Source organism: Grammomys surdaster, unplaced genomic scaffold (assembly GCF_004785775.1).
Source record: "Grammomys surdaster isolate TR1022 unplaced genomic scaffold, NIH_TR_1.0 144, whole genome shotgun sequence".
Lineage (NCBI taxonomy): Eukaryota > Metazoa > Chordata > Mammalia > Rodentia > Muridae > Grammomys > Grammomys surdaster.
Window position 1 is genome coordinate 5,261,578 of NW_021604602.1, and position 72,089 is coordinate 5,333,666.

A 72,089-nucleotide genomic window follows, 5' to 3' on the forward strand; every position below is an offset into this window, starting at 1 on the left:
CTGGTATCTTCATACAAATCTCACCACCTGAGTGGGGCTTTCTCCCCAGATAGCTGCTCCCCCACCCCAGCACCTCCCTGCCCCCAATGGATCTTGTTACAATGTCAGCCCATACCTTGTGCTTATTCAGTCTGAGAGTTCTTTTTTCCTGGCTTTCCCCCACAGGGCCGGCTGATCGTTCTCACAAGATTTTTCCCTTGTTCTCCGCTTCTAAACCTATCGCCTGGATCAGAATGGGAGGGAGGATGTCTGCTGCCCTGTCGTATCCACACCCGAGGAATGTCCCTGCGTGCACAGCGGGCTGCACGGTGCGCGGGTACAGTGTCTGCATTCAGTAACTATTGGCTAATTATGACTAATTTACAGGACTGTTGTGTGAAAGAAACGAAATAATGTATGGTATTGGTGTGCCGTGAGCGCAGGGTGCAGGAAAAACAATGCTGGGGCCCCACAGGGGGCTCGCACGACACCTGGGGCCCCCATGCTGGGAACAGGGTGTAGAACTGGCTTCACTTGGTTCCTGGGAGCCCCCTTCAGCTTCTAGGGGAAAAATAGGAACCTGCAGAATTTCTTGGCCGTGTGCGGCTGGAGGGAGTGAAACTCAGTGTTAGAGTGCTTGCTTAGCGTGCAGGAAGCATTCCGTTTGAAACCCCCAGCACTGCATAATAGTGCTCCAAACCTCAGCACTCAAGAGGTGGGAGCAGGAGAATCGTGAGTTCAAAAGCATCTCCTCAGGCCAGCCTGAGTTTCAAGAGACCTCTTAAAGAAAACCAAAATAAAACAACCGACAGCACAGACTTCCCTTCAATGTACCTCGGGTTTCAGAAGTGAGTCCCTATGGGTGGATTTTTTTTTTTTTAAGTATGATATCTTGACCACAAAGGAACAGCTCCCAGTGATGTCTGGGCCAAGGTCCTTTTTCCCCCCTGAAACCTGTGGCTAGGTCTGAGCATAGAGCGAGTTTTACTGTCTTAATTTTTAGGAGATTGGTTGAGGAGATAGGTGTGTGGGGTGGGGCTGTCTGCCGGCGTATGCACCGGGTGAGTGTGACTTTGAGGATCGATCTGTCAGTCCATCCTTCAGTCTGCCTGGTCCATCGGTCAGTCGGTAATCCTTCACCCTGTTGGACCCAGGAAGGCGCTGCTGTTCTCAGTCTGCAAATGCTACAAGTCCGGGGCCTAAGACAGAGAGACCAGGTCACGTCCCTGCAGTTACACAGCTCATGAGTGCCTGCTGGGGTGGAACCTGGTTTGTTTGTCTGTCTGTCACCATCGCTCGTGCGTTGCTGCTGCTGCGGCTGCTGGGGGAACAAAGAATTGTGCAAGGGACTCAGAGATGCCATGGGAGGGCTTCTGCCTGGCTTTGAAGAGAAAGGGTTAACTTTGCTAAGGGACCAGAGCTGTGGCTGTTTTGTGGATGGGAACATAGCACAGAGAGGCTTGTCAGTGATGTAGCTGTCACCCAGCTAGTTAGAAGTGAAGTCTGAATTTGGGGGTGGGTATCATAGCGTGGGATATTTTTCTTGGCTACTCTGTGACCATAGGCAGAAGCAGCACGTGTGTGTGTGTGAGGATCTGGGTTCGAGTCCTGTCACCAAATCTGGGTGGACAGGTTTTAATCTCAAGCTGTGTATCTTCAGCAGACCACAGGCTCTTGAAAAACCTATTTCAAGAACACACGTGTGTTTCAGTGCTATACATATAAAAAGAGGAAGGATGGGCCATCGTTTAAAACGTTTGTGTGGCCCGCAGCAGGACAGTAGGGGTAAGCAGGTGGTAGCCATGTGTGGTCAGTCCTAAGAAGTTTGGATAGTAATTAAAATAAGACATGTATAAGACCTGAGGACGAGCGTGGGCTGTGTACCATGAGCTGGGTTAACACGATACAACTGGGTAACATAGCATGTAAAGAGAGCTCAGAGTGGGATTCGGCTGTTCATTTTATTATTCACAATTAGAAAAGAACAAGAAAGAATGTTCTCATGCCTCAGATTCATCAGCTATAAGGCCTTGAAATAAAGTATCAAGATTGACCCAGGTCTGCTCATCTGATTTATGAGCAAAAGGGTCCAGAAGCCATTTCCTGCCATTCTGTGCCTTTACGTGGCCGCTTTAGACAGGTAGCAGGCCTGGTGGGTTTCTCCTCAGGAAGTCATACGAATGGTATAAAGTGATCTATAAGTGAAATTATGCATGATATAAATTAATTGTGCATAAAATTAAAGAGGATCCCAGGTAGATTGGCAATGAGGTGGGTTTTTTTTCTGTCCTGCTGGTTTAATTAACAAATACAAATTGTATGTGTTTAAAATCTGATGTTTTGTGTCCAGTACCACACACTGTACTGCTTTTATGTGGGAGGACATTTTACATTAATTCTAAATATATGTCACTGTTAACTAGAGTTGTTGCTCTATACCTACGTTCCCCACTGAGAACTTAATGTTCTTATGAATGCAAGTTGTATTCTGTGACCCGCTCCTGTGCTTCACGCCCACTGACCTCTCCTAACTACCCTTCCACTCTGAGCTTGTGTGAAGTTCTTAAGAGACCCATTCCAGCCGTGGACTGTGAGTAAGACAGCCCCGACATGTGCAGAACTGTCAGTGGTCCTGCGCTGGTTGGCGACATCAACTGTATTTGGTCTGTAGTTAAAACAAGGAATTAAATGAGGCAGTAAATAAGGGCCAGGTGACAGGAGCCCAGGAGTGGGCCACTGACAATGTCTTCTGACCAAAAGGTTAATTTTTATTCACTGATGTGTAACTTTTTAAAAGTTCCATATTTCCCTCTATGTTTGGATGTACTGAGATGTGTCGAGATTCGAACTCAGCTCATCTGTGTGTAATTTGTATTTAAGATGTATGAAAATAAATGGGAAGACCAAATAGGTGATGATGATGATGAGATTGTATCAGGAATCAAACAAAGATGGCTGTGTCTCCTACTCTGTAGTTGGGTCTGTTGTTTCCTTTGTGGACAGGAAGTGTAGGGTCAATGTTTATAAAAAATTTGGTTTTGGGGGTTTTTTTGGATAGTGAATTCGTTCATATTCATTAGAATAATAGTGAATGAATGAATGAATGAATATGTGCTCGGGCCAGTACCATGATCTTTTAGATAGTGAATGAATGAATGAATGAATGAATGAATATGTGCTTGGGCCAGTACCATGATCTGATAGATAGTGAATCAATGAATGAATGAATGAATGAATAAATATGTGCTCGGGCCAGTATCATGATCTGATAGTGAATGCATGAATGAATGAATGAATGAATGAATGAATGAATATGTGCTCGGGCCAGTACCATGATCTGATAGTTAGTGAATGAATGAATGAATGAATGAATGAATATGTGCTTGGGCCAGTACCATGATCTGATAGTGAATGAATGAATGAATGAATGAATGAATGAATGAATATGTACTTGGGCCAGTCCCATCATCTGATAGATAGTGAATGAATGAATGAATGAATGAATATGTGCTTGGGCCAGTCTCATGATCCAATCAATAGTAAATGAATGAATGAATGAATATGTGCTTGGGCCAGTCGCATGATCCGATCAATAGTGAATGAATGAATGAATGAATGAATGAATACGTGCTTGGGCCAGTCCCATGATCCGATCAATAGTGAATGAATGAATGAATGAATGAATGAATGAATGAATATGTACTTGGGCTGTACCATGATCTGATAGATAGTGAATGAATGAATGAATGAATGAATGGATATGTGCTTGGGCCAGTCCCATGATCTGATAGATAGTGAATGAATGAATGAATGAATGAATGAATGGATATGTGCTTGGGCCAGTCCCATGATCTGATAGATAGTGAATGAATGAATGAATGAATATGTGCTTGGTCCAGTCCCATGATCCTATAGATAGTGAATGAATGAATGAATGAATGAGATGTACTTGGGCCAGTCCCATGATCCCATAGTGAATGAATGAATGAATGAATGAATGAATACGTGCTTGGGCCAATCCCATGATCCGGTAGATAGTGAATGAATGAATGAATGTATGAATACGTACTTGCGCCAGTCCCATGATCTGATAGATAGTGAATGAATGAATGAATAAATGAATGAATGAATATGTGCTTTGGCCAGTCCCATGATCCGATAGTGAATGAATGAATGAATGAATGAATGAATGAATGAATATGGGCTTGGGGCAGTCCCATGATCTGATAGATAGTGAATGAATGAATGAATGAATGAATGAATACATGCTTGGGGCAGTCCCATGATCTGATAGATAGTGAATGAATGAATGAATGAATGAATGAATGAATGAATATGTACTTGGGCCAGTCCCATGATCCAATAGATAGTGAATGAATGAATGAATGAATGAACGAATACATGCTTGGGCCAGTCCCATGATCCGGTAGATAGTGAATGAATGAATGAATGAATGAATGAATGAATGAATATGTACTTGGGCCAGTCCCATGATCTGATAGATAGTGAATGAATGAATGAGTGAATGAATGAATACGTGCTTGGGCCAGTCCCATGATCCAATAGATAGTGAATGAATGAATGAATGAATGTATGAATGACTACGTGCTTGGGCTAGTCCCATGATCCGGTAGATAGTGAATGAATGAATGAATGTATGAATACGTGCTTGGGCCAGTCCCATGATCCGATAGTGCATGAATGAATGAATGAACGAATGAATGACTAAGTGCTTGGGCCAGTCCCATGATCTGATAGATAGTGAATGAATGAATGAATGAATGAATACATGCTTGGGCCAGTCCCATGATCTGATAATGAATGAATGAATGAATGAATGAATGACTGTGTGCTCGGGCCAGTCCCATGATCTGATAGTGAATGAATGAATGAATGAATGAATACGTGCTTGGGCCAGTCCCATGATCCGATAGTGCATGAATGAATGAATGAATGAACGAATGAATGACTACGTGCTTGGGCCAGTCCCATGATCTTATAGATAGTGAATGAATGAATGAATGAATGAATGAATGAATGAATGAATACATGCTTGGGCCAGTCCCATGATCCGATAATGAATGAATGAATGAATGAATGAATGAATGACTACGTGCTCGGGCCAGTCCCATGATCTTATAGATAGTGAATGAATGAATGAATGAATGAATGAATGAATGAATTAATGAATACGTACTTGGGCCAGTCCCATGATCCGATAGTGAATGAATGAATGAATGAATGAATGAATGAATGAATGACTACGTGCTTGGGCCAGTCCCATGATCCGATAGTGAGTGAGTGAGTGAATGAATGAATGAATGAATGAATGAATGACTACGTGCTGGGCCAGTCCCGTGAGCTGAGGTTAAGCTCAGCTGCCCGCTATTGGCTCTGAAGCCAGTGTCCCTCCTTCGTTCGTCCCCTTTGATGTCCGCCTTGTGTTCCCCAGAGCAGGCCTGGTGTGACTGGCGCAGCGGCCGTGGAGACCTTGGCAGTGACGCCGTGGGCAGCGAGCCCCGGGCCAACAATGTGGGTAATGGCTACTTTTGTTATTTTGAACTTGGGCGGTTGGCTGATGGGCGTTTATTGCGTTATTAGACATGATTGAGTTTGCAAATAAAATCAAAGGATGGCCAGAGCACCAGTCAGTGAGTTGACTGTCAGGAACCCAGGGTAATTAATCCAATTAGGCATAATAATTACCGAATTAAAGTCATCTAGCAGGCTGTTTCTTATGGTGAAAATAGCAAAGAGAAAGGGACTTTCTCAGGCTTGGGTGACAGCTCTGTGGGCCGCGTGCTTACCCTGCAAGCATGAGGGCAGTTGATCTGGTGGCCACGCAGAGAAGAAACTGCTCATCAAGGCATTCTTAGGGTCGCAGTCCTTGGGAGGCAGAGACAGGAAGACCTCTGAGGTTCCCTGGCTTACCTCATGGGGAGTTCCAGGCCTGTGAGACCCTGTGTCCCAGATAGTGCCTAGGGGACAATTCTCAAGTGTGTTCTCTGACCTTCCTATGCATGCACATGTGCACCTGCACAGAATGAGCACACATCCCAAAAGAAGTATGTTTACTCTTAGTACGTACACCCAGAGGCCATATGTGTGCCACATGTCGCGTGTCACATATTCTTTTATCTTTCTCAGGGTAGGGTGTTTACGCATTTTTATGGTATATTAAGAAATGGGTACACGTATCAAACAAAATGAATGGGCTAATGACACCATGACCTGATCTTCTAATCCAGACGTGCGCTTGTGAATGGAACGTGTCGGTTATGGTGCAGCTTTGTATACGCAAGGACACATTTGGTCGTTCCTAACTGTAAAAACACAAGCTGAATGGTCCAGCCATAGGCCAATGAGGTTAACCCTGTATACAATGATAGAGCTTGCTAATTAATCCCATGTCAGTATGAGTCTCTGAAAATTGACTCAGATTGTAGGTTCCTAATAACTGCTTTCTGTTACATAGAGTGCATACATTGTAATTTAATTAGTCCTGGCTGTAATATTTTGGGGGATTGTGACTCATTTGCAGACATATGGTGCATAAAGCATAAGTTAGAGTTGATGTGTTTATGTTTATAAACAATTTTAAAATTTATGATTTGCACATGAGTGTTTTGCCTGAATCTATATATATGTGTGCCACGTGATACCTGGTTCCCCTGGAAGTCAGTAAGAGGGTGTTTGGTCCCTAAAGTGGAGTTACTGGTGTCTGTGAACCTCTGCCTGGGTGCTGGGAACTCAGTCCAGGTCCCCTGCAAGAGCAACAAGTGCTCTTAACCCTGGGGCACCTCTGTAGCCCCTGTCTTGGTATTTCACAATCTTTAGCTAGGGAGTTCAAAACAATTCATAAACAAGTAAGCAAATGAATCAAAAGAAATCAAAGAAAAGACAACAAAAATAATTTTTAGAATTAAAAAAAAATTCTGTTTCCTCAGTTTCAAGTTTGAACAGAATTATCTCTGTCTTGGACCAGAAGCAGGCTCCATTTTCCAGGTCTTCAAAGTATTAGAACCAAATATCTTCCCTATTCAGCTTCTGGTAACCACCTTTCAATGGGCAAGCACTGCTTGCTGACTTGTTCCACAGGTCCACAGGCTTGCCTAAAACCCATTGCCTAAAGTCCCTTTTGCTCCTTGTCTGGGTTATACCACAGACTTTAGTAAAGCTTTTTATTTTTTTCCCTGTTTGTCCTGCAAGGTGTCTGACTGATAGTTCATCCTTGTTTTCTTTTAAACTTCCCTCCTCTGGGTTTTACCTGACCAGAACAGTTGAATATCATTTATTTCAAGGTCAGGAACAAGAGAGTAGCTACCTTGGTAGGAACAAGCCAGATCCAGATAGAATCATAGACACATTGACACAAGACACAACTAAGACCAAGTCCTAGCTAAGACTGTAGGGTCCACATCTCAGGAAGGATACTTAGTCATAGGTGATACAATTGAACGTCCCATTCTCTGCTAGGATGGGCAATTGCCCCATGAAAGGCACACCAGAAACTTATCCCATGAGATGCCATCATGACAGGGCTAGATTTCATAGATATTCTTTTGACAGAGCCCTGAAGACCAAATTATAAGAAGATAAACCACTTAATACCCTGGAATTATGGTTCTAATTATGAAGATCAAAGGTCTTTTAAAATATGTTGATTAAGAATTAGTCAATATATTTATAACCATGCAAATACAATGGTGTGATGGATGTTAATTTTAGTACCCAAAGTAAATAATTACATTAATGCATAAAAGTATTGAAAACCCAAATCATGGATAGGTAAGGAGTGTGGGCCGAGTCTGAAGGGAGTTTAATTCAGTAATGTCTTTCTAAGCACTTTAACAACAGCCTGCCTGTCCCATTCTCTTCAGCAGCTCTTCTGGGTTGTATTGTGTATGTTGCATGATTTGTTTAGATTTTCGACCATAACTAAAGTCCTAGGCTGTTTATTCTTTGAGTGAGGAGTGAGAAGGAGATGAAAGGCATTGGCTAAGTAAGTCTCAGATGCTCCTCACAATGGTGGACCTTATTTGCTAACATTTCCTTAGAGACAGTGAAATCTCAGGGCTGGAGCAAGATTGCTCAGGGGGTCAGTGTTGCAGATCCTAGCTCCTCCTGTGGCAATCAGCTCATAATTACCTGTAATTCCAGTTCCAGGGGCCAAGCTCCCATTTTTGGTGTCCAAGGGAACCACAAGAATTCACGCATACATGCACATGCACACATAATAAAGACAAAATGAGTCTTTTAAAACAGAGAAATGATCAAATCAGATGCAGGAGGTGCAGTGTGTGCTTCAGACGATGGTGTTGTGTCTCATGCTCATGACCAGTCCGGCTAAGCTCATTAAGAAAAGTACTGCGCCATTACAGGGATAAAGAGCAGATCCTGCTTCTGTCTCTTGCATCTTTGTGCAGAGAGGAGAATGTCTGTGATTGACATTCTCAAGTGGTAGAATTTAGCTTCCTAGAACTACTGAACATTTGATGGAAGGAATGAAGATTTTCTTTTGCTTAATTTTTTTTTTATTAATTTAAATTTCAATAACGCTAGCTGGCTAATGGCGTTCCACTAGTTGTATTAGGCAGTTGTCTCATGGGAGCTTTAGAAATACTAAATACGAATAAATAAATACATAATTTAAATGGATGATTATTAATTGTAAGCTAATGCTTGAATTGCTACAAAGAATTAGAATTAATATAGTTCTACACAGCTGTAATTTGTGTCTAATTCGTATTTTTTAACTTTTTAATATTTCCCTGATTTCATACCACATAGTCTATGTGAACTTGTCTCTAATGTTGAAGATTTATGTCTCTTCATGGGCAAGGATCAAAAAGGTATTGTCAAACTTGTTGGTAGCGTGTTAACTGTCATTTGAGTGTATTCTTTATATTGTCAAATGGCCTCAAAAAATGAGTAGTGAATTTTAATGGACTCTGAATATAGTTCACTGAGCGAATATTTGTCTGGAAAGCACGAGGTCCTAGATTTCCTCCCCAATCCCACAAAATAAAATACTATAGTCCACCTATAGCACAATGATGACAGTATGATAATTCCTGATATAATTCAGATGAACAGAATGTAATCCAGAAGTGAAAGACGTCAGTTCACTTCAACACGACCCACCTACAGTAACACATAGTAAGTCTACTCTTTTTGGTTAGCATTAAGTCATTCACATTACGTTGACACCACTGCTGACTTAATCCAGTGAAAATGTTGGGGAGATCTTGTGACATCAACTTTGAATCCTAAACAAATGAAGGGAATGGGGGATGAAGATAAGTGGGTAACGAGCGTGGGGTGCCTCTAGCATCAATACTGTGAGCCACCCATGGACTCAGGCCTGTAATCCTAGGGCTTTTGAGGGTAAGGCAGGAGGCTAACAACTTTGAGGTTATCCTGGGCTACAAAGAGACAGATTCTCCACACTCTCCAAAAGAAAGAAACAGATAAAAGAGAAATAAAAACAAAGAAACAAAAAAAATATTAGTATAGTGGTATATGCTAGGAATACCAGGAAGGTGGAAGAAAGATTGGCATAGACTAAAAAGTTAGTGCCTGGGGAAGAGAGAGAGAGGGAAGGAGGGAAGGAGGGAAGGAGGGAGAGAGATAGAGTAAGAGAGAGAATATATTTGAATATGAGAGAGAGAAAGGGAATATGAGAGAGAATATAGGAGAAAAATAAGAGGGGGAGAGAGAAGAAGGAGAAGTGGGAGTTGGGGATAGGGAGAAGATTATGTAAAAAAAAAAAAGCCTATTTCTTAGGGAAGTTAGCCCATAGGCACACACTGTCCAATACAGTAACTACTAGCCACAGTAAACAGTTGGACTGTCAGTATTTTAACTGAAATGCAGTCTATATCTAAAATTCCCAACGTAGCTATCAATCCCTGAATAAGTGTTGAGATTGGTGAGACTTATTTACTTTATGACATCATCTACTCAGCCACAATGATACATTTTAGAATTGTGACAGAGTTAAAAAAAAAAAAAAAGGTAAGCTGTTTTCTTTGTTTTCAAATTCCTAGCTTGTTATTCTCTGAGATTCAGGACAATGAATCAAAATTCTCAGCAATTTTGAAATTATGACTATTTTAAACATACATCTAAAATGCATGTTTAAAGAATAATACACAGTAAATTTTCTTGTAGTTACTCAGAGCTACGGCTTACAAGAACATCCAAACAATGTAAGTTAATTTCCTATTCAGATCTTCCAGGAAGGTAACAGCCCCTCATGGAATTCTATGGGGATACTGCCTCTTTCAGAACTTATTTTGAATTGAAATCTGAAATCTATTGAGGTGGTTCAAATTACTTACATGAACTCATTACTATGGGCTTCATCTTTTTTACTCTTCAATTTTTCCTCCTTTCTTCATATTATATTATGCGTGTACACACATATTATATATAACATATTATATATAATATATAATACTTACATGCACTGTATATGTTGTAGTATAGGATTTTCATATAACGGAGTTATAAATTATATTATATAAGTTACTAATGGAAGAAGCCAATAAATAAGATATGAATCACTCTTTGGCTAATCCTGTGCACGTGTAAAAGCTGTGGTTTTGCCAGATTTAATATCTAGAGTTTAAGATATCAGGATGAGGGCTCAAGGCTGTATTACTCCTGTAGTTCCTAAAACCTGTATTTTTTTAAAAGTCAAATTTTCCAAAATTTATATACCAATCATGTTAATTGTTATTAAAATGTTTGTCACCCTTTGCATAAAGATTATTGTCAGTTACTAAAACTTTTTACCTCACAGATTCAATGCCATGTATCTAGTGGATGTTTCCTGTCTGTGACTGAGGCTCTTTGGGCCAGAAATAAAAGGACTCCAATGTAAGTCCAATAAAAGGACTCCATTGTAAGTCCAATGTTTGTGGTCCCCTTGTGTTGAGTTCACCTCAAAAGGGTGAATGACATCTGCCAACAGGCATAAAAGAAAAAGTTTTCCAGGCATAATGAGTCCCTCTTCGTAGTCTAGCAACTGGGAAACCGAGGCTGGAGGATTGCTATGAGTTTAGAGCTATCCTGGGATACATATTGGGATCTTGTCTTTAAAAAGAAAACAGTTCCCGAAACCAAAAACAAAAGAGCTACACAAAAGCAGATAAAGCAGAACAAAAACCAACAGCCACATTAAAAGGATGCCATGATTGGGAGGATGTGAAGTGTTTTTAGCACAGATGTGACAATCACATAGCCCTGATATTAGCTAGCTAGAAATTAGTCATTCTGTGGTGTTTAAGTCCTTGAAAACATCATGTGCACACTTAATGTGCACAATTTTATCTTTCAATTATAAAAGCAAAACAAGAAAAAAATGAATAAACCTGCCAGGTGTCAGCTGTTAGTGGCTTTGAGAGTGACTGGTTTTAGCATAACCCAGGCCCTTTAGAGATAAGGCTTAGGGCTGTCATATTTGTGCAAACATCTCCTAAAGTGCTATTCTGTCTTTGTGTTCTGCTGGCCCATCAGTAGAGATCTGATGTAAGCGTTTAAACATTTTGCAGGGAGACCTTCGCGAGGTTCTGAGTGTGGTTCTGTGGGCCTCCAGCTATGGGGTCTGCACTGCACTCTCTCCCCATTGTCTTTCTTTAGGAGACAGTTGAATGAATCAGGAAGAGGAGAGTGGGTAGGAAGCCCTGTGAGTGGTTAATTTACATGTCCAGTTCTTAGATCCACTTAATACGCATCTCATTTACCTGTCCTGTGCACCTGAGCATGAAAACAGTGAAAGATTTTGTTGTTTGGATTTCTGTGATTCATGAGCACGAAGATTTTTAATCAGAGAAACTCTGAATGAAGGGAAAAGAAATCAATAAATGATGCAGAAACAGTCGGTAACATCCAGATAAAGGGAAATGCGTTGAGGGTGGATTCGTAATGAGTGGTTCTGGGGGTTAGGCATCAATACTTTTGATTAAAGTTGTAAACTGAAGTCTATTAGAAATACACATAATTGGCAGTTCTTGCTGGTGAAAATGCAGGCCAGTGTTGGCCTCTGGCTTGTGGGCCCCAATGGCTCTTGTTTCTAGCTAGATTGCAGGACTGTGTCAGTAATATTACGTATGGGTCAGTTAGGACATCAAAATACGAAGCAGTAGTTATTAGTCATTTTTTTAATTCTGCTTTCGCCTATCCTATACCAATAAAACCTGCTGCACCTCTGGGGCATGTAAGACCAAGAGACAGACACACATAAGTGCATTAAGGTGTCCCCCCCTCCCGTACCATGGACATTTTCGGCATGATAGGAGGTAGATAGGTGTTGCTTGTACTAAGAAGAGAGGACACATGACATAAACGAACAATTTTATAAGTATGAAATGGAATAGGAATAAGTGTGACCAACAGAGAGACTGCTGTCTATAATGATGCTGGACAACCTTTTTCTCTCATATGTGAAAAAAAAAAAAAAGAAGGGACCAGCAGAGGTGTGGGGGGAGAATGGAGATGGATGGGAAAAATGGGGACTGTTGTTAGAGTCCTTGATATTCTTGTATGGAACAGTCCTTTGAGTATGCACTGCTCCCTCTAACTGTAGTCTTTTTTTTTTTCTTTTAAGAGTCTCTGCTTGATTTCATCCTGTGGACGCTGCCTTACCAACTGACTCACCCTGACATGCCAAGGGTCGTGGCTATCACCTGTGTGGGTAAGGGAAGAAGAGATTTGTGTGAGTAATAGCTTCAATTTTATGTTCTTGGTTTGGGAGGTTGACTCATGGGTGGGCGTTGCTTCTGATTTTTCTAAAGCAGTAAATGGATATAATTCACAAGTAAAACTTTCAAATGCCAGTGCTCGTCAGTGATGCGGATATGGTCAGTCAGACTTGGGACTGATAATTAGGATGATTTAGCACTACTAAGATCCAACAAAAGAAGTGCTTTTTCATTCATTTTCAGAGTTGCTTAATATTTTTATGTATGTGCTGTGATTTATTTATGTACCTTTTCACTGATAACACTTAGAGGTTATTAATTTCTTGATGAGGAAGGGTACAGGATAGTGTTCTAGTTGTATAGATCATGAATGACTCTTTGCTTATCCATGGCACCATCTTTAAGGCCAAAAGAGGGCAAAGATTGACCAACAGTGACTACAGAGGAGATTCGAACTCTGATTGATTTAAATGTGGAATAAGTACACAGATATTGGGGAAAAAATGGCCAGATGTATTAATTCTGTGGAGAGTGGACACTTGAGTGAGAGATGCATTATTTAATGATGTTGTTCTTGGCCTTTTGATTTATTAATTTATCATATGTAGAGAAATACATCAATGAATAAAGCAACAAGCCCAGGGAGAAAGTATATCACTAGGTATACAGAGCTACAAGTCTTCTAAGATGTGTGAATCAAAGAGTTTGGACTAAACTTGGAAGGATGTCAGAACAAGGAACCATCTTGTCCCTGTTTTAAGCTGTGCTTCTTACTCAGTTGGATAATAGTGAAAGACCTTGGTCTTAGCTTTCCCCATCTGTGCTTATAATGAGATGGATGCAGGAACGAATAAAGATGGACAGTTTTTAAAAAGAAAAGGAATGGAAAGAAACAAGTATTATTATTCCCTGTTGTTAACTTTCTGACACCCAAAGCCCCATACTCCGCAGAGATCAAGGCTTTTTGACCATTCTCCTGAAGGACATGTCCTGGGTCATGAACCATGGTGTTCCTGTTTGAATTGTGTTGGGCAGCTGGCGGCTGGTTTTATTTAGACAAGAGACAAATTATTTATATGAAAATGATTGTTTGAATAATTGTGTAATTGGAAGAAGGCCAAGCATGGATGACTTCTGTGCACATGGTAATAGGCATTATCAATCTAATTCTGTCCACCAAAGACAATCTTCTCTTTAAAGAGGACTTTGTCAATTATTTCTGTGATCCCCAGGTCTATGCATGGATCTAATATTTTGGTCTAGTAGCTCAATTTTTTTTGATGTACCCCTTAAGGAGAATGAAAGAATGAACTTGTCTCTCAGTTCATTATTTATAGGGATACAGATCTGGGGCCAGTTAAAAGCAAGTTTTATGAAACAGAAATGTTCATGGGAAATTTTCCTTTTATTATTATTACGTGTGCGTGCGTGTGCATATGCTGCTTCACATGTGTGGCAGTCTGTAGACAATGTTTTTGGAAGCTGTTCCTCCCTTTTCCATGGTGTTCATATAATAGTAGAACTTCATTCTTGTGGGTCTCTCAGTGCCTTTAACTACTGAGTTATCATGCCAGCCCAGAGAGCTGATTAATTTAGACTCATTAACAATTAATAAAAGCCCTCCATCTTTAACTGACTTAAGATGGATTGACTTGTATTCACCGGAAATTTTGGTTAATTTCTATGGCTGGTCCTACCACATATCTTCCCATTTTCTTTATATGTTGATTATCCATGCCCTTTTGACATAAGTTAGTAATAAACCACCTACACCAAAGATAACAACTTTAGAAGTACAAAAGTCCTTAAGGCCCTTAACCACTCAGGTAGAAACCAGCTTTTTCATCTTTACTGAACAATTACATCTACCATGATATTCTCACTCTGCAAAGTACAACACTCTCTATGAAGAATACAAAGTGGTTTTGCTCTGAGAAATACAACACACACTCTACGAAGAATGGAACCCACAGGCTTAAATCCTTTAATAGACTGACTCATGAGAGATTGGGTGACTAATCCTAACTTGGTTGCTATTACATTCCCATTATTGACTCCAAAATAACTCTCTTTCTTATGTAATGACTTATGTACTCTTTAATTTTTAATACAACAGAAACTAAAATCCACCACCCCACACAAGAGAAATAAATGCAGCCATTAAGACTGTCTGTGCTGCTACCCACAGACACCCTCATTGCATTTATCTTCTTCAAGGGACCTTGCTGTGCATTGTTGAGGGTCTACCTCGCAACAGCGATCCCAGGTCCCCTAATTCACACATTAGCTGACTGGCTCATTATCTTTGTTCTGTAGGTAGCTTATTTATTCCTAAATTACACCAAGGGGATAGATGCCTGGATGTGAATAAAAGAAAAGAATGCTTGTCAGACCAGCCCAGACTTTGTGGTTATTATGATTCTGCAGAGCTGAATTCTGCTAATCATGGAGGGCTTTTATTTGTTCTCTGGGTTTTTCAGTATTTAGACTTGTTTGATGTCATTAGCAATTTACACATTTCATCAATGGTAAATATCTGGCCCATGAACTCATTGAAATGGGCGCATGCAGTCTGAGGGAGATGGCAGTGGTAATGTCCTTGCTGGGACTGGAGGGTGGTTTGTGGTTGTTACAGGTTTATATCCCCTAATTTGAAAAGTTGGAAATGTTCTTAAATCTGAGAATGTAGAGCATGTGGGGGATGTGAAAATGTAGGGACAGTGAAATAATGTAAAAAAAAATTTTCTGGTCACATAGACGAGGTGACTAGGGGATGAACTTTGTTTCTTCCTGGAAGATATTTTATTAAACCTTTACCATGTCAAGCATGTGAGAAACATGATCAGCTGTGACTGTTGCGGCCTCTTGCTGTGTCGTAGTGACCCAGTGATGTCACAGTTGACGTTATTGTCTCATAGTTTCCACAAAGCCAGAATTTATAAGTTTCTGTGTGGGATCTCTTGTCAGTTTGCTGGTGAGATGTCATGTGATGTGGTTGTTTGGGAGATCTGCCTGCAAGGTTTCATGTTCATGGCTGGCTGCTGATGGGGACCACAAACTTGCCTCAGTGAGAGTCTTTGGGACATGGAAGTTAATTTCCCTAGAGAGATCAATGCAGGGCAAAGTTAGGTAGCACCTGAGTATGACACACAAACCATCTCCTTAAGGCACAAACTTCCTGCTCATATGGTCAGGCATGATCCAAGGTATGTAGGGGTAACATGGGGCTCTGTGTGCCACAAGGTGTGGCCCCCTACTTGCAGCATCTTGGGGGCTGACTACCTCATGGGCTATCCTTAAGAGTCAGACAGAGTTCATCAGGAACTCCTTGAAGGAGCTGAACTGTCACAGGTGCTCAGAACTCTTGTAAGAGTTCTCCCCAAAGCCAACGGTCAGATGCATCTCAGTACAGTGGAAGGAGCTTGCTTTCAGATTCATATTTCATGTTTAGTGACTTGATTAGTAGTCAGTCAATAAATGACCTGATAAACAAAGTTAGGACTAACTAAACCAAAGACATCCAAGCTCTGACCAATGATGAGAAGTCTGGGGTGTCTGAGTCATTGATTTTGATTAACCCTATAGCTCTGAGGTCCATTATAAGAGGCCAGCGAGATGGATCAGTGCCTTAAGGCACTTGGTGACAAGCCCGAGTACCTGAGTTCAAATCTCCTGGACCCACTTGGTGGAAGAAGAGAATTGACTCCCGCAGTTGTCTTCTGAGCCCCATGTGTGCTATATAGCATGTGCAACACACACACACACACACAAACACAAACACACCTACACAAATGCACACCTACACACACACCTACACAAACACACACACACACCTACACAAACACACACCTACACAAACACACACCTGGACAAACACACACCTACACAGACACACACCTACACACTCACACACACACTCCAAGCAAATATGTAAAAAGAATAGACTTCATTAATACATTTTTAGTAAATATCAATGGAAATTCGAAACCTAAAAATTTTTTTCTTAAGTTTCTCAGGTCCATAAGTCTGTGTTGTTTCCCTTTAAGTAAGCTAATGCAACTAGGCAGATATTTTCATAAGTAAACATTTACATGATCATGGACAAAAAGATAGCTGTATGTGGCCTCCTCATTCGATTACACTTTTGGAGATACATTTCAAGTAGTCAATTCCAACATAAATTTATTAAATCCAAATGGTAGCCATTTGCACAGGACACCGAGTCCCAAGGCACTGATGGCATTGATTTTTATTACCAAGGAGATAGTGATAATTTTTTTTTTGGTTGTTAGTAAAATATCAAAAAGTTCAGTAAAAGGGAATCAGCACTGATCTAGTGGACAGAGGTTTGCTAAGGTTCACCCCTGAGATTCTGACACTCACTGGAAGGAGGCAACTATAGTTTCAACATTCAGAGTATTGTGTTTGTTATTGTTGAGGTTGTGATTGTTGGTTTCATTGTTGTTTGTGAGTGAATGAATGATGGTTGAAAAAAAAGACTTTTAGACGTAGGCTGATGATCTTGGGACAGGTCAGTAAGTCTGAAGTTCTGAGTTCCACTGTGAAGATAAACAGCCACCATTGTTATGGGAAGTGAATGGGGGGGAAGAATAGGCCTTTTTTCTTTCTCTTTTTCTTTTTTTTTTTCATCTATTGAGATGGTTTAGTTCAAATTATATTTTTATATGTAAGTCAATACACGAATAAAGGAATAAAATCTCTAAGTGCATGAAAAAAATCAAGGAGTGCCATGGGTGGATCAGTTATGAAATGGATTCGGAAGCCAGGAGGGGGAGGGGAAGGTCTGCAGTCAGCTTGCAGAAAGCCTGTTGGAATTGGCTGCTGGGATGAGTGGGGGAAGGGAGGTTGGAGGAGGGGATCTTTTGTGATCATTTGGAGAAGGGGGCGGAGGTCAGAGGAGGAGGGGGAGGAAGGAGAAGAGGGGGAGAAGGGAGAGTGGGGGAGGTGAAGGCTTCCAGCTAGCTCACCTGTACTGCTGGCTGGAGATGGCTTTGTATTTTCAATTTATTGATTTTTTTTTTTTGCTCTATTGTCTGTTATTTTCTTTCTCTTTTTTTTTTTTCTTTTGACCTCATTTGCTTTTCTTTGTCTAGTTTCCTCCTAGGTACCAACACTTCTCTTGTCTGAAACTTTCTTCTCTTTGATCAAGAAACTTCTGATTTCTTCTCCTGTCTACCCAAGCTACTTGTAACTGCCAATGAGTTTCTTAGGATATACATTATAATTTTACTATACATCAGAGATTGCATAATTAGAATACACCATGAAATACTGATGACCATTTATCTAGTACTGTCTGAAGACAGCCCAATAAAAGAGAGTCATAGCCTATATGAACCTGGATGAGGGGGAGTGTTTTGTATAGCTACATTTTTAATAGTGACGGGGTTTATGGGGTACTAGAGCTAACAGTCTCAGAAAAGTACTGGTTCATTCAAAAGCAACCTAGCTAGGCTCTGTTTACATTTCTAAATCTGGCTAAGTCTATTTTTCTTCCACAGAGTGCTCACAGACAGCTGACTTACTGAGTTTTGCTAAGAAAGAAAATCGCGGACAGGTAGCTCGACATGTAAGGATCAGAGAGGATGATGTGGGTGACAGATCAGGTTCGTGGCCTTGCTTGGGATGCTTTGTTCATGTACGTTCAGTAGTAGCTCAAAGGGATACAAGTTTAAAAAAATAAATTAAGGTCTCCAAGAATGGACCAGTGATAGGAAGGTCCTGGAAAACCTCCCCCCCCAAAAAAAAATCATCTAATATAGTGTAGTGGCAGTGATTTTTTTTTTTTTAATAGTAATATCCTGTAAAGGAAATTTTGTCCCCTGGAACATTGTGTTGTGTCATATGGACTAATAAGTTGGCCAGAGAAGGGAGTTGTAGAGGAAGGAAGGCTTGTCTGGACCAGTGATGAGTACCACAGGGTATCTGAATCAGGATATTGTGAGAACTGCTCATATTGTTGTTTTTAATTTCCTACTTCATTGATTTAAAGATTTACCTATCAGTGTGGCCCTGGCTGATAAGGAGGGCATCACAAGTGGCAGAAGATGCTGGCTTCGTTATCTTCCATCAGGCTGTCTTTACTTGGGGGACAGATTCACTCTGTACAAGGTCCAGCAGAGCAGTAATCAAAGCAGACTGAGATCAGACCTAGGTGATGGTGGAGGTGTCCCTCCCCTGAGTTCCATGGTTAAGGGAGATTTTTACCTTCAGTAAAGGGAGATCTTGACCCTGGAATGTTGTGTTGTGTCATATGGACTAGTGAATTAGCAAGAGAGGAGAGGTAGAGAAAGGAAGGCTTGTCTGGACAGGTGATGAGTACCATGGTGTATCTGAACCAGGATATTGTGATTAAACCTGTATATGACTCTGAGGTCTTTTACAACTATCCCTTCTTTAGGGCATAGTCATGTCCTTGGCTTTTGGGGGTGTGCTTTTTGGGGTTGCTTCATTATTTCTGTATCAGCACTGGAGGTTTCATGGGGTGGAGCCCAATAAGCTACATACATTCTCAGCTTAAGTTTTACTTTTATTATGAAATTATCAAAAAGGTTGAATAACAAAAGAGGACAAAATGGTCAATTATTACAAAGGACCTATAACAAGACAAGGATTGTGTTTAGATCTCCTCCTGTAATCCTTCAGCCATATTTCTTTCATAGATAGCCCATCACTATCCAACAGCTCACTGTAGACTCCTCATGTACTCTAGGGGACAGCGGGTGTCAGTTCTCTTAGGTGCGTACAATCTTGTCAAGCCTACTCTGTAAGCTTCTACTAGGCTTCCACAGACCCATATGAGACAAGGCTCGACAAGAAGCCAGTGTGTTGATTCATCTACCTCTCTAACTAGAGGCCCTCAGAGATTAAACAATACAGGCCTTTCTTTCCACAAGAAAAGGACTGCTGATGGAGTAAATCATTACTTATAAATCCATGAATAGCCTCATCAACTCAAGACAGTGTCATTGAAGAATAGGCAGCCATGACTGTGCCTATGATGCCTAGTAGTGGAGGTCAACACCATTGCAAAAGCTTGGGTAAAAGTCTGAGGCCATTTACTCAGTGAGAGATTCGCACTATTTTGTAGAAATTATCTTTGAGCAGAAGTTGGAAAAATTCAGCCAGCTTGCCCCTGAGAGTTTGTGGCTCAGTGATATGAAATCTGTTATTTCAAGAGTATTAATATGTAAGTAGGAAATAGATACGTAAAATAAGGAAGACACACCTATTTTTGTAGCAGGTAGTGTAATAAGCCAAAGATAACTCAGGCTATTGCCTACTAAAAAGCAAGTGCACTTGTCAACCCGAAGTAACGTAGGATAGAGTCAGTAGCCCTCTTTCATATTGTGTATATTAGTAGCTGTAGTTAATAGACTTGCTTGGGTGTTTATTGGTCATTAAGAAAAGCAAACTGTGTGAGCTAGCAATTTGTTAAATAGCCACCTGATTTATAGATGGTTGTAAACACTGGAGAACTTACTCTTGGGAGAGGTAGTAGGCATACGTGTTTTCCCACATTGAAAATCAGAACTTTGATGGTAAATCTAAAGTTGATTGTACCCACGAAATTCTAAATCTTCTTTTCCCTCCTGTGGTGAATATAGGACCCCTGATTTAATTACTTAATATGGAACCATTGTCCTGAATAAGGAGCATAGATAAGGTAAGACCCATAGTCTCCGTCTGGACTCTTTTGTTTATGGCGGCTAGCTGATAAATTTCAAAATTAGTGATCATCACCTACCTAAAGCAGTTAGCTTACAAAATCATGTTTAATCCAAAGTAGCATAGCAGAAATGAGTTTCAAAGAAGAAAGTAGTTATTGAACTTGCCCCCAGAACTTTAGTGTTAACTCATTCCATTATGGTTGAGCTCACCTCGCCAACAGTAGTCCTTTGGGAAGGCCCCCATATAAATGCTAGCTCATGAGCCTGTGAGCATTTCCAAGGTGGACGATGGGACAGCAGTGCTTTAGTATATTTCATGGAGCCATCTTTGACATACGGATGAATGAAATACAAGAGAACCACCCAAAAACTTGATGTGGATGGATCTGATCCAAAACAGAAGCATTAGCTTCACAGTGTGCCTCTGAGCACGTGCCCTGATTAAAGCAATGTGGTCTGAATATCCCGATGTGAAGAGACTGCTCCTCCCCAAAGATCTTGTTTTGGGGACTGAGTGTTGTTAATTGCGAAACATTCAGTCACTAAGTGACGCGAACACCCAGCATAGGCCCGTGATGAGGAGCATGGGGTTTCTGACCGAGGACAGTGATTAAACCCTTATGAAATCTGAGGACTATTGCAAACTGGTGTCTCCATCCTATAGAGATGAGTCCCCAAAGCCCGATCTTTGGGGATTCTTGGCACAGCCCACATTCCTTTAATAAAATTATCCGTGAATAAAGAATGTATGAATGAATCAAAAATAAAAAAAGGACACAATTGGCAAAGATAGTCAGCCTCAAAACAGAAAAACAAAAACATAATAAAGCAACAAAACAAAACAAACGATCCCCTCAAAATAGGGCAGATGAGATGGCTCTTGTGAACAAGCCTGGTGATCCAAATGCCACCTCTGAAATCTCATAGAGAGGAACAGAGTCCTACATGTTGTCCTCTGACCTACACACACACACACACACACACACACACACACACACTTACGAACACATGATACAAATGAACAAATTAAAATAATGAGGAAGAAAAACCTGATTGTATACATGTACTTTTAAAGCATTTAATGCTTTAAACAATGCTTTAAGACAAGCCAGTTGACTGTGATGGTGTATACCTTAGTGTTCTGGGGTAGAGGCAGGTACATCTCTAGGGATTGCTGGCTGAGCAGTTCCAGACCAGTGAGAAACTTAACTTCTCTTCTGTTGACTGGCACCCAAGGCTGTCCTCTTGCCTCATCTTTGAACACAAACGCACATGCATGTGGCCAGGAAAGTTAAACTTGGGCCATAACAGAGATTATACCATATGGCAAATCTCTCACCTCCTATTTTGCACAAAGTCTCACCTAAAAGACAACCTAGCTCTTAATGTATGTTGGTAACAAACACACCAGATGTTCCTAATAATTAGGGTTATTTTTCTTCTCCTTACTGCTGGGTTCAGTGGTGTTCATTACATTATTTAAAATAAAACGCGTGCAGGTTCATAAATATCAAATGCTGTTCTCGCTTAAATCCCATATGGTAATACATATAAAGGAGCTGCTGCCTTCCCAAGTGTTCTGACCGGAACACAAACCAAAGCTTACGCCTAATTGATCATCCCCAACTGAAGTCCCCCCCCTCAAACTAAATGACACCAATTCATTTGAATGTTTGCCTTTTACTCCCCAGAATGAGTGTGGCTGGCGTCACTTCATGATTCCATTCTGGGAAAGACCTTGCCTGTTAAGTGTGAGAGAAAGAGGGAATATGCAGATGTAAATGGGGTTCAAACTTCATGTCCTTGCTGAGGGCCCCCAACATGCCTATAGAATGGGTCTTGGGGAACAGGTTCAAAAGTAGCCATGAGCTGACCAGTAATGAGAATATTTTGTGAGTTAATAGTCAGGACGGAGCCACTTGAGCCCCACCAAATTCCTCAGGAGTGTGTTTCAACCATTTCCAGAATGTCTTAATGTGATTTGGTGCATTATGGATCTGGATACTTCTCCATTGACTGCCTTCATGGTCTCCTCACTCATGGGAAAATCTAATGAATGAAACAGTGTATCTTCTCATCAGATGGTAGTTCCTTGTGCCATCTTTATACAGATATTCAGTGAGAGAAGCTGTGTGAATGAAAGCAAGTGATTAGGATGCATGGACCTGGGTTCATTCAGATTTCCCATGTTGAGGCTCGCAGCAGAAAGGGCAGGCTTTAGCTCCGTGGGATACGCACTGTCAAACTGTATTTGTATTTCCAAGTATCGTTCTTCTCTTAATCCATGGATATTGATTACATTATTAGCGAATCAATGAATAAGTCAAGGCTAGTACGACTGACTAAAAGCACAGAATGCCAGGTCTATGAAGAATGTCTGAGTCTGAGGTCTGTGTTTTAAAAGTGGCCTCTTGTGTCCAAGAAAGAAAGGGACTTAAAGCTTGGGTACTTGGACCAGGAATGTTCACATTTCATGCATACAGACTGATTTTTTTTTTAAATGAGAAATTGTTAAGGTATTAGATACATAAATTGGTCGGTATGGAAAGAACTAGGTGCAGGCCATCATGAAGTGTAGGATAGACCGTCACTGCCAGTTCTTATGGAATCTCACTGAGGGTGTGTGTAGTTAGCAGTAGGATCCCAAGATCAGGGCCAAAGTCAGCTACATAGTGACCCTTGGTCTCCGCCCCTCTTCACACTAAAATCAAAACTAAGCATCCCGAATACTTTGTCTTTAAATTCAGGTTTCATTTTTTTTTAAAAAAAAATTATTTATTTATTTATTTATTTATTTATTTTGTGTGCCAATTGCACATTCTCGAGGAGTGTAAGTTCATTCTCTTTCTTTTCAAAAATAGTCAATTGGAAAAAGGATTCTTCCACCACTCTGGTGAGACCCATACCTAGGCAGGTATAGTCTTGGTCACTCTTGTCTCGAAGTGATGAACTGACCTTGATTGATTTTTATATTTATATAGTTAGACAAATAAAGCATTGACCTCCTCTTGGGTCAGTGAGAAAATGACAATTGACTTCATGAATATTTTAGAATCAAACTAATATCGGGTAAAGTGATCTAAATCTAATTGGCTCATTGTTTTAAACTTGGTATTTGACAGAATGAAGAGGATAGCAGACTGAATTTCTCTCTGAGAGGAGGAGTTTGCTATTGCCATTTTGGGTAAGAGGCTTTATCACTCCATAATAATCAAAGAATCCTGTCAGTGAGGGCTGATTTCTTTGTAGTGTTCCTTCAATTATTTGCGTCTACTCATCTACAAAACAATGATACAAATGAATTATGAAACAATTGTTATGAATCTATCCTGCGTATTTTACTCACAGAACGTTTTACTCGTGCGCTGTGGTTTACTTAAAAGTTATCTAGTTAAAGGTCTGAGGCTGCGTGTCCAATATGGCTGTTGCCATGCACACATGGCTGCTTATATATAAAGTAATTACAGTGAAGTGAAATGTGAAATTCAATTTCTCCGTGGCAGTGGCCACGTTGCGTGTAGTCAGTAGCTACCTGAGCCTTTGGGGCGCTGTGTTGGAGATTCAGTTAAGTCTCAGGTTTGCATTATCCTGCAAAGTACAAATGGACAGCTCTTCACTGAGAAGGCTCAACTCAGGAAGAGGAAAGAGAGACAGATGTGATGGCTGTGAGACAGGCATACGAATTGATCCATCCATGGTTCACTGAAGCCCCCTGGAAAAACAAGCCAGGAGAGAGCTAGGAAATGAGAAAAGAAAGAACCTGTAGGGAGAACTTGGCTCCGAACACATTGTTCTTGCCTCCTTCTTTTCAGCTCATGAATATTTATTTCATCGCCCCCCAGTGAGGCTCTCAATGGGTCAATAAACAAAACTGTCTCTGAAAGAAAAAGAAAGAGGTCAAAGGTTGCTTATCTGGATCAATGATGATTACCCTGGGGTGTCTCAATGGAGGACTTTGACTAAGCCCTGTCACCCGGAGGTCCATTGCTGAAAAATCTCATTTATTATCTCTTTGGGATATGTTCTTAATCTGCCAATCAGAAATAACCCCGGGCTGTAATCTTGGGCTTCCGTGCACTAAAGCAGTGTAGGACTCAACCAAGAACCCTATAAGTGAACACTAACAAAATGGGTCATTTCTCTTTCAAATATGTGAGTATTTAATGCAGTGAGAATCGTTGCTAATGTATTTATGAAGCTTGACATTCTAGCAATGTATTGATCAAGGCTGATTCTGCGGGGCAAGGAGCATTTGGATAAATGTTTGTTGTTTTGACATATTGTGTGTGTGTTTTTTAAGGGAAGTACAAAATATTTAAGACGATTATTAACTAAATAAAATCTGAAGAGAAGAGGACGTACCCATGAATCTAGGCTGACAGCATGCCCCAGATGAATGAACAATTATAATTTCTCTTCCACTTTCCACTATATTTCAATTCTAACCCTGACTTTAATTTAAATAGTTAGGAACGTGCGTTAATCTTTCCATGACTGAACATATAAGTTAATCTGGCATTAATATATTGTCTTATTTCTGTGGAATCACAGCTGTAATGGCATTATCCCATATAGAAAAAGGACATTACTATCTCAATTAATGAAGCCATCCTGCAGGACCTTTTGTTATGAGACAGATGGATTGTTACAGTACCACCTAAATTAGAGAAAGCTAATAAACTGAGCCCATCACATTTTTACAGTGGTTACTACATTTATTTATTTAGACACACTATAATATTATAAAGTTTTTGTCCTGTTTCCTTGACATTTCAGGGTCAAAGAATCCCCTATGCAGCCAGACAGCCCCAAATATATTTCTATTGCACAGACACCTGCGTATAGTGGGCTTGGATCTACTTCCTTCAGCCTAGGTTCAGTCAGAATATTTTGCTCTTCCGTGGCAAGCAGGGCATGTTTAACTAGACAGACCCATGAACCAATCTTGGTGTTCATGCTTTTGTCTGGTCTGCTGTTATAGGAAAGTTACTACTTATTGGACTGTCAGTGAGTTAGGGGCTTTGCACATGGGGTTATTCTTTAGTCCCATCAATTTTTCTTGAGATATAATAATTTGAGATTTTTTTTTGGCTATAAAAAGCTGAGTTTAGACTGAGCCTCCTATCTGTCCATCTGTACACTATAAATTTTCATTTTTGTAATGGCTTGTCCTCAGAATGCATATACAAGTACCCATCGTTCTCAGGTTATAAAGGAATGGATGGTTATCTTTCTGAGCCCTCAGTGATGGAGTCTGTGTTCACAACTGCTGACTTCTCATGTCACTGTGGGTCTCTGTTCTAATATCAGGAGGGAAAGAAGAAGACATTCTTAATTTCTTAAACTTGTTTTGCAACATTTTTCTAATAAATCATCACACACTCAAATAAACCAGACCTACAGACCTAAGTTTTATTAAATGACAATACATAGCTATTACCCACAGCTTTACAAACATCTTCACAAAAAGTTTTACAAAACGTATACAAGTAATGTCATCAAGTTTTCATTTGGTGTGCTCATCCCTCAGAACCACTGGTGCCAGTTTTCTTTAAACATCGGGCCTTGCTTGCAAGCTCTACGGTTACGCCCAGTTTTTACATGACACCCCAAGACATGTGAGTAATATTCACAATTATTTTCATTGTTTGCTGATTGAGTGCATCCCAGCAAGGGATTGCATTATTCTGAAGAACAAAATAAGATTGTTCTTAGGCTGTTCCTATTCACAGACCTTTTTATTACTAATCAATCGCTGTGTTAATCAGCACACATGCATATATTATGAGAGAAGAAAAAAAGCAAATATGGACCAATGATGACCTTGTCTATATTATAAGTCATGGACGATGACAACATCCTTGATTCTGAGGTTCATACTATAACATATCTCAAGTGCCTCTCTTGGAAAGAGAGTAACAGTTAGACATTTGCACTCGATTCAGGCACTCTTACATCGTGATCAATGAATCACGAAATAAACACAGATGCACCTGCAGAGAAATCAATGGAGGCATCGATTAATTATGAAAATAAATATTTGACCACAAATAACTGCTAATCTGTGCAGAAAATCTGAAAGTCTCTTAAGAAGTCATTGGCATGAAGATGAATATAACCTTTATGCACGTTGCCATATCCGGTATAATTAGTGGTTTAAGCTCTCATGAGCGTCCAGGACTTCATCCGAAATGTTATTTGATTTCTTAAGAAACTTTCGTGACAATTTGAATTGTAAACAACAAGTAAATAATGAAAGGAAAAAATACAGAAATAATTGTTAAAATACCAATCTTATTAATTTCTCGCTGTTTTGTTCTCCCTGGATGCTGCGTAACATTGTTTCCTGGCTGGGAGGTCCCTGTTGCCCTATGCCCATGTGTAACAAGCATGTAATCTGATGTAAGTGGAGTCAACGTTCTTGTCTTGGTTTGGGGGCCATCATCAGATGCTCCTGTCTTGTCAGGAGGGGCCATCATCAGATGCTCCTGTCTTGTCAGGCATAGGCTCCAATCAGGTCAACTCAACATGATCTGAGTGGTCAACTCAATCTGACCATGATGCCCTGTTGAGGATTTCCAAAATTAATAGACAAGAGAGAGGGTCAGAGTAATATAAGATCTGTTGAATAACTTCAGTCTTGTGCTAAGACTTATGATACCGAGTTACGTAAGTGTTCTAAGTGACACATATAACTGTTAATAAAAGTAGAAAGTGTGAGAGAAAGAAAAGGACAGTGTTGGATCGATGATGACCACTCACGATGTATGATCTGGGGATCATGAGTACAGGTCTGGGAGTCTGAGGTCCACACCCAAACTCACGTAGTATGGAGCTGGGATAAAAATCTTGGGTGTAGCATAGTATGTTACAATCCTTAGGTTCACATGCCTTTATTGTATTTACTCTTAAATTATAGTAAATGAAAGAGGGCAGAAGATTTTCCAATTACGGAAATATTAGCAAGTTCTAATACTAACACCATAAATACCAAACTTCAGAAATTCACTAGTAATCAATGTCCAGCGGTGTAATCCCTTCGCTGAGGGTTTTCTGTTCTCTTTAAAATGGTAGCCAGAATTCTTGTTAGGATGAGAACCAGGTCTCCTGCTTACATAGTTGAGAAGAATATAATCAAATCTTCATATAAGTAGATGGGTAAAATAAAAAAGGAATACTACGAGGGTCATAATAGCCTAGGACCTAATTATGTTTATACTCTGTTCTTTCCTCTCTGTGTCTTTCCAAGCTGCGTTACCTATCTGTTTGGATCGTGGACTCCATCCCTAGCCTAGGATCTTGTGTGTGTAGTAGACTATGTAAGTATAGTTCATTTCCTGTGTTTTTCCTTCATCTGCTTATTGCTAAATGAATTATGAATTACTCAAGAACTACACCCACAATTAATGACAGATGCAACATGTCGTGGATATGCTTCATTAATATCTTTAAGATTAAAATGACACACTGAATCACCAATGTTCCCTTAGACAGCTCTAAAACATATTTAGTAACATAATCGGTTAGCTTTTATATGTATGATATAATCTGTTATTAATATTGTACAATGTCTGTGAATCGATCGTAGTCATGGCACTTTCATAGATATAGAAAAAGCACATTATCATTTCAGCTAATGAAGCCAGAGTGTAGTCCATTGAGCACCTTCTCCTGTGAGACAATTGGAAGGCTAATGTAGTCCAACACGACTCTAAAAAAGGCAAATAAACCGAGCCCCTGATGGTTTTTGCAACGGCGACTTCATTTATTTACTTAAATGTTTCCTTTAAATTGCAGGGACAAAGAATCCCCTATGTAACCATATATTTATTAATATATTAATTTCTGTTCTCACTGGCACCTGCTAAGATCTATGTGTGCTATGTGAGACAATTGGGTCCTTGGGACATGGTGGTCAGTCAGCTTAGTTTATGTAACAAACTAAAAGACTCTCAAAAACACAAGGTTGGTCACTCCTGATGAACATATGAACTTGATATCTGGCCTCCACATGCATACATATGTGCATGAACTTGAATATACACATACATACACATACATACATACATTCAGACAGACATACAGACAGACAGACTCAAACTTACGTTGAATTTGCAAAGGTTTTATTGTCAAGTATGCAACATTAATGACATAAATAATTTTCAAGTGACAGTTGATTTCTCGTCCACCATCTTAGTAAGACCTGTCCAATATACAAGTTCATCCTCATGTCTCAGTGGACTTAGTAAGACTTAAATGTCTGTAGAAAGTGGTTGCATTCTCATAACCCGGGTTTTTTTCCCCCCAGAATTGACTCACTCAGTATCCAATGGTACAGGTTCTAAGGGTTTCTACGGCAGACACAGGACATCTAGACTGAGGTTTGTGAATTTTGGAAATCTCGTTTCTAATTATAAGATATTTGGGACTCAGTCTTGAGTAAATGAACTTGATTTTTCATGATGCATTGATCAGTTAGTCAGTAAGTAAATATTTAAATAAATGCAAAGGGGATTGGCCAACTATCAATGTATACAGTACAGCAAGGCACCCTGGTTGTTTACATAATTTATCCTTTCAGCCCTTAAATGCCTAATGGATTGGTCATGTTTTACCTCTGCCTCTGAGGTCATTAATAGGTCATTAGATATAGTTAATATAAGCAACTATCAATATTGATCAATGTAGAAATTGCTGACTTTTGAAGCTTTATTTTAAAGTTGGGGGTAAAAGCACCCCACAGTAAAATGAAGGAGATACAAAGACTTAATTTTGATAAAAGGAGCTATATTGCTGTTAACATAGTTTCATATGTATTTACATTAATAAGTATGCAAAGCTCATTCATATGAGATCATGAGGTAGTTATGATCGTCTGTATTCATCCTACAGAACCAATGGCTCCAGTCTGCTTAAAATGTGGGTCTGTGCTCACAAGTCCTCCGTGAGTAATATTCCAAATTATACTGCCTTCTTTTGATCAATAGTATGCTCTATGTGACTATAGAGTGTACAGTGTATTGAGACAAGGATGCCAGTCATTCTGTCCAACAAGATGCAACCATTCTTTGTCATTTTAATTGCTGACAAGTGGATGCATTCATTATTGGATTAGCAGATGTATAACACGGGCCGATGATGACAAGGTTTCGGGATTCTAAGTCGCAGACGATGACTGAATTTACAGAGATCTGAGGTCCACAGCACAACATGCCTCGTGACCCTCTCATGCAGTGGTTGCTTGTCAGGCGTGTTCAGCACATACGAGACATTAGCGGTACACTCTCATTGTTCCCGAGTGGATCATTGAAGCAACACACAAATCCACAGGCACATAAATCATTTAAGGCCTTGGTCAATCCTGGCCATCAATGACTGATATTGATACACACAGAAACTCCATTTCGAATGACTTGCATAAAGGTTTATATAACCTTTATCCAAAGGTGATTTATATAGTAAAATTCATGGCTTAAGTCTTTTTGATGGTCAAGGCCTTACATTTCAAAATTATCATTTTTTTTAACTTGATTTCTTAAGAAAACAACCACAACAATTTGACTCTTAAATAGTGAAAGGACAAATGTAAAAATAGATGGACAAATCTCTATCTTTTTACTATCTCTGCTGTTTTGTACACCCTGGATGAGTGCTGACACGTGATTCCCTGCCTGGGAGGTCCATGGTTGACCTATCACCATGCGGATGGAGCTCAGAAAGTGATGTAAGTGAAATCAAAATATATGCTCTTGATTTGAGTAGCTTTGATAAGACACTCCTGTATTGGTAAAGTCACGCATAGGCTCCTATCAGACCTATTGAGACCATGTGGTCATTTCAACATGACCTTGAACACTCTTGTGGATTTCCAAAATTCAGAAAAAAAGAGAGGCAGGATGGCATGAGATCTGTTGAATAACTTCAGTACATTAGGTTCTTGTGCTAAAAAAGGGGAAATGAATAGTTGCACATGACAAATACAGAGAGTGTGGGAGAGCGGGACAGCGTTGCATCAGTGATGACACCTGATCATGTCTGACCCATTGATCATAACTATAGATTTGCCAGTCTCATGTCCGTACCAGAACACATGTAGTCTGCAGCTGTGGGCCAGATATGTTATCTTGATCTTCATATTTTATTTTGTTTTTATAACTAGGCTAAAACTGCATTGAGATAGTATGAGTAAGAGTTTTATGTTCTTTTCTTGGATTTTTATTGATTGATTGATTTTTTTTCTTTTAATGACTGGTACTATTACCAGTTTATGGTCTTGCAAGAGCAGATGGTAGCCAAAGGGTCAATATAGCAGGTATATGAAACAATGTTTAATAAAGTTTTACCAAATTAGGAGCATGCAATGAGAGAGGCTCCTCTAGAGCCTACTCAAGGATTGCGCAGTTAGTAGAAGCAATAGTGATCAATTACTCTATAATTAATAACGAAGCGTAGAGATGATGTTGGATTCATGATGACCAAACAAGGAATGATTTGAGAGTCACGGATGATGACCTGAAATCTGAGTCTGAGGTCCACATCGTAAAATATCTAGCGCATACTATGATCTTAGTGACAGATATAAGGAATAGTCTACTTTTATAATGAGGTAAATGTAAAAAAAAAAAAAATCAGTAAGTCATTTTCCAAGCAAAACGTAGTCCACAAGAAGAAAACTAAATCAAACTGATCAAACTAAAGTAAATGTTTGAGAAAATAACTCCCGAGTAATTACTATCAATATATTAAAAAAAACACACAGTAGTTCATGAAGATAAGATGCCTGAGGAGTCCACATGAATTAAAATTATAAGAGCCTTCTTTGTATCATCAGAACTATGTCTAGTGTTTTTATTCTCCCCTACCCCGTGTTTTTATTTTTTTTAACATTGAATAGTGTCATATACAAAAAGACGGTTGATAAGACGAGATAGTGAGGCAAGCACACAGAGTGCAGGAATGAAGGAACAAAATGTTCATTTTCTTTCGTTAATCTCTTTTGGTTTGTCATTTCAGAATACATTCTGCCACCAAGATGATTTTCACACTATCGTTTGATCATGAGCCCCATAAGAAGCTGTTACATACAGATTGTAATATAGACACAGTGTAAGTATAGTCCATGGTCCGCTGTTGCTTCATGTTGCCTTTAAAGTCCATTTACTGTATTGATAAAGGCACTACCTATTTAGGAAGAGCAGCTATGCAAATGCTGTGTGTGATATGTGCTTGAAACACAGGCTTAGTAAAATTGAGTCAAATTCAGGATACATACTACAAAGGCATTATAATTGAAGAAGAAACGGAGGAACTCTGAAGTGTATTGAGGGATCTTGCCCTTCGTTTTCTTTTGTGTGTGAGTGACAATTATCTCAGTAGTACTTGTCACCAGTTACACCAAAACTGTAGAGAAGAAGAGGGCTGATGTTGGATCAATGATGACTGTGGGTGCTGTCTGAGTCGTGGATTATGACTTACAAGTCTGGGAGTCTGAGGTTCACATCATAATATATGTAGTGCACACTGTGATCTTTGTCACAGATGTCAGGAATACTCTGCTTTCACACGTAGATAAAATACAGACAAATTTGGAAATCATTTCTAATAAGACATAATTCCATAGCAATCATGTTAAGCATATATGCTAATTAGTCTTTCATTCAGATATGATGACTGGGGATTCCCCACGAGGGAGCAATCTTCTTGCTGACCTGGGACCCATGGACAGTCAATCTGTAATGAAGAGCAAGTCACAGAGTTATGAAGGCCAAATGTATGATCAGATGGAGAATGAGCCAGAGAGGCAGACAGAATGCATTGATACGTAAAGAGAGTCTTAATCTTTTCCTCATTTTTCTGCTTTTTACTCTTAGAATGTATCCCTCCAAGCTGATTGACATGTTCTTCCTTAGTCTTGAAGTTTGAGCTTTCCCTGTTTGTGTCTGCATTGAGATAGTGTGAGTAAGAGTTTTATGTTCTTTTGTTGGATTTTTATTGATTGATTGATTGTTTAATGACTGGTACTATTACCAGTTTATGGTCTTGCAAGAGCAGATGGTAGCCAAAGGGTCAATATAGCAGGTATATGAAACAATGTTTAATAAAGTTTTACCAAATTAGGAGCATGCAATGAGAGAGGCTCCTCTAGAGCCTACTCAAGGATCTCGCAGTTAGTAGAAGCAATAGTGATCAATTACTCTATAATTAATAGTGAAGAGTAGAGATGATGTTGGATTCATGATGACCAAACAAGGAATGATTTGAGAATCACGGATGATGACCTGAAATCTGAGTCTGAGGTCCACATCATAAAATATCTAGCACATACTATGATCTTAGTGACAGATATAAGGAATAGTCTACTTTTATACTGAGGTAAATGTAAAAAAAAAAAATCAGTAAGTCATTTTCCAAGCAAAACGTAGTCCACAAGGAGACTGTACATATATGTATGTGTATGTGTATGTGTATGTGTGTGTGTGTATGTGTATATGCATGTATGTATGTATGTATGTATGTATGTATATACATGCATATATATCATATATACCAGAAACATTATAGTAGCTATGGCCACTTGTTTTCTCAAGAAGAAAACATGACAGAATGTTGACCATGTAGGTAATAGATAAGAAATCTAGAGAAGATGGTAGAATGCATGGGGGAGACATCAGAATGTCCATCTTCTTCTAACCTCTTCTGTGTATTCTTTAAGAATGGCTATCCTGCAAGCTGACTTCACCTGAAAATCAACCTCGTGATCTAGCCTTTGTGTTCGGGGATAGTTAGTGTGAGTATTATCAGTGTTTGTGCCTTGATTTATGTTACTATAATATGGTAGAGCAATCTTGGCAAAATGGTAGACGTGGCCAGTATGTTAAGCACCACGTTTAACAAGTTAGTTTTGCCAAACTAAGTGTATCTAAGTAAGAAATACTCAGTAGGAAAAAAAAAACACTTTAGATGTCTAAATTACATTCAAGGATCTTGCTGTTAAGAGTTTTGTGATTCATAATCATCTCCGTAGTGTGCATAATTACTCAAAAACACATAGAAATTTATAGAAAAGAGGAGGGCAGATGTTGGATCAGTGATGACCAGTGGTAGCCGTATGATTCATGGATCATGACTATAGACCTGGGAGTCTGAGATCCACATCTTAATAGCTAGCATAATACCTCATATCCTGGTAGCAGTTAGGAGTGCTAATCTCTTTTTATAAATATGAATTTTTATAAATAGGAAATTTTATAAATAGGAATTTGTAGCATAAACTTTTTATAATATTTTTATAATATTACTTCATAGGAAAGGCATTAGTGATATACACCAAAGTATGACTGAGGGTGCCATGTGAACCATAGTTAAAGGCAATGCTTATGGTCAGAGCTAGGGGTATTGGTTTTCTCAAGATGCACACATATTAGTGTGTTATACATTTGGGTAAGAGTCAAGGAGAAAATTTCCAGAGGAGGAGGTAGGAGTCATGGATGAGTGAGTGATCCGAGTAAAAATCTTTTTATTATCTTCTGCTTTACACTCTCAGGATGGAGTCCCCCCACGTTGATTTAGAAATTCTCTCTTGGTCATAACTGTCATAGTCATCTCTAGATTCTTTATAGATACCAGGTGAGTTTATCCAATATTCTTTTGTTGCTTCATGTTGTTTTCTTTTTAAATCTGTGCAAATAATGATCAAAGAAAGTCCCCTTCTTATCTGAGAAGAGCAACCAGGCTCCAAGGATTAACATAGCAGTTGGATGAAACCCAATGTTAAGCAATATTTCCCAGGCCAGGCATGTAGAAAAGCAGAGATTCGCATCCTGTCAAAGGATCCCCAGGGCCTTGAGAGTACACTGAAGGATCTTGTCCTCAGCTCTGGCCATTCTGTATCATCTTAGAGACACTAGTGAGATCAATTGCTCAACAGACATTCATAAATCAAGAGAGAAGGATAGGGTCAGTGGAGACCACTACGTGCATGTGACTCATGAGACTTGAGCAGGGGTCTGGGAGTTTGATGTCCAGATTATGAGTATAGTTTATACCCTTTTCCAAGTAAGATACCGTTCTATAGTAAGAGCACTAAAATTACATATCAAACACAGTAGTTAATTCATACTGGTTCATTAAGTTTACTAAGGAGTATGTTACTTGGTAGGGCCAAAGCCATAACCATTCCTTTTCTCATAAAGAGCCCATAGTAATATTCCATACACTTAGATGAGTGACCAAAGGAATAGGGCAGGGACTGGTAGTGCCAGGTTGTTTTTTTTTATAATGTTTATAATTGTTTTATAATTGTGCTCTCAGAATGGATTCCCCAACCTGACCTATGCATTCATCCTTGGTCATGAGCTTTACAATCTGCTCATTGTGTTCATCGGATAGATTCTTTATAAGTGTATTCAGTGTTCATGTCTTGCTTAGCATTGCTTTTAAAGACAGTTCACTGTATTGATGAAAACCTAGTTATCATCTGTAAGCGTAGTTATTGGCCATTGGTTAATATGACGTGTAGGCAAACACAATATTTCAGAAAATTTTGCTAAGTAAAAAATGTATAATATAAGATATGGTTAATAGGAAAAAAATTTTATAGAAGTCTGATGTATACTTTAGAATCTTGTTCTTTGATTTTTTTTGTGATTCATAATTATCTCAATATCCATTTTAAAGTCAATAGGAAGGGTAGGGCTGATGTCCTCTGGTAGCACATGATTTGTGGATGATGGCTATAGGTCTGGAGGTCTAAGGTATGCATTATTAAATAGTATAAACTCATGATGATAAATATCAATAAAATAAATCCCTAACTCATTTTCTATTCAAGATATAGTTGCACAAGATTATTAAAATGTATACCAAACATAATACTTTTTCAGATGTGGTTGCTGAGGATGTCACATGAATTAAATTTATAGGCAGGATTCTTGGTAGAGTCAGAGTAATGCCCATTTGTTTTCTCATTAAGAACATAGCAGGGCCATGCATCTATAGATGGGTGGTAAGAGAAGGGTATGAAGACAAGCAAGCAGAGAGCATGGATGAGTGAAGGGAATGCCAATCATTTTCTAGTCTCTGTTCTTCGAAGTCTCTGAATGAACTTGCCCTAAGTTGAAACTTGCCCTAAGTTGATTTACAAGTTCTCACTTGGATGTGAGCTCCATTCAGCTCTTTGGGTTCATACTATTAAACAGTGGCAGTAGAGTCACCAGTCCTATGTTGGCTCATGTTATTGTGTATTTTATTGATTTAAGCGGACAGCCATTGCAAAACAGTTAACACAGAAAGTCGGTGAAACACAATGTTGAGAGGTTTTTCTAGGTAATTAATAATGTACACTAAAAAAGGCACCAATCATGGCACCAATTTTGGAAACACTGGAATATACCCAAGGATCTCTAAATACTGAACATATACCCATCATTTTAGTGACAAGTTAAGTAGTTTATTTCTATAATTAAAAAATCATAGTAATTAGATATAAGTTATATTTAGATAAATTAAATAAAATGTAAAAATTGGGTGTCATTTTTAATTAAGATGTAATTTTATAAGAAGAGTATTAAATGTATACCAAACAGTAATTCATTTGGACTTGATATCTAAGAATGTCATACTATATCAACTCAGACTATAGATAGTCAATGTTCTTAGTAGAGTTAGGGCCATTCTTCTTCTTCAGAGTAGAGTATTGTATCCAGAGAGGAATGATAAGGAGAGAGGTAGTTTACAAAGTAAATATCAATCTATTCATGTTCTCTTTTGCTTTGTACTTAGATCGGATACCCCTAAGCTGATGTATATATTCTCTTCCTTGGTTGCGAGATTCCTGCTCTGGTCGTTGTAGTCCTAAGATAGACGTAGTTGTGTAGTCAGTGTTCACACATTGGTTGTGGGTACATTGAAAGACTATACACACTACTGTTGAAGTACCATCTTATCCAAGTGGTAAGTAAAGCATCTATGTGAGATAGAATGTCTAACAACATTTTTGCCATATATGGGACACATAATTAAATACTACAGGATAAAAGATGCTATGGATGTTGGTAATATACTCAGTTATATTTTCCTTAGATATTTTTATGATTATCTTAATAGCACACTTGATCAATCACTTGATAACCATATAAAGATACTAATAGAGACAGAGAGGTCTGATGTTGGATCTGTGATGACAATGGGTGGCGTATGAGTCGTGGATCATGAGTACATGTCTGGAAGTCTGAGATTCACATCATAAAAGGTCTAATATCCCTATGACGTTAGTGACAGATGTTAGCCACAGTCTAGCTTTACAAAAGATAGAATATAAACAAAGTAAATAGTTAAGTTGCTTTCCAATCAAGGCATCCTTCTACAGCATGAGTCCTACTAATACAGACCAAACAGACATTGGACGGCACATCAAGGAAAATCAATGGTGATATTGACAATGGTTCGAGAATGGCCACTTATTTTCTGAAAAATGATATACAATAGTGTAGTGTACACTTAGATGAGTGATAGATAGAGAAAAAGCAAATGGGGAAGAAAGCACTGGATAAGGAAACAGAACGTCTATTGTTTTATGTCCTCTTCTGATTTGTTCTCTTAGAATGTATTCCCAACCAAATTTATGGATTGTTGGTCGGGAGTTTTCTGACCTGTTCTTTTCCATTCCTAAAATATATATATTCTGAATATAACCAATATTCAAGTCTCGGTTTGGGTTACTTCTAAAGACCTTTGATTTTATCGATAAGACCTGGCTTTTTAATCAGGAAGATCGACTTTCAGGATGCCTTATAAGCAATAATGTTCTTTATGTAACAGAAGCATGGCCATAGTTTTTGCCAAGAATATGTAGAAGTATCAAACAGATTTAGTTTGAGGGCTCAGAAGAAAGAATCTAGATAAGCAGACAGAACTCATTGATGAGTAAACATAATTTCCATCTTTATAATCTCATCTGCTTTGTACTCTCAGGATGGATGCCCTCAATGGGATTTGCACACTCTCCATTGTTCCTGTGTTCTGTCATCAGCACTTCAGACATATCATGTACACACAGTGTGAGTATAGTCAGTGTCCTTCTGTTGATTTGAGGTGCCCAGAAATGCTGGTCCTATGTTGATAAAAATGGCTTATCATTTGAGATGAGCAGCCTTTGTCAACTGACTGGCAGGCCATGTGCCATAAGATAGTGTTTAATAGTATTTTGTCAATTTCAGAGTTAATAATAAAATACGTACTCAACATGGCAATATCCTGAGTAGTCTTTTTAATATACTTAAAGATCTTATTCTTAGGTTTAATTATTTCAATAGTAGTAGAGATGTAGAAACTCATAGATTAGAGGTGGGCTGATGTCGGATCTATGATGACGGTTGATGCTGTCTGAGTATCTTATCATGATCATATGTCTGAGAGTCTGAGGTCCACATCGTAAAATATCTTGAATACGCCCATCCTCTTAGGGGCCAATTCTAAGAGTTGGCTACTTCTATAATTAGCTAAAATATCAATCAAAATAACTTTTTAAGTCTTTTTCAAGACGTATTACATACGAAAAATATCTCCCAAGCAATAGCTCTTTCATACCTGATGGCTCAGGATGCCATGCCACATGAGCTCAAATTGTAGTCAGAGCCATGGCTATTTGGTTTCTGAGAAAAGACTCAGCAGAGGTTGTTAGAGCCTTAGCTGAGTGATGAGAAGAGGGGTAATTTCAAGCATGAAAATGTATGGATAAATTAACAGAATACCAATATTCTCTTCCGCTTTAAACTCTGAGAATGGATTTTCCCCAGCTGATTTTCCACATTCTGTATTCTTCGGGTGAGCACGGAGTGAGTATACTCTTGTTTTGTTGTTATTGTTGTTGTTGTCGTTGTTGTTTTGTGTTTTCCCTGCCCTGCCTGTTGATAGTATTGTTCAAAGTTTTCTTGTCATCTGAAAGAGCTACTTTTACCTGATCATATATATGGCAATACAATGTTTACTTTTTTCAAATTAATAATGTGTAAGGAACGAAATTGGCCACAGAGCTAATGACGTGTAGTTCCCCCAAATTAAACTGAAAATCTTCTTTTGTATTTTTGTGATTCATAATTATTTCAGTATCACAGCTGATCAATACACACGAAGAAAATGAGACGGCAGTTGCTAAGAGTAGTCAACTTCTACAATTTGATAAAATAACCATAAATATATATGTTTCAGGGAGTTTTATAATCATAATATAAAGCAAGAGTGCAAAAAAAAAAAGCAAGAGTGCTATCTCTATATATAGCAAACACAGTAGACCTTCAGACATGAGACGTGAGAACACCCCACTAAATTAAAATTTTATTCAGTGTTCTTAGTGGAACTGTAGCCATGACCTGGCTTTTTGTGAAAAAAGAATGCATAGTTGTATAATACATTCAGATCACAAACCACTTACCTTTTTTGTTTTTATCTTTGACCTTGGATTCTTTCTTTTTAAAACTGAAATTACATCTTTTGCATACAGTGTAGCCTGATCAAGGTTTCTTCTCCTTCATCTCTCAGATCCTCCCTTCCTTCACACTGATCCAATGTCATCCCTTCCTTCTCTTTGTCTTTTTAGAAAACTAAGAAGCAAACAACAACAACAAGAAAACAAACTAAAATAGAACAAAATAAACAAACATAGAAAAAGAAATATTAAGTACCTGAAGCACCTCCATACACAGACATAAATGCAGACACAGAAAACCCATAAAACACAAAATTAGAAATTAGTGTGTGTGTGTGTGTGTGTGTGTGTGTAATACATGAATACGTTTAAAGAATATGTGCAGACACAGCATGATACTAAAACTTCTGAGTTGACCTTTCTTGAATGATTAATGAAATGAAAGGTCCTATGTATATTAGCACCTCTTTATAACCTGTGTTATTTTGTACTCTCAGAACAGATTCCTGCCTCACTGGTCACTAGGTTCATGGTCCCTCGCATATGTGTCAGAAGCATAGTCACGAACGTGAGTCAAAGTTCTTTGTTTTAATTCTTTCTTCTGTTTTTATAAAGGCATTGCATAGAATCCAAAGTTCAGTGAGAAGTGTGATGTGGCCCTGATATGCTTGGTTGGCTAATTAATATTATTAAAATTAATATTAACTTAAGTAGGCATAGTAACCTCAGGCAAGGAGTTAAAATATACATGTAAATTATCCTTAAAGATATGTTTTTCATGATTCATAATTATGAAATTTTCATTATTGAATGAATAATCAGCTAATAAATAATAGTAAAACTTCATCGGAGAAGCTAGAGGCCGAGGATGGATCGGTGATGACATCTTGTTGGGTATGAGCCGTGGATCATGACAACAGGTCTGGAAGTCTGAGTTCCATACCTTAAAGGCATCTAGTGAGCATGCTCTGATTCTAGACATTCCTCTGAGGTGTGGTCAAGTATGTTCCGTTTCAAAGTTTTGAGTTTTCATTTTTGTCTTAAGTCAATCAGTGAAAGCATCTCTATGCAAATATTTGAATCAAGATAAAGCAGGTTAGCATAGTTCAGCATGAGAATCATGCCAACTGAGAAATGTTCACAAATAAATAGGTAAAAAAAATATACAATAAAATTAAACAATAACAACAAGAGAAATGAATTTCTTAATGGTATTACTAGCTAAAGACAATCCATTTATTGAAAGTAAGGGCTAGTCCTTGTCTTGTTCAGGGCTTCAGTATTTATTATTGTTTTCTCAAGTAAACTAAGAGAATTTAGTTCCTCGCCAAGTAACTAATAAAATGTAAGGTAGAATGAAAAAAAATAAATGGCTATAATATAATTTTTCTTCTTTGTACTGTTGGCGTAGATGCTTTCCTGGAGATATTCACATTCTGGTTCCTGAATATACAGAGACTGAAGTGAGTATAGTCAAATCCCTTGACTTAATTTGGGAGGTTTTAAAAGCTTAATCTATTGGTAAAAGTATCACAGGGAATCCATCAACACCAACTATGGCTGACCAAGACATAAACATGACCATCCATCATTATTCTCATTAATTAACGCTTGCAAAACTGAGAAAAAGGAAAAGAAAACAGAGAGGTTTCACCCAAGTAGTGAAAGATCCTACGGGCGACTTGAGGATCTCATTCGTAACTTATTCATAGTCACCTCAATGTCATTAGGAAAATGGTAGATTAATTAATCAACAAATGCAGAAACAAATGGAAATAGACTGTCTCGTATCAATGCTGACCAGTGTATTTTCAGTTCTGGACATCTGAAGTCCACCCTGACCCTTAGAAGTGGTCTTCTGCACAGATGTGAGAACAGAGGCTGCATTATATCCTTGTTGGTAGTGTTAATAGATTCACAAGGGAAAAAAACATAAATAAGGAAGAATTATGCTGCATTTAAAAGTATAGAATAAGGTTGGAGGCAATTACTGCTATATAGTGGAAATATTAGTTTTTTATTAATTGTTCCAGTATATTCCTTTTGTCTGATGACATGGCTTATGGACTATTCTGTTTCTGAATTGAAAGTAAACATGAGTAAATAATTCGTAGGTAAATTGTCCAGTGACCAGCATCTCATTTTTTCTTATCTGTTGTGTCCCTTTCAGAAAGGCCCAACTTAATATCAATGGGTGGATCCTGTCTCATCCTAAGCTCTAATGTTGCGTGGGTCACAGCTACAACCGTGAGTAATAATTACAGTATAAATTTTTGAGGCTATTGCATGTAGAGATTTGATGTGTTCAGGAATAAAGGCTGTTGTTACCAACCTAGTTACTACTACCTATAATTTCTATACAATAAATACCAGATGTCTCGCATATCCAAAGCAAAGGGAACTTGAGTCACTGCCTCTGTTCATGATAGTCCTGTGATAAGATACAAGCATTTGTGTCATTCATTTTGGTCTTGATGGGCTTTGCTTTTATTGTTACAAGTTTATATATTAAAATTAGAGTCAAACAAAGGTAAATGTCAACCGTTAATCATTATTCAGTTATGTAAATGTCACTCAAGAAGACAACCTATCAACAAAAATTAAAAATATTGAAACCAATTCAGAGTCACTTGAGGACAAGAGCAGTTGATAGTTCAGTGGAAAAGCCCTTGTCTTGGATGTGTGAGGACCTGGGTTCTATCTTCAGTAACACAAAATCAAAGAAATAAAGAAAAATAGTATCTAAGAATGTTAGTTTTTTGGCTAGTGATTTAAAATCAGTAGTACTCGAACTACTGATTATGAATATCAATATTGAATATTTGATTATTTAATCATAATGACAATCAACAGACATATAGTGTTTATTTTGGTTTGGAAACCTTATGTACATCTGAGCAACGGAAAGAACATATATAACGTATTTTTCAAACCTCCTTTTCGCTTTGGCCCCTTATCAATGCCAAAGATGGCAGTGGCTGCCTCGGTGTTTGGCACATTGAAACCAGTTAGATTAGCAATTACTCATTTGCCTGAATAGACAATTTCTAAGAGTATTCCCTATAACCTTGGAACACTCAGACCTAACTGAGATGTCTCCATCAAATCCCTCCCTTCAGGGCTCAGCGAACCCTGTGGAAGAGGAGGTGGAAACAGTGTACGAGCCAATTTCAATGGAAGACACAGAGGAAGCTAGGCCTTCTGGACACAAGAGGACTGATGTACCTGTGAACTCTCAGAGACTGAGGCAGCACGCACAGGACCTACACAGGTCTAAGCCCGATGGGCTCTCAGCACCGAGAGGGGAACTGGACACAATTCTATATTCATAAACCAGAAACTTTCTCCAGTTGATAAACTCTGTCAAAGGACATATAAGAACTGGACATATAAGAACAGGCCCCACCGCCCTGATGGCCAACACATGATGAACTCAATGGCATTTTTGGAGGGTTTTGTGACTCACAATGCGTTGTCTGGTACTTTTTTTTTTTTTTAACACGCTACAGATATTTTTTGTATATATCATGGTTTCTGACTGTATTTTTTGAATTTTCTTATATGTGTCCCAGTGTCCGTATATGATTTTTCTTTGACTCTTTTTTTTTTCCTATTCTGCTTTGCTTCTTTTTTCTTAATTGGTCATTTTATTTATTTACATTTCAAATGTTATCCCCTTTCCCAGGTTTACCTTCCAGAACCCCCCTATCCAATCCTATCTACTCTCTATTCTCTGATGGTGCTAACCCCCCCACCAACCCACTCGTGCCCCACAGTACTAGCATTCATTCCCCTACATTCAATCATCAAACTTCATCGGACCAAGGGCCTCTCCTCCCATTGATGCCTGAGAAGGCTGGAGCCATGGGTTTCTCCATGTGTACTCTTTGTATGGTAGTTTAGTCTTTGGGATACCTGGGGGGCGGGGGGGTTAATCATTGTTCTTCCTATGGGGTTGCAAACTCCTTCAGCTCCTTCCGTCCTTTCAATAACTCATCCATTGTAGTCTCCATTTCAGTCCCTTGACCAGGAGCATTCTCTCTATAACAGTCAGGCTGTCAGATAAAGGCTATATCAAGCTCCTGTCAATCTTCTTTGTTTGTATCTCCTCCTCCTCCTCTTCCTCTTGCTCCTCCTCCTCCTCCCCTTCCTCCTCCTCCTCATTTTAGATAACTGTTTTTATTCTAATGTAAGAATGAGTGAATTGGTGTGGATTTGGGTGGGTGGGGAAATGTGGAACATGGGAGGGTGTTGGGACGGGAAGCTATAATGTAAATCCATTGTATAAAATACATCTTAATAAAAACGTATTTCCTCTGTGACTAAAAAAAGTGTGAAGTAGAATTATTGAAAGAGGGCGGAAGGATCAATGGGAAGTATAAATCAGTAATACATGGGTGAGTGGGTGCGTGTGAGATAAAAGATACTGAGAATAGAGAAGATAGTGTGGGATAGGATTGGATTTGACCCAAAACATGTTATATGCGTGTGTGCATTTTTATTAGCAAATTTGCAAAGAAAAGTATCACTAATGGTTTTACCATCAAAATAAAGAAAATAAAGTATGATATCTTTTAGCTAAGAAAAGTTCACGGTGTACATGTTTGTTTCTAGCCACATGCGGATGAGGCTTAGTGAGTGGTACAGCACTTCCTGTGTATCCAAAGGCCCTGGTTCCATCCCCATTACTAAAAGTATAGTTTCTTTTTATTGACCATATCAATATAAGAAAATATATTACATATAATTGAAGTAGCCATGGTGACTATTTTTGAAACTTTACCGGTCAGAAGTGAAATACCTATTTTTGCAACAGATAGGGCCTAGCCATGAAGAACTGGCCAAGAATCATCCCTGTTTGAAGTGCAGTTGTCTGTAGACTTTGGATTATTCACAGGGACCTAGTGAGTTAATTGGTAAACAAGGCTGGATAATAAGAAGTGAATTTCCCCGAACTCTGGATCGATATGGCTGCTGGTGTGACTCACAGGTGGTCTGGAGCACTGAAGGCCTCAGATAAAAACAATTATTACTTTCGCCCACTCCAGAATAGATGTGACAGATAGATTTGGCATTTTGTAAGGATCTTGTCTCAGTTTGCTTTTCACAGGTTTTGATTATTTTGCAGTCAGGAAATCAATAAGAGAATGTACAATCAAAACACTTTGTTGGACGCATTAAAGAGGTACGTTTTTTTTTTTCTTGTGAGTCATTTGAAAATATAAAGAATCAATGTACAATTATACATTAGAGATAAGGGGACATGATATCATCGAATGATGACAAAATTAGAAAGAACACTAATTATTACCACCACTAATGTTAATAAATGTGGTAATTAGTTCAGGGATAAATGTTCAGATACGTTTCTTGTGCCTAACAGTGATGGCTGGTACTCTTGCATTTTTTTAATGGAAGTTCAATGTTGTCTTGTTATTCTTAATAGACTATGAAATATACATTAAGCTAAATTAGGTATCTCCAAGTGACACAATGATACCAGGGGCAATTTAAGAAATGTCTCAATTGTCTCAGTGTTTTCTCCAGTGTGTGGTAAGGTTGAGGCTGCACTGGGCTGTATGAGTTTCTGCCAATGTATGCAACAGTAAGGACTGTGTCTGTGTCCATCCTTAACGTATAGAGCACAGCATTCAGGACAGTTAAGACGAATTTGCACTGAAACTAGACAAATGATAAAAAGCCTATGGAAAAACGCATCAAGTTTCTTAGATGAGTTTTTAACGTTAATAGATTGTATTGTTATTAGAGATGTATCAACTAATTAATTTACATCCTAGATGAGGATTAGTAGAATTGTACCCAACCCAGTGGTGCTGATGTTGCTATTTCAACCCCACACTGTGCACACTGTATGAAGCGGTCAGGTCCAGTGAAGACATGATAGAATGGATCCTTTCTGCTTGAAAGGATGCTGGGGATGCAGCTACATTCTTGTAATGTAATTAGATAAACGTGACGACTACAGTAGACAGAAAAATACAGATAAAATGTGTGAAACCTCTAACACGTGGGGCAGTCAGAAAGGTACGACAATACATTATTTCAAATGCATGGACTGTGCCTGAATCTCCTTTTAACTATGTTTTGTTTTTGGTCTCCTAGGATGAACGTGTGATCTGGCTTCCGTGTCCTGCAAGCTTCTGGCCCACACCACCGGTCCTAATGGTATGAACGTTTTGTCCAATGGAAAATAGTTCTTGCTTTCAAATTTTTTTTAAAAAAAGCTTACTCATTGTAGCATTTAAAAATGAGCATAGATAGAATTTTTTAAAAGCCTACCGTGGTCCAAGGTATAAATAGGGTTTTTTATGAAATAGCTTGATTCGGTGTTATTGATAACGATGAAGGTAACTGATGAGGAGGGCCTTATTCAATTAGAGACTCATTCCAAAGACAAATGGCGGGAGCGTAGAGCTTTTGTGATTAATTCATTTATTAGTAGTAAATCAATGAGCTAATCAATAACAGTGTTAGATGACAATGAAGATAGGCCCACACCCCACACCAGCGGTAGTGTCACAGTGGCATAGGGCTCCTTTGTTATCCGTAATGTGCCTCTGGATGACTGAGGCTTAGACAGAACTTCCTCAATTCCTGTCCCGTTATTGATCCTGTGGAGGAAGGTTAAGAATATAAAAATGATCTTGTTTTATTACATCTACTTATTTGTTTTGGAAGAGGGGTGACATTTTCTTCTATAGCATAGGCTTGGGGGTTCAGCGGACAGTTTCTAGGAACCCATTCTCTCGTTTCAGCATCTGGGTCTCAGAGATTGGACTAAGGCCATCCGGGACCCTAGTTTGTTTATTTATTTTATTTATTTATCAATCTAAGTTATTTATAGACCAATACAAATGAAGTAAAGAAACCAAAGCATTGCCCTGCCGTGAATATATCCAAGGAAGCTAGAAACGTTAATGTTAACTGTGAATACTGATGCCTGTTGAGACCAAATGTGAGCCAAAGAGCCAATAATACATCCAGTGTACTGAAAAATAACGCTTCATGTTAGAAGCATGTGTCAGAGCCACAAATGCAGACACACAGTGACATGGTCATTTTCATATAGATATTTGTGAACGTGAAATTTTTAATTAATATCTGAATGAACAACAACTGAAGTTTTGGAAAGAAGACTCTGTCTTTCTGACTTTCTTTGTCTTTTCTTTGAGGATGGATGGAGGTCCTCCCGTCTTCGGGAGGACCCTGCCGTGCTGTTTGCTTCATGGGTGGAGGCCACAGGGCCAAAGGTGAGTAAAAATGCATGTTTATGTCCTTACAAGTTTTTCTTAGATGATTTATTAAATTATCATAAGTGTAACATAGTCTCCTCAAGGCGGACTGGGAAAAATGATGAATATGGAATTAGCCTGACATACTACATTTATAAATTCATTGATGGTAATTGTGGAACACGATATGAGGATCCTAGATGATCCTGAAGGCATGAAGATTATTCATTGCTCTTAGGTTTCATGAATCATTGTTTTTAAAATTAGGACCATGGAATAAATTACTTGTTTAATAAACACATGTAAATGAGTGTGAACGGAAGCAGTCCCAGCCAGGACCACTGTGGACAGCATAGGGCTAATGAGGTTTGAAGAGTACTATGTCTGACATGCTGAAGTCCGATTATATATATATATATTAAACTGTGAATTTTACTAGAAAATATAAATAATCCAAATGTTGTCTTTCTTTAAGAAAGGCACAAGAAACAATTCGGTTGAATTATTATTATTATTATTATTAATTTTACAGATAATTAGCAAGTGTTTCCCCACCTCACAAGGAATGGCCAGGATAGGGAAGTGAGGGCAGTTTGGTAGCTCAGTGAAGTCTTCCCATCATTTTGTATTAATTGTTTAATACAATTAGTCAAAGAGGAATCTAAGGCAACATGTGTCTTCTATATAAATAATAACCACATTGAGGTTTCTTGCCTCCATGTCTAACCACTGTGCTGATTTTATCGCTATTATTTATAAATTCATAAATGGAAGAGTGATCACATGAAGGGGAAGGCATTGCACAGGACCATTCTTCAACTGGTCACATGTGAGTCAGTAAAGATGAATAATTCATGTGTGGACCTGTAAGGCATAATCATGTAGACAGCTTTCAGGAACATGCGAAAACACTCAAGAACATTATTCTCACTTTCAACGAATACCAAATTTGTCATACATGTATAAAATACACCTAGGTCATATCCGCCTCAATGGCATACATGTATATAACAATTCTAGGTCCTATCCACCTCAAACTCCCACCTTCTAGTTTCCCCTCTGCCCCCTAAACACAGCTTATCCCCAACTTCATGTCTTTTCTTTAAAAAAAACGTTGTCCTTTTAAAAAGTGAGCCTAAGTAGCATTGCATGTATGCACGTGGGATTGGTGGCATCCCCTGGGCCATGTGACTATATCCCCCCCCCGCCACCCAGTAGCAGCTGTTGAATAAATAAACCTATCGATTAACAAGAAGATGAGAAGTATGGTACTATGTGTTGTTTCAATGTATAGTAATAAAAATAATAATGGTGGAGATGGATGGCTAATAGTTGTTACATTGTTCTTCAGCTGAAGAGGATGTCAATAGTTACCAGTCACAGTTAATGATTTGTGTCAGTCACAGGCTTATTTATCATGTTGGTAGAAAAATGAGTATATTGCATGTTACTGGATACCTCCACATTTATGATGGAAAAAAAGATTAACAAAAATTATTCTTTTTTTTTTTTCTTCTCTACTTTGCCCTCTTCACAATGGATATACCTACTGCTGAACCCATGGCTGATTCTGAGATTATATGACAGACTCCTCTGAGTAAGTATGGTTTTGGTTTGATTTGGGATACATGTTCTAACACCTTGATGATAGTTTTGATACCTATTAAATATGAAGAGTCCTATTGCCAGAGAGCAATAGAATTTGAAATGTTGCGATGCCTGATAAAGAACTGAGCTGAGCGCACAGACTCCGAGGGATTTGCATGTCTTAGCGCTGGGATTTATGAATCATGTATTTATTTCAGCCGAATCTGTGAGCAAATCATTTGTTCAATTGCAATGCAGTAGTAAACAGTGACTGTTGGTTCAGTATGAATTGTAACAATGAGGCCCATATAGGTTATCTCGATGTTGATTTTGCCTCTCTGCTTTGTACTTCACAGGACTACCTGTGAAGCTACAATCTCCTATATGTGGGAACTATATGAGGAAGAGAGGCTCTCCTGGGTGTCTCTGTTTAAGACTCCCAACGACTGCTGTCTTGTAAGTCGCGACTGTAATCAAAGAAGGTCAACAGTGGCCAATGGAATTATAGATAGTTATGAAACATTGTATTGATGACTTCCTTAGGTTGATTAATTGGTTTTATAATGAAAATGACTGATGACAGAGATGCATAACATAATAAAACCTGTAGATGAATTTTGGGATATTCATAGGTCCTTCCCTCTCTTGAGACTTCTGGTTCATAGGCTATTGTGTTAGGTTAATGCTATTAAAGAAGTGAAAAAATGAATTAGTAAGGAACTATAGATTTTTATTTAAAGAAAAAGGACATCCTAATGTCTTGTCCCAGTGATTACAATTTGGTGGTATCAGAGGTCACACAGGATGCCTAACTATGTGTTTCTTGAACTGTGGGGTTTTTTGAAAGAACAGTGCTATATATTTGCTGGGATCATTTGCAAATGATCAAGAATATAAAAAAACCAATTCTTTTAGTTTTGGTGGAGTATTTTTTATTCTGATTTATTAATATATGATAATAGAATGTACAATCTCAATATAAATCGCCCAAAGTCATGAATGGAATCAAATCTTATCTTGACTATTAAATCACTATATTTCCGTCCCGTTTTATAGCAGAGTACAAAGAAAAGAACCCCACAAAACCCCCAAACAAACGTTTCCTATTTCCTTTCTCAGATAACGAGAGCTTTCAGTAGACTTGGTTTGGGCCTTGGTAGCTTGTTGCTGAGTGCTAATGTGTCATAAGCAAATCAATAAACAGAAGTGCTGTGAATGAGGGTAGATAAGCCGACTAAAGTGCAGCCTCGTTAAGAGCCTGTTTACTGGAGCAGGGTTTGTTATTTTGTGTCTCTACCAGTGCTGTCTGTGGATAAAAATAGAACCCTGTGACCAACGTCAGCAGCCAGCTTATACACAGATGCTTGCGTACTCTGTGTCTCTGTCCAAGGTACTTGTGAATTTATCTGATTTTGACCTTTAGTGAGCTAGAGAAAGTTACATAAATATCCACATTTTTTTAAAAAAAAAATTAAAGAAAGGAAATTTACCTAGCTCTGTGCCAAATGTGACTGCATCTAATACCACGTGTGACGGATTAATCATTGTGCTAAACCAGAGTCCAAGTTAATAAGAGAAAAAGGTTCCTCATTCGTGTCTATAGCTGTACGTTGTTTCAGTTTAAATTGCTACATGTATTCCATGTTTCTGCGTTAGCGTAGCTGTGGCCCAGATATTTAAAGTGTATAATAGACACATAATAAGCACAGTATGATGCATAGAGACAAGTGTGTAAAGCAAATTAAGCTGAGATAGTGTATAGGCAATGAGGTGGTTATGCTCTGCATTTTACCTTCTATTCAATAGTTCCTGTGGGCAATGTGAAAGAAATTGTTAGTTCCAAGGATGACACAAACCATTGCAAGGACCTGTAAGGTCCCTGCCTTCATCTGGGTTGTTTACTTTAGGTATGCAGTAAGTTGTTAGTGAAATTCACTGGTATAATCAGGAATATGTCCTTTATCCTGTGTCAGTTGTGAATTTCAAGCTGTTAGTTTTATTATGAAAAAGAAAACATTAAATAATATATACTGGATAGAATATTATTTTTTTTAACATCTTGAAACTTTTTTCTTTCAATATTGTGCACAATGAATGGTTCTTGGATGAGGTAGGGGAACAGCCAACTTTCTTCCTCCATGCAAATTTTCATGTACATTCTCTGCATGAGTTCAAAATTTCTGACAGACTGTACGTAGAACCAATGTCCAGAAACCAAGTCTGTCTGAATAATAAGACCACATTTGTGCCCCATTAGCATTTCTCCCACCGACGCCTGCCTTCTCCCTCTCACTTCCCCCTTTATTTACAAGTCTTGATTGCACGTGCTTGTGCTTGTGTGTAAACATTTGACATGTCTTGTAAATATTCTGTAAGAGATAAATGTTTTTAATATTTAATATTATAATGTGAGATATCATAGACGATAAATACCTTCGTTGTAAAGCAAGAATACAGAGATGGACATACTGGCCAGTGTCAGTTACCTGATCCTGCATCCTGCTGTCAATTGGAAAAACACAGATCACACAGAGAAGGACAAGGTACCCAACTGTGTTTATGACCAAGGTTTGCATGACCTTCTGAGGTTCCTGGCAAGCAGGGATTTGCATGTTTGTCTCTGTGGGGATGAATACACAGATTTTGATAATATGTCAGGCTCATCTGGGTCTCTGTTGCATCATAGGTTTGATTTTGTTATTAAAATTAAAGCCAGTGTGTAAAATGAAGGACACAAGGTTTGGGCAAGCATAGCAGTCTGTTGTGATGTGAGGGTTACTGTTAATATGTCTTAGGCCCCTGGACACCCAATAAGCGTGCAGTGAAGTGTGGTAGGCTGCCTTTTAGGGTATGGTTAAGTGGTTTGAGAAATGTCATGGAATATTAAGGGTCCATAAAGAGTTCAAGTAATCGTATGCTTAAGAAAAAAAAACCAGAAAAACATATCACAAGGTAATAAATACTAAAAATGACTAAAAAAATGACACTTGAAAGGTATGTGTTAATGGAGTGATCCTCAATACATGGTGGGTTTGCTTGTTTGTTTGTTTGTTTTAATTTTTGTTGTTTCTTTCAGAGAGGGTCTGACTATGCAGCTATGGTAGGCCCGAAACTAACTCAGTGTGCCGACGAAGTTGCTCTTGACCTCACACAGGTCCACCTACCTGTGCCACCTGGGGGCTGCAAGTAAGTGGCAGTACACTTGGTGTCTCTCAAGATTTTATTAATTAGCATCCTTTTACATATACTTCAGAATAAATGCAGCGAGCTAACTGAAGTAGGGCCATGAAACCAAGGTGTTGTGAAGACAGAGACAAAAATCAGCAATAAGTCATTTTTTCCCTGTATTTAAAGGCAGGTATTTATTATTATTTACCATTTGAAAAAGTAACAGATAAAAGAGGAGAGGAAGGGATGAAATCCTGACTCAGAACGGTGACTATGACTGAGTACCATGAGTAATGAATAATTCATGTCAGAAAATCTGGTTTAGTTCAGAGAGAGATTGGTTGTATTAGCTTTGCTGGGACTAATCCTGTGGAGACGTCAGCTATCCCAAATCTCATGTTCTTTGGAGTTTTGTGCTTCATGAATTTTGATTGTTATTATTAAAAAAAAAATTCAGTGGTCAAAGCGACTCTTGTTCAATATAGCCTTGCATGGTCTCAGCTCAAAGCTGAGAGCTACCATTTGTAAGTAAGTGAAAAGAATGGGGTATTAGGTTCCTAGGCCAGTGTACACAAGATAATTAAACATAAACATTGGTGTGAGGTGATTCTTGAAACATAATGAGAATGGCAAACTTTGTCTTCGATTCATGAATATGCCATTTGAGGTTAGCATGAACAAGTTAGTGTCTCAATGAATAAACAATATAGAAGCAAGTCAAAAAGTGAAAGGACCATGCATGAAAATTGTCATTCATAGTAAAAATATGGAAACTGTCACACATTAATGCAATGGTAGGTCAATCTTAGTCAGAGAGTCCATGAACAGATTAGCAATAATAGCTATCATATCATTAGCCCCCACCATTTGGGATCACAAGCCTTATAATTAATTGGTCAATATGAAAAATACAAAATGTTATAGAAAAGAGTACTCAAATGTGGACCATTGATGGTCAGTGTTGTCATGTAAGGCAACAATAGTACTCTGTGTCCAGCTTCACAGCCAGTTTTTCGATGTTTGAAATGATTCTGTCAGTTAGGTGGAATGTATTTGTTTTGAGTTTGTTGATTTCCATCCTGTTAGTTCGAGAGCATCAATCTCTGGATAGAAATAACTTTTGGTTAGAGATGAGGTAGACAGTATAATTAATAAATAATAGTCAATGTCTGGGTCATAGACAAAAGCAACAAAGGACCTTCAAGTAATGACTTTTTACATGACCAACCGAAGGAAGGACGAGAAGCAAAACTAAAATAGATGAGCTTATCTTTTAATGAGCTGTTCTGCTTTGATGTCCTGGACCCAGATGCTCTATGCCAGGGGACGCATCTTTCCTTGGTCTTGAGCTCCATGGTTACGTGCCTGTGTCAGAAGCATGACATGCTTCATAATAATAACCGCTGTGACTGTTTCAACCTTCGAAAAGCATTAAAATTAACTAAAGAACCTGAAATGTGCCTATGGTAAACATTAGACTTGAATTATATATTGCACTGAATCCTTTGCATGAACCACTGAGCTTGGTTTATACAATGCATCTGGACTCTCTGGAAGCAATTATATAGGAACACTCCTGTTCCTATATAATTCTTGTTCAAGAGTCTACTTTTTATTACATTTGTATATGATTTTTTTTGAACTATGAAATAATCAACAAAGTAATGTGCAGTAGAGAAAGAAGGCCATTATTTGTCCCCTTACCTAGTATACTACAGTTAAGCCACCTAACTGTGACTCAGTACCCATGGATCCACCTTCACCACCTATGTCTCCCTCCCTCCCACCTTGCGTTTCCCTGGTAACCACCATTCAGCTCTTATCTTGCCTGAGATCAGTTTCAGTGGGAGTGGACGAATGCACCACTCATCAGAAATAGAAGCAATACTTTGATTTAGAATGTAAAGTGGACTCTGGTCCCCTTTGGAAGCCTGTGAGGTCAGACGTGTCAAGCTTCATTCTGAGCTTATGAATCATGTTTATTGATATACTTTAATTAATAGCTTAGAATAAAAATAGAAATGCTGTAATTAAAAAGGCAAACATGAACCAGTGATGGTGGTTGCTGTCAATTTGAATAAAATATGCCTGGGCTTTGGAGTCAAATGCAAAAAAAAAAATTTCAGTTCACTACCTCATGGGAAGGTGTCTTCAAGAAAGATTTGGCAATATCCAAGATTCTTGGTCCTGGCCTTTGTGTCAAAATTCAACGAGTGAGACTATCAGTCATTCAATTAATGAAATATTGTCTAACTTCAAGAATACATGAACAGCAACTTTAGAATGTGTTAGGAAACCAGTGCATTCCAGTTTAGCTGTCTCACTCTATTACTCCCCATTTTGTGGCTAAAGATGGTGCAGAATTTTTTTTCTTTATATGGTGTCCTCATTATATGGAAAATTTAAAATTCTCTTTACTGTAGAGTGAGACTATTAAGTTATACTATTAAGTTAAGCAATGTAGAAATTAATCACTCAAGTCAGTGGTTCTCAATCTGATTCTTGCGACCTCTTTATGGAGGGAATCAAATGACCTTAACACAGGGGTGGTACAACAGATGGTTAAATTACAATTCATAACAGTAATAGCAACAAAATAATTTTATGATGGGGGTGGGGGTTCACGAGACCATGAGGAACTGAATTAAAGGGTCACAACATTATGAAAGTTGAGAACTACTGCCTAAACTACAGATAAAGTTAAAGACAAGCGAAGTGTGGGGGGCTCAATGTTTCCTCTCGATACTTTTTAAATCATGTGTTGTTTCTCCTACAGTTCCCCTGGTCCTCTGTGAGCTGATGGATTCTGCACAGCAGAAGTCTCTATGGTCCGTCTGTGTTGGGAGCCTGCAGGATGACGTAAGTAGTATTTCTATTTCCTACTTTGTTTTGGGTGGTTTATTCAGGGAGAATGCGCCATATTTTTTAATTTTTATGCTGTAATCATGTAAGACAAACTGAAGCCATTTTTACGTTTTAGAATATGTGAAAGATGAGAATGAATGATTATAAATGAATAATAAAAAATGAATATAAAACATTCATAAAATATAAAATATAAAACGAACAATTATACTGATTTCTGTTATGTATGAAGAGCTAAGGATAGTTAACAGGAGACTTATTTACGCAGACATCATTCTGGATTACAACCAGCCATCTTCTTGTTGAGTTTTTCCAATCCTAGGCCTTTAGAAACTTTATTAGCTACTCAATAGATTGGCTAACACACAGTATAGAAATTGGCTAACACACAGTATAGAAATAAGTGAAGGGGTATTGCGCCTTCCCTGGGTGACAGCTGTCAGGGCATACATTCCCAGATGAATTCCATGTGTTTACAACTCTGAGCTCCAACAGGATGAATATGGTAGTAAGCAAGGATTGGAGGTGAGTGTAATTTTTTGTCCTCTGCTTTGATCTGTACTCTTCAGAATGTTTGCTCCATAGAGGATGGATTCTTCTCTGGTCCTCTCCTTGTTGCTCACATCCACTCTCTTCATAGTGAGCATTTGGTTTTTTATTTCTGTATTTTACCATAGGTTGATAGAAATGTTTAGTGATTATTTCACACATGAAGAAATGAGGGCTGTAACCAAAAGATGTAGTGGTTGACAGGTATAATCTGTAGACAAATGTTAGAGACCTTCATACATATTATTCTTCTATTAAGTAGTTTATATTTTTTCTCTGTTAATGAAACAGTCCACAAGACTAGAATGTATTGTGAATGGCGATCCATCCAGGATCTGATGCCTCCGATGTCTGTGGCATGTGAGACACACATACTGAACATCATATCTCTTGAGCTCTGAAGATCTAAAAGAAATGGACAGGTCCTTATTTAAACTTGGGTCTTAAGTTCAACTTTCCGTTTCAAGAACCTCATTTAATATCTTTGTATTTAGTAGTTGAAAGATTACTATAAAAGAATCAAGGTGGTTTGACTAAACAAATGTCTGTATAGAGATGACAGTGGTACAGATTTACTCATTATTAAAATGAAGACGTAGGATATAGGTATTAGGGTTTTTTTTTCTAATCTGGTCTCCCTATATAGTCCAGGCTGGCCTCAAATTCTCAGCTGGGCGGTGCAGGCTGGTCAAGTGCTGGAATTGTATTCGTTAGTCACCAGCGCTGTTACAACAGAAATTGTTCTGGACTAAAGATGATAAAGACAAATCAGTATAAATCATTAAACTATATCAATTATAAATTTGAAGCTCAATAAGAAGAAGATGAACAGACATTTTTGCAGTGAAAGTCTATACAATGATCGTAAGGCATCTTAGTAATATATGTCGCTAGAAAGAACATGTCCAACTCCCGCTTTGTACTCCTAGGTGAAGGGGCTGAGCAGAGCAGGACGCTCCCCTGATCGATCTTCCCTCCCATGCTGTGTGCTTGCACTGTGAGTAACAGCCAACAATCTTATTTTCCTTGTTTAATTGATTAAAGGTGTCCATGGTGTTAATTATGTTTTTCAAATCAGGCTTTAACAGTGGCATTGGGCTGGGGAGCAGAAGAATGATAAGCAACTTGAAAGTACCATCTTTTCTTCCCCTCATTCTGCCACACACCAAACAGAAATGATCTTGAGCAAAGTGATGCCTGCGCATGTCTGTTACCTGCTTGCTTTGTGTGAGTTTCCAGTCAAGCTAAGCGTGTCTATTCCCTCACTGTTCCCTCATTGTCCTGAAACTCCACTCTCCTCTTTTCTAGTCCTTTAAGATATTAAGAAACTATCATCTAGAGTTGCTCCACAATACATAAAATAAGGCCATCGAACTGTAACTTAGCAACTTTTCTCCCTTTCTCTCTTCTCACTCTACCATCTGGTAACTATCACTCCACTGCCAACTCCCAGGAAATGAACTCTTTTGTGTCCCACATGAGTGAGACCATATTGTGTTTGTCTTTCTGCGCTTGCCCTATTTCCTTCGATATGATCATCTCCAGTGCCATCAGATCACTAAAAATTATAGAATACCATTCTGCTTTATGGCTCAAAGAACCTAACATGTTTCTTCTATCTAAAGCAGTTTTTCCTTAACCTTCCTAATACTGCAATTCTTTTCTACGGCTCCTTGTGTTGTGGTGAACTCCCAGCCATAAAATTACTTTCATTACCACTTCACAACCATAATTTTGCTACTGTGATAAATCATAATATAAATATTTGTTTCCTGATTGTGTTAGATGACCCCTGTGAGGGAGTCATTTGAACACCCCCTCCAAAAAGGGAGTCACCCCATACAGGTTGACAGTCACTGAACTGCTCTAGACTAAATAGGGAGCCCAAAACTCAATACCCCAAACTCAAAACAGCAAATTATGTTCAATCGACAAAAGTACGCATGTCTCATAAAAAGAAGCATACAGGTAACCAAGAAGTCTGTGCAAGATTGCTCAGTGTGATCAATCACTAGAAAAATGGAAACCCAAATCACAGCAAGATAACCCCTTCCTCATTCCAATAAGGAAGACTGTTTTTCAAGAAAGACTAGTGGTAGCAATGTCTAGCAAGGGGGTAGATATCAGGTTTCCTTTGTTCGTGGGAGTATAAATTAATCTAAACACCATGGAGGGTCCTCAAAAAAAAACCCTCAACAAACAGAATTGTTTAATAATCCAACCAACCCTCTAGTAGGCCTGCATGTGCAGAAAATGGTGGTGCCTTTGTCTCAAATATATATCTCCCCTTCTGTGTTCTCTGCAGTGCTATCTAAAAGGGCTAAAATTGGACAGAATTGAGTAGCTATGAGGTAGCGAGTGTGATAGATACATGCATGCCTGGGACGCTGCTCATCCAAATAAAAGTTAACTGTAGCCTAATGAGAGATTGATTTCAGTTGTGCTTCCTGATGGATCACTGCCACACTGAGGCCAATTAACGAAAGATAAAGTCTCGAGAGGAATACGATTCTACAGACAGATGTTAACCTGTCAAGCGTCACGTTCTTAAGAGTTTTATAAACTGAACTATTTTATTGATTAATTAGTAACTTCGAATAAAGTAAATTCAAATTTAAAAACAAGAGACTACAACATGGACTGATGCTAATTGCAGTTGAATCTCGTACATTGCTTGAAACATATCTGAACTCTAATAGCCTACAAAATGTACTATAGTTCATTTTCTTGGTAGAAAACATCCCCAAGATGCAGAGTTCTCAACATGGGGGGTCGTGGACCTTTGACCCTTTTCCAGGGATCACATATCTGATATTTACACTACGATTCATAACAGTAGCAAATTTATAGTTATGAATGTGTAACAAAATAATTATGGTTGGGGGTCACCACAATACGAAGAACTGTACTGTGTACAGTGTTGCAGCGTCAGGAAATTTGAGAACCACTGTGCTAGACATATTTAGAAATATCCAAGGACCTTGAGGCTGGTACCTGTGTTGATATATGTTAATTCGGTCATGAGAATTAAGCAGTGGAACTATAATTCAACCAATTACTGCTGTATTAATCAAATGCAAACATATGAAGTATGTCAGGGCACATTGATATGTTATGCAAACATTCAGGCACAGTGAGCCATGGTCATAAGTCCAACACATTCATCTTCAGCTACTATAGATAGCAGGTGTTTGAGCCTTCCTTATCAGCTGGGTGTGGGCTATGTTTCTAATTTATATCATTTCAATATCTTCTGTTAAGATAAGAGCGTCCACTGTTAAATTAATGAGTAAGTCAATACAGAAAGCAAAGCTAAAAACCTATGTTCTGCAGAAAGCCTCTCCACTTCCACCTTTATGTTCACCTGCTCTCTTCTGTGCTCTTCCCAATGCTCTCCCACCCGAGCCGGGGCTGGAATTCTCTGTGTTTGGGGCTCAGTGGTGCATCTCTCGCTGGAACCTGTAAATTAGTGTAAGTAAGAGGCACAGATCTTGTTTCATTTTCCTCAGACTATTTCACTCTGTTTTAAAAATATGCAGTGATAGAAGTTCTTACGCACTCGTCTTGGGACCATGATGAATATTTTAACTGAGTAATTGGTATAATTAAAGGCAGTCGGGTTGTATACCAAATACTATATTCTTGTTACAGTCATCGATTTATCTGTATCTATCCTACCTATTTATCTATATAACAAGACTATCAAAATTATAGATAGATACAATATGTATTACAGGACAAGTAATTTAACATTATATATATATGTGTGTGTATATATATAATTACCTTCCAAAGTATTACTAGTGGATTAATAAATCAGTAACCAAACACTGTAAATAAGACTGAAGAGAGATTATGCTGTCCCAGGATAAGTGATCATGACTGTCAGTATGTGAAACTCAGATAATAAATTACATTATCTGAAACTCTGAGGCCCAACATAAAAGATAAATGTGTAAGCAAGTACGTCTGAAAGGAGGGGGTCATTTCTGCTTTGTTCTCTACTCCCCAGAATTGCTACTCCTAGGGAGTGGGATATCTACAGATTTCACAGTTACTAGTTCATCAGTTTTATCTCTGGGTTATGTATCTCTTGATCTTGGGGCAAATATAAATAGTAGTTAAATTTTTCATAGTATTGATTGCATCACAGATTATTGTTTGCACTAGCAAATAGTGTAAAATCTCGCCACGTTATATCTACAATTTATATTAAGTAGCATATAGAGTCACACGTTGTGACCTTGCCAACTCTAATGTCAATTACATGTGTTAGTGGTCCTTGTGGGTGTATATCCCAGCTGTGGTGATACTCAGGTTGGCATTATTTGAATCTAGATTTCAGAGAACTAATGTGTTAACGATGACTGTAGTTCACATGGACTTGTGATATCTTATTTAGAGGAATGATGACCACACACATAAGTCAGTGATTCTCATTTGGTTAGATATATGCAGCGAATAAACTATTCTATAGTCATACAGGTACCTCTTTCATGGTGGCCACAAATGTCACAAAAAGCTTCGGCCAAAACGATCTGGGTACCTACAGTCATGTTCTCATTACTATACTTCATACGCCTGTATTTAACTTAGATTGTACAATTTATAAATTCCCAGTTAAATAGCAATGGATGCAAAATTACATTCCTCTAGTACAAAGCAATCAGATCAATAGAAATGAGTGACATCAACTCTACCTGTAATGGTTGACGACGGCTGACTGCATGTCCAGGTCTGATGGAAGGAACAGGTGTCTGAAACCTGGAGGTCCAACACCAAAGAGAAGTGGATAATCCGAGTTAGAAAAGGATGTGTCATGATTCAGTGTCATGGTTCAGCCTCGCAGCTTTGTAATACTCCTAGGCATTCCTAGGCATTCCTAGGATCAAGCCATCTTCCTTGGCCACCAGCTTACTTATGAGTTGACCAAAGAGGTTAGACCTTGGAGGCAATGTGAATCCTGGCAGATAGTATTAATGTGATTTCAGTGTTTTGCATTATTTAGCAGAGAGAAGTAAGGTGCAGACAGATGGCTCCAGGTAATCAGGAAGGCCCGATTACCCTAGTTGGGTACTTAGAACCACAGGCTGTTAGGAAGCACGAAGTTCCCTGAAGTTGTCTTATTGCTTCCGTGACTCCCTCTCTTAACACAGAGAAATAAGCATCATGAAAATGAATGTGAAATATGATTGCATTAGGCCAAATGTGACCAATGAAACAAATTAAATTAGACCATTGACTTAGGCATGCCTGTAAAACCAAGATCCATCACTGAAGGAGAATTTGCACGTCCTTTTCCTTTGTATTAGAGGAGCTTCTGGCTTGTTTCAGTGTTTGGTAAAACTTATAGAGGTTTCCATTGTTATCAGTGAATAAGTGAGTTAGTGATCAGTCAATAGAAAAGTAAATTCAGGGGACCAGAGCCATACCAGATCTATTGGGATCACAGTGACTGTATGTCTAGGAGGACACATGTTCCTTTCTCAGAGGTCCATCCAGCAGCAGGACTGCACTCTGTCGTCACCTACTTCATGTTTTAATTCCCTGAATATCAATCAAACAATAAAGAAATATATATATATATAAAAAAGGAAGGATCCTCCCAGGGAAACAAGGCCCATGTGAATCTTATAATTTTGTGTGAAGATGAGAGAGGGTGTAAATTATAGATAATGTCTCTATTCTTGGTGAGGTTGAAGTAGTTCATGTTGTAAGACATGATTGTCAAAAGCAAATGCTTACAATGTTGAAGACCTGGAATCTGTGATTCATGAAATATATATATGGAAATTGGAGGGTAATTAACATACATTTTAATATATCGGTGATCTATGAGTTCACCACATGAATAATTAAAATCTGAATGTAGATGACAGACAGAAGTGCCGAAAAGAAAGAGAGGATATAATTACATGGTATCATTTGAGTAATGATTGGTGAATATAAAGAAAACAGACATCGGAGGTCAAGGACATTGGGGACTTTACTGCCAAGTTGTAGATACAACCCAAGGCATACCTTGTGAATCTTTGGTTCATGGATATAAAGTTCTCCAGGAGGATTGAGAGGTGTGCGTTGGCTGAATTGAAGTTAGGTAGGTAAATGATGTTCCAGAAGTAAGTAAGAATGGTAGCAAATGCTAGAGAAGACATTTTGGTAATACCACTACTCACAATAACGGCTAGTGCAGACAGTCTTGTCTTGAAATAGGGTCTCCATAGAATACTTGATAACCTATGTGAAAAGGAAGAAACACCACCACACTCCCTTAGAGAGACAACCTGTCATCTAGCCCCCTTCAAATGTAGAGATTGTGGGCCAACCTTGAGAGCAAGTCTCAGTATTTCTATTTCCTTCTCTGTCTTCTACCATCCCTAGAGAAGACGCAATGGTTTGCAGTGATGGACAGTTCCTGGGTGTCATGGCAACAGTTCAGAGTTCATGGTGACTTGACAGCTTCTGCTTTGAACCTTCAGTCGGCATCTCTTGATAGGTATGGAGGGTCTAATCACAACACCAAATTTGGGTTGTTAAGCAGAGTACGAGGAAAAAAGAAAAAAGAGTTAATCTAGTGTTAGCTTGAGGACTAGGCAGTGAGGTATCCCAGCACAGGATCCTCTTCTACAGTTTGGTCTCCCGAGTGTACCAGACTAGCCATGGAGTGAGCCATTCCCGAAGGCTCAAGAGAGGAGCCCAACGCAGGACCTGTGATGAGATCTGATGGCGTTTTGAGTGTTTCTCGATGACAGCCATATGAACAGATATCTGAGGTCAGACACAGAGCAAATGCAACTGGGCTGTATTTTAGTGCTTGCCTATGGCCTAAGAAAAGTAGCATACTTTTGATCATTGCCCTGATGGTGACCTATTTCCAGTAGGCAAGAAAACATGGCTGACAGATAGGCAAAGTTGAGGTATGGGGGGGGGAGTGGCACCAAGGCCTGTGCTTACAGGCACAGCGGCACACCTTAAATCCTCTAGGGGGTGTGTTGAGTTATGGGAGCAATGAGGTGCTGACCCCATGCAGGATGTTGTACTGTAGACAGAGGCTAGCCTATTTTTTCCTGGGAAATGGCAAGAAATTACTCTCCCCTGGAAAGAGAAGGTAGAATTATAGCCTAGGCAAAGCTTATCAGCCTAGGATCTGTAACTGTGGAGGGCACAGAATGGTACCAGACAGAGACTCAAAGATATCTCTCCCTTCTCTAACCTGTACTCCTCAGAAAGGCTGACTTGACTGACGGTACAAGTGTGCTCATATCCACAATCTTCTTCAGTCTTCACTGTGACAGCCTTGAGTCCTGCTGACTGAGAGGCGACATCTTGATCTTCCTTGGCCACCAGCTGACAGGTACATGTAGTTGGGGGACAGTGTTTCAGCATCAGTACAGTAGCATGAGTCTTAGAGCGTTAGCGCAATAGTTAGTCCTGATTTCTGGGTTCTTCTAATGGCTGTTCTTCAGGGGGCTCCACATAGAATATTCTAGTATCGTGTGATCAGAGCTCTGCCCTCAGCACCCAGTAAGAAACCAAGCTGTGCAGTTGGCTAGGGAGAGAGGGGGCCTCATCCAGGACCGATGATGAGATCTGGTGGCGTTTGAGTGATAACTCCATGAACGCCAAGCATCCAGAAATCTGAGGTCAATCCCGATACCTTGCTAAGAGCTAAGCAGTGGATGGAGGCCCATAGGCATATGCCTGTCCCTTGTGGACCTGTGGTGTGAGGTGAGGGCTTGAGGGCTCTTTGATCATGTTACCCAGAAACCAGGCCTGGGCAGCTTGAGGTCTGCCCTTGATTGGGTCAGACTGGCCTTTATAATCTACTTGCATTTGAGGGGAGGCCACACCCATTTTCTTAGAAAGAAAGCTTGCAGGATAGCACCTTTGTAATGCAGAAATCCTAGGCCAACAGAGGCACTAAATCTCAATATTTCTTTTCTTTTCTGTCCCTTCTGCTCTCCAGGAAGGTGGCTGTAGTGATGGTAGAGGTTTCCAGTGATGGACAGTTCCTGGAATGGCATGGCAACATTCCCGAGTCCATGATGACTTGAAACCTCCAGCGCTGATCTTCCTGTGGGTACCTGCTTGTAGGTATGGAGGGTCTTATCAAAGCATGTGTAGTTAAGCAGAGTATAGATAGAATGAGTTAGCTTAGTGCTATCTTGAGGAACCATGCAGTGTGATGCTACACTTGCCAAGGCATGAGCCAATCCTGAGAGGGATGAACCGAGAACAATGAGATCTGGTGGCATCTGAGTGGTTCTTAATGACATCCATGTGAACAGAAATCTGAGGTCAGATACAGAGCAACTTCACCTGGGCTGTCCTCCATTGCTAGCTCCATTAGCAAGGAAAACATGGCTGTCTTCTAGATGAAGTGGGGTTAAATCGTGTAGAAACGCAACCTCACATGGGGAACTCACAGCTTGGAAACCCCAAGGGGCAGGCATGTTGAGAGACAGGAGTGCTGAGATGCCGCCCCCATGCATTGTGCCATAGTGTGGACAGGGTTCTGCTATTTTCCCTATTAATGGCAATAAATTAGTCTTTTTTGGGAGGAAAAGGTACAGGTGCAGCCTAGGCAAGCCCATGAGCCTAGGTTACCTCACATGAGCATAGCATGGTCTCAAGAGTGTCTCTCCCTTCTCTGCCCTGTATTCATCAGAAAGGCTGATCTGGTTGATGGAGAACCACCACCCCCTCCCTGCATGTCCCAAGGCTTGTGCGGAGTCTGGTTCAAGGTCTTCACAGGTATTTGTTAGTAATTGTTTATTTTACACCTATATCCATTGGTGAAACCAAATTGGTCAAGTGTATTTCAGAATATGGACTGTCACAGTGTGCCCAGTTTCACAGATGGAAAGTCTGCTTGTGAGTCTTGTGGATTGTTGGATTTTTTTCTTTTCTTTTTTTTTTTTTTTTTTTTTTTTTTTGCCTGCTAATAGGACTTCTCATTATGTCTTTCCCTTTTTTTCTGCTTCTCCACAGTGGCTGATTGACTCATGTCATCCCAGACGTTTCCTGTCATAAAGACTTCACTTCAACACCACTACAACTGGCGTTCACTTTAGTTTCATGTTTCAGGCAGATCATGGTAAAACTGCACGGTAATATTACCTAGTTCTTCCTAAGTAGCATGTGTAAGATTAATAATATAGCAATAGTTTTAACTTCAAAATTAAAAACCAAACAGAGTTCAGCTTCCACATAGTTTTTTCATTTCCTTTTCTATTTCAAATTAAGCTTATCATCTCCATTTTTCGGTTCATTTTTTTTACCCAGTAAATTTATGTTATATATGTTAAAATTGTGTTTAGCGTATCACTGCTTATATGCATATTGTATTTTGTATTAACATTCTAATTCCTATTAATAACCACTAGGTTCTTCTAAATTTCAAGCCCCAGTTGCATGTCACTGCGCCCGTGGTAGCGTACGATTCTGGAGGGTAAGGAGTTACTCACATTATTTTAGGTAAGAATTAGGTATTATCGCTGTGTAAGTCAAAGTTGAAAACCATTGCTATTTTATCTGCTTGTGAAAGCCATTCATCATCTGCTCTGTTTTGTGTCCCCCACATAGGACCTCTGCGAGCTGATTACAGAATTCCCTATGTTTAATGACTGCATCAAGGTAAATATGGGTAAAAGCCGTACACTTTGTCCATAGTTTGATTAGCCTTGCTGTAGTTTTGCAAAGCATCAATTAGAATCCTATGGGTTCACTCCCACGTTGTCGTCTGGGGTGAAGATGGTGTACTGATTAAGTACAGTATCTGAGAATGGATAATAGTACATGTGTTCATGTCGCTGTGGGCACCGATCTGAATTTATCAGAGAGCTGCGCTTCTGGTGAATCTTTGTGCCTCACAAGCATCCCTCGCGAATTACTGGCTTAGGCAGTGGACAGTGTGAGAATGAGGAAAGATTAAGCCACTTCTGGACCAATGATGATAGTTACCAAGGTATGAAAGAGATGACGAATAACACTTGTGTCTGAAGCTCAGAGGTCCAACCCAAAAGATAGGTAGATATGCAAAGCTCCTTGAAGGGAAATGGCATTTTTTTTCTTTTGTACTCTGTTCTTTACTCCTCAGAATGTGTGCTCCTGGGGTGATTTCTGCTTTATTCGTGGTCACCAGTGGAACAGTTACTTCTCCACACTGAGCGTGGGGCAGTGTGAGTACTAGTTACTATCTCTGCTTTTTATGTGGTCTCTTGAAAGTTGGGTTACTTCCTTATTGAAAGGTGAGGTGGTGAGGTAGTGAGGTAGAAAAAGAGAATAGATTCCTATATACCAAGTCCTTGCCTCCATTCACATGCCCTTGGCATCCATGCTCATAAACACAAATGAATATAGTCAATGAAAAGAAGTTCTAACTATGGTTACCGTAAGCCAAATATAACCAATGATACCTACAGACTTAACTTGAAACTGAGTTGGCCTTATTTGATAAACATAGGCCCCTCGTTGAAGAAGACAGGTTGAAGTAAACTGGATCTTTATAGAGAAGTGGTTTTCAGTCTCTTTCAGTGCTTGGGGGAATAAATAGACTTTCTACTTTTATTAGGGAATTAATGATTCAGTCAAGAGCCAACATAGATGTGAGTAGAGGCAGGATGGATTGATGGTGAGCGCAGGTAGTATGAATCCTGGATAGCATCCAGAGGCCTGTCTCTGGTTCCCTCCCTCCAGCAGCCGATCTGTTCTCTGGCTTCACCAATTTTTTACTACTCTTTTAATTTCTTAAGTAGCCAATAAACAGAGAATGCAACAAATATAAATGACTAGATCTCTATTCACGGATGAACGTGAGTATCAAGGCAAAAAAAAAAAATCCCCTTAGTACACTGAAAATATGAAATCCAAAGAGATGCAAGTAACATCCTTTTTGCATATGGAGGAAATAGTATCAATATCAGATACTGTTTTCTTGTTTTGTGGGAAGCTTGAAGATCTTCATTTTAGAAGACAGTAGGATAAATATTTTTAAATTATGGTAGACTTGCATGAATGACTCCGATGACAAATAATCATCAAAGACAACGCAAGAAATTTTTGTCAAGCAAAATTTTGTTTGTATGCTTTCCTCCGAGCTGATGCTCTCATGTGTACTTATGTGTTTATCCATCTGTGTAGAGCCTGGGACAAATGAATTCCAATGCTCTCTCCTTTGCTGCCTTCTCTGTAAATATTTCATCCTCTTTTCTTCTTCTCTCCTCTCTCCCCTTCCCTGCCCTCTTCTGCCCTCCCCTCCCCTTCTTTTCTCGTCTCCTCTCTTTTCTTCCTCTCTCTTCTCTGTTCTCAAGGTGGACCTTGTGATTAGAGGATCCTCCAAGGGTCAAGGGCTCCGTTTACACCATGTTAAGGAGGCGAACAAGACCAGCGTGAGTTACAGGATTCTCCTTGTGTTGGTTTGAGTGTTTTTAATGTAGTGTTTAAATAGTGTATAGTGTAGTTAGTGATGACCATTTTGAATATCAATGATAGTTAAGGGGACTACATGAATTGTGTCTTTGCAATTCAACTATGTTAAGTAGTGTGAATTGATACAAGATGAATATAGTATAGCAATGCTATGTACAGATTAAGAATTATTAGACTCTTCGATTTAATCTTTGTCGGGGGTGGAGGTTTCTAACCCTAGAGTTCATAATTAAGTAATTAATGGGGAAAGTGAAGCTAGTTACAGGAGAGGAGATCTAATCTTGGTTGATGATGACCACCGGTGGCAATTGACTCAAACATGATGACTCCACGTCTGAAACACCAAGATTAACCGAGAGGTGAAGTGGCTCCATGTAGATTGACAGCAGTGGTGTCATTGTTTTGTCCTCTGCTTTGCTCTTTGTTTCTTAGAATGGACCTATTCACCTTCAATGGCTTCCAGACCATCAGTTGCTTGTCACGATGTGAGATCTGCCCACACTTCTCATAGGTGGTTTGTAGAAGGTTAGTCCCTGTGTTAACAAGAGGTGAAATATATTCACAGTAGGTCAAAGGGTAACAGATTTTATATATGGAGATAGTATAGTAATTAGTAGTTAGCATAAAATTGTTAGATTATGCTTATGGGTTAAGGAGGGTAGTGATTGAAAGACATAGAATATAGAAATGAGTGGGAAAAAAATAAGGCCAGTCTTTGATTTATGATGACCAGTGGTGCCACATATGATCTACAAATAGTAACTAAGTCACTCAGGTCCATCATAAAGTCCAGGTGTCAACAATAGAGGGGGAGTTGACACAGGCCTAATGTATGTATATGTGTATGTATGTATGTATGTATGTATGTATGTATGTGCCCATTTCCTGCTGTTTATAGTTGTATGAGTTCAGGAAACAATAAATCTACAAATAAAGATATATAACATTAAGAATGGTCCAATTATAAAAATACATGATGAACAAGAAACACTTTTTAGGTCAAATAGGATTATCCGTATCTGCTCTTCAGCCAGACATTTAAGTTCCGACATAAAGCATTGCTGTCTGAATGTCTGAATCATGGCTAAGCTGGCCATTATTTATTTAAGAGCTAATTAAATAGATGCCCTCTGTGTATAAAGGATTGCCCAGGGCTGCATAACTATAGACCGTCATCTGAGGTCAATAGCATTGTGTTAAGTTTGTCTTTATGGTTTCTGCTTTGCATTCCTTAGGTCTTTGCTGATTTGAGGCTAATTCCTTGGCTAGGAGCTCTGCTGGCGTCATGGGTGGTGCTGGGCAGACCACTGTGAGTAATGGCTTGCACCTTTTCTTAAGATATGGTGGAACTCGATGGGTGACTGAAAAATATGACATAGCATTAAGGATGAATGATCCATAGAGTGAGAGCCACAGACAGGATTTCAAGTAGTCAAATTATTTATAAAACACTGAGGATGATTAATTAAGGCGAGAACTATTCCCCACAGATTAAGGTTGTTGGAATAATAGTCTCTCGAATTATTATTAAATGATTATTGAACTAATTATCAATAATAGATGAAGAGTGATTGGAAAAAGAAAGAAACAGCCATCATTGATAATGATCACTGAGGACGCATGAGTCACGTGTCTGACTACGTGTCTGGAACTTTGAGATCTCCTAAAGAAGTAACATAATCCGTTCTCTTCTTTTATAATTTTCCTCTAAAAAGACTAAAGGGCCATATAATATGTTCATTTTCCCCTGTTATAAATTCTATTCAGTTCTTATAATTGTATCAGTGCGAGAATGGAATGGGTAAGGCATTGCCCAATTGTCAAAAAGATGAAGAGAGTCTAGACACAGATTAGTACGTACAGAATTTTATGCCCCCTTAAAAACTTCCTTTGCCAATGATGACATTAACAATGTAAATTACCATGTCTACATTCGGGGAAAATTTGAAATTTTTATCTTTTAAAGCAATAAGAACATTAAATGTACTCCAAAAATGGTTGGCCTAATGGACAGTGGCAGTTGAAAAGGGAAGGCCACTACAAGGAAAGTCTCATTTCCTTAACTTCCCTGCTCAGTCGTCTCTAGAATGGGCGCACTATATGAGGGGTGCATCGTCCACGATCGGGGTCCTGTTTTTGCTATACTGATTCTGAATCGGTTTTGAATTGTTTTGCTTAAGTTCAAAAAACGATTCAAAATTCTGTTTTGAATGATTTGCTTAAGAATACTCAGTGCCTTATGCTGACACAAAGTACATGCTCTTAGTCCCCCTTTATAGACAGAGGCCTCTTGAGGGAGATCTCTGAGTTCAAGGCCAGTCTGAGCTACAAAACAAATTCCATGACAGCCAGAGCTATACAGACACACCCTGTTAAAAAAAAAATAAGCGTCAAAACAGACAAACAGAATATTCAATGCTTTATTTAAAAGTATATGATTAATGAAGATCAACGGCATCCCATTGATTACTCCTAGATGGATATTGGGTCTCGTATTGATTATACATTTATGAAAAACCTGAATCAATTATTAACAATATAAGAAATCTTTCAATATAAATTAGGAATATCAAGTGTTTTCTTGGCATTTTATCAATCAAAGGACTTTAGACTTATTTCTACCATATCAGTGCCTCTGAGTAGCCAATGTATAAATCAGTGAAATAGATGTTCAGCCTTGGATCAGTGACCACTAATGATAGAATACGAGTGTGTACAATGGGTGTGTTTGCATACTCTGAGGTCCATTACATGCGTTGCATAGCCCATTGTCTGTGTTTGAAATGATCACATACCTAGATACTAAAATGTAGTACAAAAACAATATAGTTCTTTTTGGTTTTACGGTCACACATTTTCATGATTGATCAATATGGGAATAAATAGACATATAAACAAAAACAATTGACTATACTTAGGCATTGTCCATTCATAAAAGTGTATGAGGAGGTAAGAGAATTTCAAATTTACAGTGAAAGTAAAATCTAAAGAGAAAGGCACTCTTCTTACCTCTGTGGCTAATTGTATATAGACAATATTATTAAGACGGTGTTCAGATTGTTATGGTAGCTAGTTTGAAATTTTTTATCTTATAAAATAAGACTCCAACTAGTAATTTCCTGAGTCAAAAAGCTGCTAAGGTGGAATGAATCGCTTGTCCTACTTTTCTCATATTCTGTGTGATGTTTGTCTCCGAGTGATGGACCCGTGTGCCTGAAGAGTCTGCCATGGTCAAGGGCTCTGCACTTTCCCAAGAAGAAGTACACATTGAATGTGAGTTAAAGCCAATATTCTTATCTTGGTTAGTGTGGTTTGCGTACGAGAATAGTTATACTATTACAAAGTGTGTAATATACCAAACAAATGGCCAGCATTCTGCCAGTGGCTGTTAAAGAGGTGATACAAAGTACTCCATTAATAAGGCATACGTAAAAAATGGAAGATAACTGATAGAAAGAACAAGTCTCTAGTAGCTCTGTATGCAAATTAAGAGTATACATAGGGTCTCTTGCAATTCATGGAGCTGACATTGGAAGGTAGATGATATCTTACTCAAAAGGCAAATGAATAAAGGCTTTGATCAGTGATGATTCTGGAGGTGTGGGGTCACAAATGAATGCATATATGGTCCAACTCCAGCGATTAGCAGCGCGTTCTTCATTTCATATGACCCTCTTGATAAAGGTCACGGAGTGGAACACATGACATTTTAGAATTTGGTTTTTTTTTTTTTTTTTGCATTGTCTTATACTTTTATCATTGGCCCATTGTGAGAAGTAGTAAAGAAATAAGAAAAAAAACCATAAATTAGTCAATGTCAAAATTAAAATTCTTGATAAAGCAAAAATACAACCAGTAGATATTAAAATGAGTAACCTTTCTATTCCTGTGCTAAGAGGGAGTTCAGAATTTTTCATTTTTCTTTTAATAAAATATAAGCTAAGTACTTTCTCAATTAATGATTGTTAATCAAAGGTGGGGAAGAAAAAGAGCAGGCTCTTTGTCATGCATTCTCTTCCTCGCCCCTTACAGTAGACTAAAGAGAGGAGAGTTCCTTACTCACACCTGGAGGCCAAGGTAAGTAATATTTGCTTGTCATTATTTGTGTAGTTTTTAAATCTTTATTCAAATATCATATCTATGTCATGATATTTATTCCATGTCATGTGATGGCAGAAGACCGTGTGCAGGCCGGTTTCTAATCTGTGATGGACATGAAGCATTCATACTGATATATGTGCAGACACATATATGGAAACATGAACCTTGTGATGGTGAGGCAGAATTTTGAGGATACGTCTGTAGCTGATTATAGCAAAAGAAAAGGCAGTTATCAATGACAGACCCAAGGATCCTCCTGGGTTTCTGTGAGCCATACTATTTAAAAGTTGACAGTGGTGAATTATAGAGTTAATAACTAAACAAGGTAGTAACGAAAAGAGACCAGTGTTCATCCTGGGTTCCTCAAAATGAATTTGTATGCATCTGGACCTTAGGTCTACCATAGACGAAATGCACCACCACTATCCAGAAAGTCATTTTGTAGACAGGGTTCAAGAAAATAAAGGGTTTCATTTTTGTTTTGTTAAAATGCATTTTGAGGCTAACACTACAATCCATTTCAAGGAAAGAACCAGTAACCAAATATGTAGTTATTACTAGATAGAAACAAACCTTACTCAACTATAAGAATGTTTTGCAGGGCAAGAAGAAATTTCTAGGCACTAAAACCACTACTGTGCACAAGGGAGAGGACCAATGATAGTCTGTATCTGTGCCACAACTGATACTGTTTGTTTATACAAGAGAAATCAAATGAAAGACATCCCAAATTGCTTAAATGACTGACTAATGAAAGATCGAATACAGAGAGAGACCAATGCAAATGAAGTCTCACTCTTGGTAATGATCTCTTTTTCTCTGGATTCCTGAAAGAACAGAGTTGTTCTGACGCATTTCTTTTTGGTCCCATCTGCGGGTGGACCTGTGTATTGTGAGTGAAGAGAGTCCTCCGAATAGTGTCAGTTAAGATTGTGGTCTTGATATTGTTTTTAGAAGTCATTCACACAAAATTAATTTTTAAATTAATTAAAAATGTGTGACTTAGAGTCCTTTAGAAGACACTTTGACCTGCTTGTAAACATGTGTTTAATATAAACCATTATTAGATTGATCTGTGCATGCATAGAACACTGAGGTTAATTCAGACTAGAGGTATTATTCTGATAGTAATTATGGAAACGGATATTAGGGCTATCCAAGGACCACAAGTTTTTGGGATTCTTATGGGATTATTTATTGTAGATGATCAGTACAGGTGCATGGTCAGTAAAACCATGGAGACATGAATGAAGAAGACAGAGATCAGTCTGAGCTCACGATGGCGGTGCTGGCAGTGTTGGAGTCTCAGACTAGAAATCGTGTCTGGAACATGGACTTCCAACACAATAGGAATCTAGTTGCTCTTTCAGAGGAGAAAATCTGTAGGAGGGTCATGAGAACTATCCATAGATCCTGTGTTTGGGTTGACTAGGAATGAGTCCTTGAGAACTGATGCATAGATTCAAAGAGATAAATATGGCAGAGGAAGCCACACTCCATCTCCGAGCTCATGGAACGCTGGAAGAACACTAATCGCGTGGGAAAGGGATGGTAAGTGGACTAAGAAGCTTTGCTCTGTTTCGAGGGGTCAATAGCTACTGATGGCTAGGTGAGACTATTACTCTGGGTTGATCCTGAGTTCAGAACTCATTTTACTCCTATGGCAAATAGCCCATCATTATCATGAATGACCCCTAAGTGCTCACTAGACACCATTACAAAGGTACCGAGTCTCTGTCACCTTGGCAATGAGCAATGTGCTGATGGCTATATTATCTTTGCCAGTGTCACACATTGTAAAAAGAGTGAGTTTATCGTGGTAAAGAATTAATGAGAAAGGATAAAAATCAATTACCAATGAGGAAAAAAATGGGCAGGTAATAGCATTTCTTTAAATAAGTTATGGTTTTATCCATTTCTCCCACTTCTGGTTTAAACTTCTAGTTTAAATTTTTAGCTAAAAGTAAATTTTTTTTGGTAATGTAGTACGTCTTTAATTTTTATTTTCATTTATCCATACTGTATTTACATCAATCTATCCCTACACCTAGGTATTACCGTATGCAAATGTCCTCTGTTTTTCTGCAGGAAGCTTTACCTACCATACCCAATCAGAACTAATCGTGAAGGCCTTTGCCCTCTGGAGAGAGAGAATATCATGGAATGTAAGCATAAAGTTTCTAGTGTGAGCCATTAGCTCATGGTTTCTTTTGGGTCATCACAGAAGATAACTGGGTATCAGCAAGCCCTCTGGTCTGTGATGATGCTAATCTTCTCTGAACCCAAATTAATTCAATTTAATACGAATGAAGTATAAGAACAAAACAGTTCTTCC

The 72,089-nt window shown here is 38.7% G+C and overlaps 3 long non-coding RNA genes, 11 other non-coding genes and 2 pseudogenes across 15 annotated transcripts; all 16 read left to right on the top strand.

The window, feature by feature from the left end:
- The first annotated feature begins 16,213 nt into the window (after positions 1–16,213).
- On the top strand, positions 16,214–16,284 carry LOC114618790. Its single transcript, XR_003711014.1, has one exon. It is a non-coding gene; the product is annotated as a small nucleolar RNA SNORD113/SNORD114 family (small nucleolar RNA).
- Positions 16,285–20,312: 4,028 nt separating this feature from the next.
- Positions 20,313–25,993, top strand: LOC114618645. The gene is made up of 3 exons (XR_003710990.1): positions 20,313–20,373; positions 23,500–23,561; positions 25,908–25,993. It is a non-coding gene; the product is annotated as an uncharacterized LOC114618645 (long non-coding RNA).
- A 192-nt stretch (positions 25,994–26,185) lies between these two features.
- LOC114618793 lies at positions 26,186–26,255 on the top strand. Its single transcript, XR_003711016.1, has one exon. It is a non-coding gene; the product is annotated as a small nucleolar RNA SNORD113/SNORD114 family (small nucleolar RNA).
- Positions 26,256–27,117: 862 nt separating this feature from the next.
- LOC114618789 lies at positions 27,118–27,189 on the top strand. The gene has a single exon (XR_003711013.1). It is a non-coding gene; the product is annotated as a small nucleolar RNA SNORD113/SNORD114 family (small nucleolar RNA).
- Positions 27,190–29,315: 2,126 nt separating this feature from the next.
- LOC114618774 lies at positions 29,316–36,169 on the top strand. The gene is made up of 6 exons (XR_003711007.1): positions 29,316–30,101; positions 31,391–31,483; positions 32,248–32,331; positions 33,090–33,164; positions 33,921–34,003; positions 36,158–36,169. It is a non-coding gene; the product is annotated as an uncharacterized LOC114618774 (long non-coding RNA).
- On the top strand, positions 29,506–29,579 carry LOC114618797. The gene has a single exon (XR_003711019.1). It is a non-coding gene; the product is annotated as a small nucleolar RNA SNORD113/SNORD114 family (small nucleolar RNA).
- LOC114618785 lies at positions 31,803–31,875 on the top strand. The gene has a single exon (XR_003711010.1). It is a non-coding gene; the product is annotated as a small nucleolar RNA SNORD113/SNORD114 family (small nucleolar RNA).
- On the top strand, positions 33,458–33,530 carry LOC114618809. Its single transcript, XR_003711030.1, has one exon. It is a non-coding gene; the product is annotated as a small nucleolar RNA SNORD113/SNORD114 family (small nucleolar RNA).
- Positions 36,170–36,236: 67 nt separating the features above from the next.
- Positions 36,237–42,955, top strand: LOC114618744. 2 transcript variants are annotated; one of them, XR_003711000.1, is made up of 7 exons: positions 36,237–36,328; positions 37,349–37,434; positions 38,173–38,211; positions 39,299–39,369; positions 40,213–40,264; positions 40,972–41,048; positions 41,921–42,955. It is a non-coding gene; the product is annotated as an uncharacterized LOC114618744 (long non-coding RNA). The 2 variants fall into 2 exon arrangements; XR_003710999.1 differs by lacking the exons at positions 36,237–36,328; positions 37,349–37,434 and having other exon boundaries at positions 37,449–38,211.
- LOC114618808 lies at positions 36,545–36,616 on the top strand. Its single transcript, XR_003711029.1, has one exon. It is a non-coding gene; the product is annotated as a small nucleolar RNA SNORD113/SNORD114 family (small nucleolar RNA).
- On the top strand, positions 37,733–37,804 carry LOC114618788. The gene has a single exon (XR_003711012.1). It is a non-coding gene; the product is annotated as a small nucleolar RNA SNORD113/SNORD114 family (small nucleolar RNA).
- LOC114618786 lies at positions 39,671–39,742 on the top strand. The gene has a single exon (XR_003711011.1). It is a non-coding gene; the product is annotated as a small nucleolar RNA SNORD113/SNORD114 family (small nucleolar RNA).
- Positions 42,956–60,926: 17,971 nt separating the features above from the next.
- On the top strand, positions 60,927–61,002 carry LOC114618792 (annotated as a pseudogene).
- A 794-nt stretch (positions 61,003–61,796) lies between these two features.
- LOC114618787 lies at positions 61,797–61,872 on the top strand (annotated as a pseudogene).
- Positions 61,873–62,454: 582 nt separating this feature from the next.
- LOC114618794 lies at positions 62,455–62,526 on the top strand. The gene has a single exon (XR_003711017.1). It is a non-coding gene; the product is annotated as a small nucleolar RNA SNORD113/SNORD114 family (small nucleolar RNA).
- A 3,408-nt stretch (positions 62,527–65,934) lies between these two features.
- LOC114618791 lies at positions 65,935–66,006 on the top strand. Its single transcript, XR_003711015.1, has one exon. It is a non-coding gene; the product is annotated as a small nucleolar RNA SNORD113/SNORD114 family (small nucleolar RNA).
- The last annotated feature ends 6,083 nt before the right edge of the window (positions 66,007–72,089 follow it).